The sequence below is a fragment of the Pinus tabuliformis genome, chromosome 8 (assembly GCF_031772625.1).
Source record: "Pinus tabuliformis cultivar Carrire ecotype Pingquan chromosome 8, CPIR1, whole genome shotgun sequence".
Lineage (NCBI taxonomy): Eukaryota > Viridiplantae > Streptophyta > Pinopsida > Pinales > Pinaceae > Pinus > Pinus tabuliformis.
Window position 1 is genome coordinate 1,346,188,422 of NC_142294.1, and position 72,089 is coordinate 1,346,260,510.

General features: G+C 35.5%; 2 protein-coding genes, 1 long non-coding RNA gene and 1 pseudogene across 3 annotated transcripts; 2 read left to right on the top strand and 2 right to left on the bottom strand.

The window, feature by feature from the left end:
- Positions 1-521: 521 nt before the first annotated feature.
- LOC149240465 (uncharacterized) lies at positions 522-1,586 on the bottom strand. The gene is made up of 2 exons (XM_089370183.1): positions 1,230-1,586; positions 522-944 (listed from the first exon to the last, which is right to left on the bottom strand). The coding sequence occupies exons 1-2, from the start codon at positions 1,584-1,586 to the stop codon at positions 522-524; spliced, it is 780 nt and encodes a 259-aa protein (XP_089226309.1).
- Positions 1,587-3,956: 2,370 nt separating this feature from the next.
- On the top strand, positions 3,957-7,818 carry LOC149240466 (nematode resistance protein-like HSPRO2). Its single transcript, XM_089370184.1, has 3 exons — positions 3,957-4,076; positions 6,836-7,073; positions 7,316-7,818. The coding sequence occupies exons 1-3, from the start codon at positions 3,957-3,959 to the stop codon at positions 7,816-7,818; spliced, it is 861 nt and encodes a 286-aa protein (XP_089226310.1).
- A 25,339-nt stretch (positions 7,819-33,157) lies between these two features.
- LOC149240467 (uncharacterized) lies at positions 33,158-34,275 on the bottom strand. The gene is made up of 4 exons (XR_016245533.1): positions 34,183-34,275; positions 33,901-34,017; positions 33,675-33,737; positions 33,158-33,431 (listed from the first exon to the last, which is right to left on the bottom strand). It is a non-coding gene; the product is annotated as an uncharacterized LOC149240467 (long non-coding RNA).
- A 12,931-nt stretch (positions 34,276-47,206) lies between these two features.
- On the top strand, positions 47,207-47,704 carry LOC149240468 (pentatricopeptide repeat-containing protein At2g03880, mitochondrial pseudogene; annotated as a pseudogene).
- Positions 47,705-72,089: the final 24,385 nt, after the last annotated feature.

The following is a 72,089-nucleotide window of genomic DNA, read 5'->3' on the forward strand; positions in this document are numbered from 1 at the left end:
AGAACATCATCAACGAAGAAACTATGAAAAATTTTGATGTCATTTCCCATGTGCAGAGCCGGAAACTATCCATTCAACACCGCTTTTTTTATATGCAGACTCAACCCATCCATCGCCAGGATAAATAAGAGTGGGGAAAGTGAGCATCCCTGTCGGAGACCTCGACCAACCCTAAAGAACTTCGATGGATATCCATTGATGATAATAGCATAATTCACGTTTGTAACACATGCCATTATCCACTCCGCACATCTCAACTGTAATCCAATCTTTTGAAGAACCAGTCTGAGGTACCCCTAGTCCAGGCAGTCATATGCCTTTTGTAAATCCACCTTCATGATGGCAACATTTAGTTTTTTTGTGTGGATCGAATGCAAACATTCCTGGGCAATAGCAACAACATCATGTATTTGTCTGTTTTGAAGAAAACCGAACTGTTCTGGTGTAATATAATGCGACAATGTACTCCTCATCCTGTCTACAATAATTTTTTATATAACCTTATAAATAAGGTTACAAAGCTATATGGGTCGGCAACCAGAGAATGTGACCAATGGGCACCGCTTCGAAATGAGAGCAACATAAGCGGAGTTTATATGCGGGTGTATACCGCCCTTGGACCTCGACTCCTCCACCATGTCAAGGAGGTAGTTTTTAAGGAGATCAAAGAAGTGGGTAAATATCTCGACCATCCAACCATCCCGGCCTGGACTCTTGTCGCCCTTAAAAGATTTTAACACCTCCAGGAGCTCATCCTCAGAGACAACTTTGAACAGTTCTGAGTTTGCATCAACATCAAACATGGTGTGGTAAAGATCCACACCCCATATAAGGGCCTCCGCACCTGTCTCCTCATTTTGATTGTAGGCCTTCTGGAAATGAGAGACAAAAACATTGCAAACATCCCTCTGTGGCTGAAACTGATTCCCATCAGCATCTTTAATCTCCCAAATTGAATTAATTTTACGCCTATGATTTACAAATCTATGGAAGAATTTTGTGTTTCGGTCCTCTTCTCTAATCCAGATTGCCCTGCTCTTCAGGTGCCATGTGGTTTCATTAATAGTGAGAATCTGCTTCTTTTTTAGTTCTAATACATGAATACGTTTTCACGTAGCATCAGGGAGATAATGTGTGTTCATTTGGGGCCGAAGAACATCTAGTTCATGATTAATATCGTGAAAATCCTTATTCAATTGATGTTGCTTCTTCTTCTTCCAAGATTTTACCTCCCCACGAAGGATCCCAAGCTTATCCAAGTTTTGCACCATGGGAGATGATTCCCGGCCCCCATCACGGGTCCATAATTCACGCACCAATTCATTAAAATCTGGGTTGTCTAACCACACCCGGTTGAACTTGAAAGGCAACCCATTCCTAAAATTTTCCCTCCTCCACTGTAAAGTAATGGGCCGATGATCAGATATGAAATTGTTGATCACCTCAACATGAACATTCCCAAGTTGCTCCACCACTTGCTCATGCAATAAAAAACGGTCCAACCACTTTGCGACATATGCCATCCCCCCATTGTCCCATGTAGGAACCACCTTTTTAGGGCATATATCAACATAGTTGTGATCCATAATAGCATCTCGAATCACCTCCTCCAAAGGGTCGATTTTCCTGGAATGACCCTAGACTTCATCCAAGCCAACCATGCAGTTTAAATCCCCCGCAATGATGAGAGATACCAGCTCCAAAATCCCTGATGTAATCAACTTGTCCCAGAAAACAACCCTATTCTTGTATGGGGCATACATATTGAGAATATGAATGCACCCCATAAGACCTTTGATATGTCCTTCAAGCAGAATACTAGTAAAACATGAAAAGGCCCTAACCTTGACCCATCGAGGGTCCCATAAATCCACTAGTCCACCCGATAGACCAATAGCAGCGATCGCAGCCATATGCCACTCCAGAAACATTCCTGAAATATTGAATCATATGTGAAACCGAATGCATGGTTTCCTGTAGGAGAATGATATATGGACGAACAAAGAGAAAGAGGTGTTTGAGGGCCAGAAATTTTGGGGCAGCCCCCAGTCCCTGAATGTTGAGAGATAGAATGAGAATCATGTCAACCCTTGAGCGATAATCCATGCTCCAAGGGCCCGAGAAGAAGGAATATCAGCAATAGGAACCTCAGCAAGGAAACGGTCATTTGAGGAATTAAAAGGGAGAGGTCTGTCTCGCCCACGAAAATGTCGACTGTCACGATTTTTATTTCATTAGACGGCGGAGTTAGAGTTGATGTGGGGGGATGAGGAGCCAGGTGGTTTATGTATAGTAAGAGTGCGAAGATCCAAGGTCTTTCTCTGAAGAAGAAAGTCTGGGTCACTACCAACTGAGTTTGTAGGGGAGGTGAGTGGTGAGTTATGCGGTCTAAGGCTATGCCTAGGCCCCTGGGATTGATGAGTGTAATGTGAGGGTGACGGAGCAGGTACGTATGTAATATGCGAAGTTGTTGCTGTGTCATGTGACGATTAAGGGATCAGAATGTCATGGCGGGGAGGAGTGGTTCCCAGAGGGGCATTTAGGTTATGCGAGGATGGAATATTTTCAAAAGGGATATCTGACTTATCGGAAGACAAAGGGGATGAAGGGACAGTGGTGGGTGAGGAGCCATAACTCAAACACTGGTTGATAGAGGGACGAATAGAAAAAGGGGCATGTGGAATACTTGATTTTCACCGAAATGCATTTCCATGTTGAGGCTTCGCACCTTTGTGTCCGAGAGGACCATCCACATATTGTGACGGCTCCGACGCACCAAAACAATTCCAACCATGAGAAATACCTAGTGAGGGCGATGTGCAAGAAGATGCCCAGTGCGGTGACAATTTAAACACCGGAAAGGTACCCCTCAGAAATCCAGATGCTGGGAAAAATGAGTCTCCCCCCAATGCAATTCAATATGATCCGGAAAGCCACCTCTATATTCCTTCTCAATTAGAATCCAGATGACTCTTTTATCTTGAGCCCCCAAACACCTTGGATCAACATATACAAATTTTTCAATAGCATTTGTGATGTCCATGAAGACTTGCTTTGTCCAGAATTCAATAGGCAGACCTGGTAGCTTTACCCAAATAAGTTTTTTTTGTGGCATGTCTTTCATAGGATTAAACCCTATATACCAGGAGTGAAGCGCCAAAAAGCTTCTGACATTTATCCACGGAATGGCCTTAATTTTCATAAGGTCATCCTGGCTGAGAAAATGAAAACTGTACCAACCTCACAACAACCTTACCACAGTCAACATGTATCCCAGCATGGATTTCCATTTTTTATCAACCTAGATACACATCTCTGCATCACTTAGCTCCCCAAAATGCCACTGTCTGACAAGAGCACGCTTTTGCAAACTGGTAATACAATCGATCAACACTTCATGGTCGAAAACCAAAGCAGGTGGCGGGGTGGTAGTATTAATAGAATGTCGTTGATCCCTGGATCGCCGTCCAAAACCCGCGTGATCGACACCATGCAAATAGAGGGCCACATGCACACCATCTGGCACAGGAAAATCTCCTTGTCTCGCGTGCCAAGTGTCTAAAGATCGGATGCCACCCCGCCAATCCACTCCAAATGGTTGATGTAAATTTGACTCAGCATCCATAGTGGCATGTTTAAATGCCTCATGGGCAGACATGTCAGAGTCCATCACATCCATACCTTCGATATGGAGAGGAATTACAAGGCCAATACAAGAAAAGTAGAAATTTGGTGAGACAGGTAGAAAAGGAGTGTCAGAGTGGTAGATGGAAATTAATGGAAATAAAAAGGAGATGTACAGAGAAACTCCGCCAGAAATCTAGGGATCATAAAAAAAGGATATAAAATGGCAGTTCCTATTTCCACCTCCATAGCAAAGTTAATGCTATGTCCTTACACCCTCTGACAGTGGCAGACAACCTCCTTGACGTCATGGTGCCCTTACATGCTCGACCATGGATCATGGCATGTATCCCTCTCCGACGATTACAGGTCACACAGCTCCGGCGACTCTGCCGTCTGCCGTTCTCCTTCCCATCGACCCTACCCGCCTCCACTTTGGCCTCCACTCTGGCGTATTGATGAGGGACATTTACGAACCTGAGTCACATTTACACACCTTACCAACCATCCTCCAGGCAATTCAAACTCCCGACAATTCATGCATTGAACGCCGACGAACAGAGGAGAGGTTACAACCATTGAACTCTGGCGAACAGAGGAGAGGTTACAGAAGGTGATTCAGTGCATGCAGCGCTTCGAGGACGGAAGATTTCAAATGCTCTTTCGACCTCTGTCTTGCGCATATACAGGTATTATCGTATACCCCTGCATACCTTTCTTTTTCAGCATGGTCTAGCAGTGGCAGTAGCAACCTAGTCGGCCCGAAATTCCTCCCAATCTTCAGTAATTTCAGCGCATATAGCCCAATTGACATTCCAAGACAGGGCAATCTCATATATTTCCCAAATGCTTCATTAAATTTTACTTCTGCAATTATAATTCCTATCAGATGTAACACTGGTTGCGTTTTAACTTGATTTATTTACTGTAATTAAGACTGGAATCGATCTCCAGTGATTTGGATTCATAGCACAAACTCAATAGGTGAAACGATCGTAGCAATTAAGCATTATGCAATTCAACGCAATCAGCGTCAATTCAGCACATAAAATCTCCATTTAATCAACGCACAACACATAAAATTCAGAATGCGACACCCGATCTGGAATTGGAACTGTAACTGTGAGGGCTCTCCAACGGGTTATAGGGAGGAACAAAACCAAGGCCCATCATTTTAATAATGATAGAACTTTTACTGAAATTTTGAAAATGTAGTATATAGCTCAGAATTTCAATAATAGAGGAGCTTTTACTGAAAGTTTGAAACTATATGCAGCTGGCCATTGGTGATCGAAAATTTCTTTTCGCAAGGTTAGTGTGCATCCTTTTCATGCCTCGAAGCCGTATTTTAAAAAGCCATATGCAACGCGACAAAGCCCTAGCATTTCGAATAGATTCAGAACGACATTTCATGTTTTGTGAACTCTTCCCTGGTTAATGATCTGTAATTGATTTAGCACAGATTCCAAAACATGTTTCGATTGATTTAAAGATTTAAATATATTTTAAAGATTCATAGATTACAGCTCGATTTGCTCACTCCGCCAAACTGTCTCGTAAAAGATAGCAAATTTATTCTGGAGTAGTAATATATGGCCAAATTTAGATCGCAACTGGACTCACAGTTCGGAATAAATTTTATTTGACTCCTCAAGAATGCGGTGCCATGAAGAATCTTGTTCATCATTCTCACAAGCATCGGTCCTGGTCACGGTTAATTATAAGGAGTATTCCAAAGCCAAATGGCTCTGAAAATCTTATTTTGGTTGGAATTTGATTAATAAAAGGTTCAAGTTTCATTTGATTAGATGAATTTTAAAAAAATTAGGGTTTTGATGAAGTCAGCGCTCGCAAAATTTTATGAGGCAATGAAGAATCGTGTTCCGGAAATTCAGTTAGGAAAATCGAAATTTCTTCCCAGGGACGGAAAGTTAAAGTTTTAAAGAATCTTTTTTCTGCATGTTTAGTCAAATATCTTGTGACCGAAAGCATTTAAATATCGTAAATGACGTAAGCAAGCATTTAAAGATTCTAAATAGATAGAAGTTTTTCCTCGCTCAAATATTTTTATTAATTTATTTTTTCCAACCTGATAAAAAAGTTTTAAATTTTTGAATATAATTATAATTTTGTTATGATTCAAAATTTTCTCCTAATGACTTGTTTTTCTCAAAAATCTACTTTAGGATCGTAAAAGTTTTCAATTAAGTGTTTGATTAATAAGTATTCGTGTTTCCTATATCCGCGAAATCTTACAGCAAATCATCTATCCTCATTTCATTCAATTTTATATTATACAAATGAATTATGAATACTGTAGGTATATTATACGCAGTGGAATTGGTAGATGAATGTGGTGTCATCTGTTTGGATGGAGAAATGGAAAACCATAGTAAAAAATCACAAAACAATTGCATAGTCTAATAAATGTGGAATATTGTTGTTAAGGAATCTGTTTAGTTATTAACACTGTGAGTATATACAGACAGTGGAAACAGTAGATCAATTTGATCTAATAAGTATAAATGGAGAAACAAAGAAATGAGGTACACATGGAAACATCAGAAGGATCTGATGTCATAGGAAGAAATGGAGAAGTAAAGAAATGAGAGTTGCCATTATTTACATTAAATATTAACACTTTAGATATTCAGACTAAAATCAGTTGATGAAAGCACTTACAGACTTTGTCCTTGCCGGATGTAGATGATAACTTTTTAAATATATCAAGGATTTAAGAACATTTTATTCTATTCCAGTTTTCAAAATTTTAGTGTTTAAAATGGATTTTAGTGTTTATTCTATTATTATGCTGTTCTTTTTAGATTATGGTATATGGAGAGCATTAGTGTCTTTACTCTCCTGGTTATGTTTGCAGGGAAAAAATATGTCCTGTAAATAAATGGCATCCTATTTTTCCTTTGTTGAAGAATCCATAGATCCCTCCCCCATGGAGTGTGCGGGTTACGAGTAGTATGTGCATCTCCCCGAGCTCAGTGCCATGTGGAAATTCAAGGAATGGCCTGGTTGGTCTAGAGAGTGGTTGGTAAAGGCTGCCTTACATTCATTGGAGATTACTTTTAGGTTTGTTTCATCTGTCCTCTGTGACACAAGGACTTACATTGACAAAGAGGAATGGAAGAGAAGGCTTGAATCCTTAATTAGTTCCCAGATTGAGTTGATTTCAATGATTTGTGAAAATGACAAGCAGGTTCCCACTCTTCAGTTGTCAGTAAGTAGTGGTGTTCTCTCATTGAAAGTTTTCCATGAGGTATGGCAGAGACCTGGTGCTTTACCTGTGGTTAGCAGAACAAGTGAAGAGAGCTTACTTCCTCGTTTGGGTACATGGAGAAGCGCTGAAGCTATGGTTTCTAGAATATGGCTTGCCATTGAAGGCCATATGCAGAGGAATCCCTTCACTTTAGGTCTGGGGGAACCAAATATGTCAGGTAAGCCTCTTCTTGAATATGATAGAATCTGCAAGCCAAGATATTTGCACTCTTTAAAACAACATAAACAGTTCCATAATCTAGAAGATGCCAAACTTTGCAATGTCCTCCAGATCTTTGAGGCCTGGGTATTTGTAGGCCAAGAATTGTTGCACAGATATATGAAAGAATAGACTCTGGGGATTTCGTAGGAGCATCCATAGACTGTTGGATGGTTGAAAGGATGTGGAACATGCTCACAGAAATTGTGAATTTTCTTCTAGTGATGGACCCAGATGATTTCCTTTACCTTAAACAACAGTTGGGAATTAGCAGCACTAGTACGCTTGCAGGCGCATATTGCCTTCGGTCTGCCCCCCTTAGAGACCTTACAAATGCATGCAAGGAACTAAGGCATCTGGTGCCCAAAGTCATGGGCGTTGAGGCTGATCCAAAGGGTGGACCAAGGCTCCAGGAGGCACTTATGCATTTGTTTCATTCACATGGACTTCGCTCACATAACACTTCAGGTGCTTATCATGTTGCAACAATACATGTTCTGTTGGCCTTCCAGGCAATAGAAGCCGCGGTGAAAAGGTTTTTCTTCTCATATCAGCAGCTGGTAGTAACAGCCATGGGTAGCATTGAAATGAAGGGTCCATCATATCTAGGTTCTTGTGATGCCCTGCGTCAGATATATTTTGAACCACCTTATTTCCCTAGTGTGGATGGTGCAAAGACATTTTTGGGTTACTATTGGCACTAGAAGTCTACAACTATGGTGGATGGTACACTGGAAGATCTACAGACAAATCAAGTGAAGTTTACAAGACAAAGAACAATGCGTTCAGTTTTTCAAAGTATTACCCCAAATTCATACATACACTTCTTACATTGACAGTTTTGAGTACTATACATAGAATTATATTGGATATAGGATTAGACTCATTTTTGTTCATCCCCATCAGTAAGACCAATCAATAGAACAGTGCTAGAAATTTGGAAAAAAATATTTTTTTTTCCCTCTCCAACATGGATAGGATACTAAGGATTCATAGTGTGCAATTCCTCCTTCGTTAAATACTGTAAAAGATTGTCCAAAATTAAAAAGGTAATTATTAAAATTATTAAATTTTACAAGTTGTTTCTTTTTTTAATTTTTTAATTCTTTACCTAAATTCTATGATGAGTTTAATGATATTTATATAATTCATTATAAATTTTAACATGAAATGTAGTTTAATGCTGTTATTTTTTTTATTTTTTTTAAGATTTTTTAAATCAGTGTGTGAAACTGAGATAATTATAATTTTAAATTGTTAAGTTTATTTAATGGAATGCATCATAATTTTTTTGATGCATTATTTTTTTTTTATATTTAATCAGATTTTTTGTTTTTTAAGATTTTTTAATTCACCATGTGAAATTGAGATAATTATAATTTTAGATTATTGAATTTATTTAATGGAATATATCATAAAAAATTTAATGTATTAAATCTATATCATATTTAAATATATAATTTAAATGATGGAACGAAATTGAGATAATTATAATTTTAGATTATTGAATTTATTTAATGGAATATATCATAAAAAATTTAATGTATTAAATCTATATCATATTTAAATATATAATTTAAATGATGGAACATTACAATTTCATTACGGGTCATACTAAATAATTATCTCTTTAAACTAGGCCTCAAAAAATATAATTCTTTTATTTGAATATTTTCTGCTTCAAAATTAATATGAGTGAACCAACTATCCAAGGGTCTTATTGGATCTTATTCTGATTTATTGATTTAACGATATATAAGATATATCATTATACTATTGATGAGTCATCTTATACGGTGGCTTTATCCAATTTTCTCTTATTGACAAAGATATATATATATATATATATATATATATATATATATATATATCAATTTTATCAAATTTTTGGATATATTGACATATATATATCAAATTTATCAATTTTTTGGATATACTGACATCATACCGTTATGTTTTTTTCCTTTTTGCCCTACATTTGACATTTCTGTGTTACGTGTTTGTGTCATAACAAATTTGAGTGAGTAGTAAGGGGTGAATGAGACTATTCTAAAGGTTGTCTCTTGCTCATCATCTCTGCAGTGCTTTTCATGGTGGGTTTCTACTTTGACAGTGATTTTCTTCCTTTGTAGATTGTTCTTCAGAAACCATTTTGATGCATCTTTTCTATAAAAGTGGACATACTTTGTAAGTCAAAACACCAAAACCATAATGAAATTTGTTCCTTCATACTTTGGTATAATTATAATAAAATCCATTATGGCCTCTTCCCAACACTCACTTGGTATGGACAATGGTTCTAGTAGACTTGGTCTCTTGATTATTCCTCTTTTGTATTCAAGCTACATTCCTACCATAAATATCCACTCATTTCCAAATTTTTGAGAAAAAATATTAGATAATGCATTTTGGATTGACTAATAATATATAATTAGTATAATTTTTTATCTCTACATTTATTTTACAAAGTACTCTGATACTTCTTTATACTCTACTTTAATTTTCTTGCACATGGCCTTGTGTTATTGCTTAGGATGTCATTTAATTTAACTGAATTTATGGTAAAGGTATAAATTTTGCCTTTAGTTCTTCAATACTAATTTGTTTTAGTGAGATTGTAAATTTTAGTCAAATTATTTCTAGTATAGTATCATTTATAAAATACGTTGTTCTTTAATCATAAAAGTTTAAATTTAGAACATTGATAATGCATATTTCTTATAATCTTCTCACTCTTAATATCTATAATTTGGCTTAACACTTATCATTTTCTTGCAGATTGACACACGGTTCGCTCGCTTGTGCATAGCCTAATCCCACAGTTTACAAAGAACAAAAACAATCATTGTAATTTTTCTTTCGTGGGTGACTGGCAACCTTTAGTGAATTGCCTTCACCTCTGCAATTTTTTTCCATATAGTTCAGATTGTTTTAATAATCAATATTAGTAGGGCACTTACTTAGCCTTTACTTTAAAATTTTTACATTTCACACATAGCTTAATTAAGGGGAAAAGTAAGTGGCCATAATCCACACATTTTTTCAATTTGTTTTGCTATTTTACCCAAGTCAAATAGCTTAATTAGCGAAGGAGTAAGTGGCCCATAATTCACTCATATTTTTTACTAACCAAAGCATCTTTACTTCATTAGCATTGGGACTAGGAACTGGTGTTATTAAAGAAAGGGAGTAGCCCCTACTTCCCTTGCGTCTTTTAGACGATCCTCGGCTTGCATCTGAAATCTTTCTCAAAGCACTCATTTTTTCATCTCCCTTTTTAGGCTCACATAGTGTAATAGGAAGGAAGTAAGTGGCCCATCAACCACACATTATTTTATTTGCAGGTAAGGAACAAACATAATTTAGTGTAAGTAGATGAATTTGAAAAGGATCATCGAATATCCACATGACTACAAACTTTGTATGTTCACTCTGTCACTTACACACACATTTCACTACACACACTAAGCTACTCTAAACTTTGAACAAAGGGAATCAAGTGTAAAAACCTTTTGTACTTAGTTTATTTAAGCTTAATTTTTCACACCATAAGTGAAGGAAGACACGTAAAAGAAATCATAGTTTGAACAAACTAAATTTCCCCACATGGGCCACAAAATAATTTATAGTTTAGGTTAGGACTGTTGGGGGTAGGCATCCAATAAGCCACCATGGTCGTGTTACATTTTGAAACATAGAAGTTGTCTTTTAGGGTGCTTCAAATCCTTCAATCAGTCCACGAAAAATACAACCCATGTAGCACAGAGACCCGATTCAGAGGGGGTTCGGCTTAGGCTCAGTGCGTGCAGTCCTATATGGGGCTACCCAACCTGTATAGTGCTCGGTATTGATAACCAATTACCAAGAAGCTAAAGACTCGATTGCCTCCATGAGACGAAGGTATCCTATTGGCCAAATTTTAGGGCATCTTTCCCTATAGGTGGAGGTGTGGGAAGCACTAAAGCCTCATTCAGTACCTTGGTTGATTCTTTTCGTTGCTGGAAGCGTCACTAGTTCTTTCGGGATGTAGCCCCAGTATTCTTCATTTTTTGGCTGCTGGAAGCATCACGAGTTCTTTCGGGACATAGCCCCAGTACCCGTCACAAAAGATATCTCCGCAAGGCCCAGTTACTTATAGAGTGGAAAGGACGAATAGGTCTTCATAGGACCTTTTATCATATGCAAAACAAACTAAAATATTTTCTTTGTTTGATTGATCACATAGCTTAACTTAAAGGGAAAGTAACACTTTATTTTTCATTTTGCTTTATGTATGTAATTTATTTTTATACACATTCCTCTCCTCACCACAAAAGTGACACACATTCCATTTTAAGAATACATAAATACTTTACTTTTTCATATTAAGAATAACAAGACAATGCTACACAAAACATTCCAATTCTTGTTTCACCTGAATATACATTAAAATAAATTCTACAAATAAAAATTGAAATGAATTTTTTTTTAACTGATTTAAAATGAATTATTGGATAACTTGTTATTTATTTTGATATTTTTTGGGTAGAAAAATTGGAGGAATTATCTTTTGTGACATATTTTATGATATGTCTTAATTTTGAGATTTAGAATTTAAAGCCCTCTAAAGTTATTTTGGGATATGAAATGAGTGAAAGCTTTGTGAGCATAGCTCTCTGCCTCTTGATGTTGTTTTACACACCAATTCTAGCTTTCAAACAATGTGAAAATCACCTTAATCAAATTTCATATGCAGAAGCTATGCCTCCCACAAGTTCAGCTAACTTGTTCATACGGTGGCACCAAGTGGACGTTGCATCAACACCATTACTTAGATATGTGGAGTTAGTCACGTGTGGACATTCAAGAAGATCCTAAAAGGTCCAAAACCGTAACACTAATAGTGGCTTGAAAAATGTGAAAACCCTAAACCTTAAATAGTTTCCAAGCTATGTTAAATACTACGTCACTAGGAAGAGAAGGGGTTCCATCTTTTTAGGATTGTATTAAAACATAGTTGAGCACAACATCTAGGAGTGGGATTTGAGATCAAAACAAAGGAGAAAGATAATTTGCAACAACCATATAGACAACAATGTCATAGGCAACTCGATCGTAAATACCCCTTTCTTTGTATTTGTATTTCCATAATTAAATAAAAAAGAGTAGAGTATAAGCCTCACCTTCTAATTAGGTTTTCTTTTATATGATATCCCCTGAGTTATATCTTGTATTAAATTATATGATTTTTATATTCACTTACATTTTTTCTTTTATGGGTTTAAATATTTATATGTATTTAACACTAACGAAGTGTTGAGACATGTGAAAACCCTAATTTGAAATCATTATCAAACTATGTTAAACACGAGGTCACTAGAAAGAGGGGGTTCCATCTTTCTAGCATTGTATTGTCTCGTGGTAGAGTAGAGAATCTAAGAGTTAGATTTAAGAGCATAACATAAGAACCATTTAGAATACAATGTCAAAAAAAACTCTGTAATAAATACTCGTTTTTCTGTATGTAAAGTTTCATAATTAAATAAAATATAATAGAATATAAGTCTGCTTTTTAATTAGATTTCTCTGATATCATATTTTATAAATTACATCTTTTATTAAATCATATAACTAATATTTCCATTTACTTATTATTTTTTAAAATTATTTTCAAATATTTGAATAATAAAATAATAAACAAAATTAAAATTCAAAAAATAAATTAAATAATAAAAATTCAAAAATGACAATGTAGGCTATAATAAATTACTCCGGGTGAATATCTACAATAATTTATATATTGTTCACAATAACTTAAACTTAATATTACTTTTTGAAAAATTCACTCTCAACTTTCAATACCATGACATCTCATGGTGAAGACCTCTCCAATATACATATGTAAAAAACGAAAAAACGAGGGGTATTAGACTCGAGAAGCCTCAACCTATGCTTTTACACTTAAAAGTTACCTTTCTCAATGACGCATTATCATCTATAACCACATACCTTGAGATCTGGTAAAGGACTCTCCATATTCTACTTAATTAAAAAAGAGGGGTGTTATTAGGCTAAATAAGCCTCTAACTTATGCTTCTAATAAAGCAAAGATGCGGGGTGCATCAGCTTATGTTAAGTTGGTTCATTGTTCAATATTAAGTATGTAAGCTAGGGTGAACAATGATATTATGGGGACGACTAACTTAAATTCTTTTTTTTGCTGAAGCAAGATTTGTACCTTCTATTCATTAGAAACAAAGAAACAAATTACATATAATACAACTACCCAAAGAGACCTGAGGGACATAGAGTCAACTATCCACTCAGGGCTTGGGTACCAAGCCAAAAGCTTAACATCTGGGCCACGGGCCCACAAATTTAACTGTGAGACCTTCAAAATACAAACAAAAGCCTAAACTGGCCAATCCGTTTGCAAAGTTCTGACGGATGAGACGCAAATCGGAGCCAAAAAAGGCATATTCTTAGATTCCAAAAACGGACCCAATGAAATAATAGAAAACACACTAAATGGATTTCGAGTCCGAATGGTGGAATAAACTTCGCGCATGTGAATCTCCTGAAATCCACCAATTCCAACCTCAAGGCTCAACATGCACGGAAGATAACAGTGAATCCGAACCCGAATTCAAAATAACCCAAAATTGCCACTCGCCCTCGGTAGCCCGCGAGATCTCCCGCAATTCTGTCCCCGGCAGAGTCCCTTTGACACGAACAATCTTGACTGTTGTTCCACATAGAGAAATCCAATGGAAGAGCATAATATCGCACCGAACAAGCGGGCCAGACGTTAGTGTGCGATGGAGGGCAGTTTTCCAAACCCTCTATCTGCCACGTGTAAGATGTTGGATGGGATCGCTGCAAAATAGCTAAAACCGTTTCCCACTTTAGAGCGATGCAAACATCCAAAAACCACCAAGGAAGCGGTTTTACTCTACGAGGACCAAAAATGTAAATATTCTGGTTGCCGGTAAAACAAGGATTCCTTCCATGCCTGCTCAACTTTCTTGCCTGAACCTAGATCCCAGAAAAGAAGAGAGGCTCTCTATTAATTAAGGAACTATGGTATCCGCTGTGCTCACACCAATGAATAGTGATGTTCATCTGACTAACTCTAGGTATTTTAGCAGCTAGCCTGTGATTTCCATAGAAACAACTGTTGTATTTTATTGAGTTCTTCTTGTGGTAACGAATCTACTCCTCCCGTGGTTCCCTGTATCAAAAACCCTTCCAGATCTAGGTTTTCTTTATCAAGAATTTCTTGTAGTTCATGATCCTCCAGGTCCATCTCATTTTGGGTCATTTCATGATCCATCTCCAGTTCTGCATCACTCATTATGGCTTCCTTCTGATAATCGATGTCTTGTGTGTTTTCCTGGTTTTCTTCAGATTCCTTGTCCGCAGGACTTCCTTCCATTGCTTGATGTTCTTTTGAGATCTCTTCATCTTCCTTAATCACTTGGAATTTGTTCTGACTGATTTGTTGACCTTCATCTTGATGTTGTTTTGGTCCTCTTTTGCCGCCCTTTCCACGATTCACCACTTTCTGAAAGCTATATGTTTCCTTCATTGTGTTATTTTTGCTCTTGCTTACTACTTTAATGAGTGGACAATCTCTAAGAAGGTGTTCATGTTCATGACATCTACGACATCTGAACGGAATGTGCTCATAATCTACTGTTTGCACCCATACTTCATCAAAAACTTCCAAGATCACCTCATCCAGTAGAGCTCCCGATAAATCCATTTCCACACATATTTTGGCAAATGAAGTATATTTTTCTTTTCTTGTGGCTTCAAAAGCTTTAACAAAACGACCTAATTTATTGCCAATAGCGGCCAACAATTCATTTTGCCAGTAATCAAGAGGTAGAGAATAGAGCCTTACCCAAACCGATACTGAAGTAAAAGTTTCATGTTCTGGAACAAAATTCATCATCCATGGCAACATGTAAAGTCCAGCTGCTGCATAGAAGTAAGGTCATCCTTCAAAAACTCTTTGATCAATATATATGCAAATCAATGCCACCCTTTATTCTTCAAGGACGCTGGTTATAGGCTTTGGCTTTTTAGCTAGAGGAACATGATTGCAAATTGAGGTGTGGTTTGGTGAGTCTTGTCTTTTCGAGCTAGTTGATCCTATTATATCCTAGTCGAGTCCCTATCCTACTCTATAACATTACTAAGTCATCACCATCGTGTATTTTTTTCTCAAAGAAGATTTAATAGAGGGGATTTCCTCTTGTCTTAATTCACAAATTTTTTTAGTGGTTTTACTCTTGATATTGGGGGGTTTGTTGGGGACAGGTTGTATGTCTCTCCCTTTCATCCCTATTTGAAGGGACCCATTAACACACCATCTTATGTGTCAGTGTTAGGGAGTTCCCTTTGACCAATTCCAGCTCAGCGACTCATCACAAGTCGCCCCTCGACAATAGCATGGTGGCCCTACCTCCAGAAAGAATTCATATGTCATACATGGGTTAGTCTAAATTTGTAAGAGATATTTAAGCTTATTAATGACCCAATTTCTTATGATCTTAGTTATTGTACAATGTCATCTAAGATCCCCTGAATATTACTTAATCCCAAAGTGGTTTACGTGAAAAGTATAAAATATTTACTAAAAAATGAGACTTCCATGCTTAGTACGCTATGCATTGATCAAGACCATATTATTTACTCAAACTAAATTATTTTCAATGCAATTTGTACAGGTATTTTAAGAATGAATAAGTGGGGGAGGATTAACGAGTTGGAAGTTGAAGACCCAGAAGATATGATACAATTTTCAGTAGAAGACTTAACATGGACAGAGATTGAGGGGGACCAAGTTGCAGTTATTCCATATTGTCGACTTGATGATTTCATAAGTGGAGAGGAATCAAATGAAAGTGCACCCACTCAATTTCTTCTTAAGAATCATCGAAGTAACAAAATAGAGGATATAAAACACACCAATTACTCAACATTCCTGGAGTATAGTGTGTGAGTCTCTATATGCTTTTTCAAGATACGTATAATTTCTTCAATATGCATAAATATTATATCTAATTTGTAGTAATTTTTTTACGTATAGTTATTGGTGTTCATATGGTCCACAGTCGACAAGGAGAATTAGGAGTGCATCATCAGATCCAAAGACAAACCACAATCGACATGAAAGTATTAAAGTTGGTTGCCAATGTCACTTCTTTGTGCGACGATTTCAAATGAGACCAGATGATGCTGTAATAATATATACTGGATGTAGACATATTGATAAATCCAATGTTATTTGTCATGGGACAGATGCAATCGGTAGGTCCATGAGATTCAATTATGCACCACATTTAAGTTGGGATATGCAATCTAGTGTCCAACATTTCGTTAAAAGAGGTTTTAATGTTACAATGATATGGGACAAGTTCATCTCTGATGTGAAGGATGGATCTGGTGAGTTATACACAGGGATACCTCGAGATACCTACATGACAAAAAAAGATATAAGTAACATTTGCAATGATATCATAAGGCTAGAGTATGTTAAAGATCAAAGTGATCCAAAGAGTGTAGAGTGCTGGTATAAGGAAAACCCAGAGAGTTTTTTCTTCTACCAAAAACAAGATCTTGTTGAAAATATCCCTTTTATCATAGGCATACAAACAAAGCGGATGTGTTCAATGATGCTGAAATACTCTCACAATAATATTATCTCAATGGATTCAACCTTTAGTACAAATAAGTATGGGGTGAGTACATATTTATCCTAAATCTGATTCGTTTATTTAACCTCATATTAATGCATGTATCTTATATAAATATAATTATGCACATTTTTTGTAATGCAGTATCAACTTTACACCTTAATGGTTTTCGAAGAACATCACAATGGGGTTCCAATAGCTTGGGTGATATCATCACGCAATACTATAGCTGATCTTTCTAAATGGATGTTGGCCTTACTTGCAATTGGAAACAAAGAGCAACCAGATTGGCATGTTCTTGCCTTCATCACAGATGATGCTACTACCGAAATTGAAGCATTGAGGTGATGTGTTTATTATTTTTATAAGAGGCATAAAAAATATTGTTAATGTATAATCTCTCTAAAAATTATGTTATTGCAGGTCTTCAATCAAGTGCAAAGTATTATTATGTGTGTGGCATGTTCATCGTGCATGGTTGAAAAATGTTGGAAACAAGGTCAAAGGGAGGGAAAACCAAATACGCATTTTTCGTGGTTTAGGAGAAATCATGCACATGTGTAAAGATGATGAATCTGTGAGAAAGAAAGTTGAAAGCTTATTTGAAGAATTCATTGAACAAAAAACATTTTTGGAATATTTTAGAAATACTTGGTTATCCAACAACCAAATATGTAAGCTTCTTATTGGTGGTTTTAATGACTCTATTTTTCATGTCATATGCATACTTATTAATATATAACTAATAAATTTCTTTCTACAGATATGTGGGCAAAAGCATACAGAAATTTTCCACATTCAAATCAAGATACGAACAATGCCATTGAATCTTACCATCGGTATATCAAGGAAAGGTACCTATGTGAGAAGAACAATGCATGCTACAGAAGGGTTGATTGGTTAATTTATGTTTTGTTGAGAAAGGTTGTATTATTTTACAATCATATGCACTATTTAAAAGAAGCTGGTTTTGTACGACCCAGAAAAATACAGGAACAATTGAATTCATCCATGTGTAGAGCTAAGAAAATCCCAAATGAAGATTGTGTGCCTGATGAAAAGAGTAATGACTACTGGGTTTGTAGCCAAAATAAGGATACTCGTGACATTTGGTACAATGTCATATATAAGGGTTCTAATCTACACTTCTGCAATTGCAATTGGGCCCTAAATGGAAATATCTGTAAACATGTATTGAAAGTTGAGATGTTAGTGAGTAACACTATTTTGGGTGAAAATGTAGCACCTGGTGTCACTGATCCCATGACAGAAAGGCCTAGAATTTTATTTCATTTGAATGAAACACCTATATTGGTCCCATAAATCCAAACAGAGCTTTCGCCATGCTTTGATTCTCCTCCCAATCTGAATTATCATACTGAAACAAGCATTGATAATTCATAGAATTTCTCATATAATGTTGAATCGACCAATGTACGACAAGATAGTGCATTCTCTGAACATGATGAGATGAAACGTGTTAACTCATCAACTCTTGAGAAATTGAGATCCATAATACCTACAAATTTGGAACAGGCATATGCATTGAACAACTTGGTAGACAAAGCATGTCGAGAATACAACAAAATGTTTTTCAATACTATAACTCCATCCAAGATCACTACCAAGAGAAAACATAGTTTCTTGAGTCTAGTAAATAAAAAGAGGTGATGTGGTCGCAAGTCAAAATCAGGGACAGATATACTACAATTTGAAAGGGTTGGACGAGTTCATGCAAGGAAAAAAAGAATGGATGAACAATTGGAGTCATCTTCTCAAAAACAAAGAAATGTGGACCACGCGCCTGAGATAATGCAAGATTCTATTATACCCAATATTGGTATGGAAATTTCATGCTATGCATTGTTTTACGTTAAATGCGATATATTAGCATGTTCAACACATTTGCATGACTATATGAACTATTTTTATTGTTACAGCTGAGGGACCCACATCTCACAACATTCCAAATTTTCGAATTCATTTATTTGATGAACATGATATTGAAAAAAGGTCTAGCATTGGGAACATTGCTTCAGCCATTAACACCCCAATATCCTCCCCAAGGGTGCTCCCCCCTATTGTTGAACCAATTAGGATGTATCATCGCCCACACCCACCACCTTTTTCCTCCATAAATTCTTCCATGCCTATAACCACCTCTGTGATACCTTCCCAATGCTCACCCCTACCCTTCAATCATCCACCATTCTCATTTTTTCAATCGTCCACCCTTAACATTCCAATTTCCCCCCTAGGTTAATCCCCCAGCCTACAATGATTCCCACTATCGTAAAACCGGTGGGGGTGTATCGTTGCCCGCACCCACTACCTTTTCCCTATTTCAAATCCACCATGCCTTTATCCAGCACCCCTGAACCATGCCTATATCCGTCACGAAGTGCTCCGCCATCTACCCATGAAGGGTTGTCTTCCCCATTGCCTCAAATCCTCACGGTGAGAATGAGTATTTGATCAAAATATCATCATGAATTAATGAAATTGATTATATGCCTTTCAATTTTTACAACTAATTGATTATTGTAATTTTTTGCAGAGATATCAATTTGGAAATCCACCTGGGATTGCCAAGAGGGACGAGGGTGACTTATAGACCCATACTTTAGATCGATCATGATGTTGCTTTTCCATTATGTCATTTATGGGCATGAGATTCCATTATTTATGTTGGAAATGAAGTTCTATTTTGTAAAAAAGAAACATGTATAGTTGGACCTATTTTGAATAAAAATACATAAATTTATATTTGTGTTTATGACAACATTTTCATTGAATTTTAAATCCTTATGTGGATGCGATGTTATATTCTATCAATGTTACATTACTTTTGATGAATAATTGTAACGGATTTTGTTTTTATTATTTACAAATTATCAATTTTATAAGTTAAGTTACTTTTATATTTATATCTTATTTGATGTTTAAAATGTAATCTTAAGACTTATACCTCGCACCTCAAGATTAATCTGTCTAAAAATACATATGCTTTTCAAACTTGATACTAGATAAAAAAACAATAACCACACATTACAATCCAATATCACTTTAAAAATATTCTTACCAAGTCTCTTAACAAATATGTAACCGTAGATATTTTTATCATAAGCTACCATACAATAACGACTCTTAAGTATAAACAAAATATATATCGAAAAACAGTTTCTATATATGCGCAATTCCTGTATATGGAATCTGCGCATTTGCGATGTAGATACATGAACGACGTGCATATACAGAAGATATGCACATACAGGAAAGTTAGGGATATGCGGAAGACATGCGCATATCTTCTGTATATGCCCAATTTCCGTATATGCGGAATTTTTGTATATGGAATCTGCGCATCTGCGATGCAGATACATGAATGACGTGCATATACGGAAGATATGCACATACAGGAAAGTTAGGGATATACGGAAGATATGCGCATGTATTTCCGTATATGCCCAATTTCCGTATATGCGCATATCTTCTGTATATGCGCAATTTCCGTATATGCGCAATTCCTGTATATGGAATCTGCGCATCTGCGATGCAGATACATGAACGACGTGCATATACGGAAGATATGCACATACAGGAAAGTTAGGGATATACGGAAGACATGCGCATATCTTCTGTATATGCACAATTTCCGTATATGCGCACATCTTCCGTATATGCACAGTTTCCGTATATGCGCACATCTTCCGTATATGCACAGTTTCCGTATATGCGCAGATACATAAACGAAGATATGTACAATTTCCATATACAGGAATTGCGCATATACGGAAACTGTGCATATACGGAAGATGTGCGCATATACGGAAATTGCGCATATACGGAAGATATGCGCATATCTTCCGTATATCCTTAACTTTCCTGTATGTGCATATCTTCCGTATATGCACGTCGATCATGTATCTGCATCGTATATGCGCAGATTCCATATACAAAAATTGTGCATATACGGAAAGTTAAGGATATACGGAAGATATGCGCATATCTTCCGTATATGCCCAATTTTCATATAGGCGCATATCTTCCGTATATGCCCAATTTCCGTATATGTGCACAATTTCCGTATACAGGAATTGCGCATATACGGAAACTGTGCATATACGGAAGATGTGCGCATATACGGAAATTGGGCATATACGGAAGATATGCACATGTCTTCCGTATATCCCTAACTTTCCTGTATGTGCATATCTTCAATATATGCACGTAGTTCATGTATCTGCATCGCAGATGCGCAGATTCCATATACAGGAACTGCGCATATACGGAAATTATGCATATACGGAAGATATGCGCATATACGGAAATTGGGCTATACGGAAAAACATGCGTATATCTTCCGTATATCACTAACTTTCCTGTATGTGCATATCTTCCGTATATGCACGTCATTCATGTATCTGCATCGTAGATGCACAGATTCCATATACAGAAATTGCGCATATACGGAAATTGGGCATATATGGAAGATATGCGCATATCTTCTATATATGTCCAATTTCCGTATATGCGCAATTTCTGTATATGGAATCTGCGCATCTGCGATGTAGATACATGAACGACGTGCATATACGGAAGATATGCACATACAGGAAAGTTAGGGATATACGGAAGATATGCGCATGTCTTTCCATATATGTCCAATTGTCGTATATGCGCATATCTTCCTTATATGCACAATTTCCGTATATGCGCAATTCCTGTATATGGAATCTGCGCATCTGCGATGCAGATACATGAACGAAGTGCATATACGGAAGATATGCACATACAGGAAAGTTAGGGATATATGGAAGATATGCACATATCTTCCGTATATGCGCACATCTTCCTTATATGCACAGTTTCCGTATATGCGCAATTCCTGTATACGGAATCTGCGCATCTACGATGTAGATACATGAACGACGTGCATATACGGAAGATATGCACATACAGGAAAGTTATGGATATACGGAAGACATGCGCATATCTTCCGTATATGCCCAATTTTCGTATATGCACAATTTCTGTATATGCGCATATCTTCCGCATATGCGCAATTTCCGTATATGCGCACATCTTCCGTATATGCAAAGTTTCCGTATATGCGCAATTTCTGTATATGGAAATTGTACATATCTTCGTTTATGTATCTGCGCATATACGGCAACTGTGCATATACGAAAGATGTGTGCATATACGGAAATTGGACATATACGGAAGATATGCGCATGTCTTCCGTATATCCCTAACTTTCCTGTATGTGCATATCTTCCGTATATGCACGTCGTTCATGTATCTGCATCGCAGATGCGCAGATTCCATATACAGGAATTGCGCATATACAGAAACTGTGCATATACGGAAGATATGCGCATATACGGAAATTGAGCATATACGGAAGATATGCGCATATCTTTCGTATATCCCTAACTTTCCTGTATGTGCATATCTTCCGTATATGCACGTCGTTCATGTATCTGTATCGCAGATGCGCAAATTCCATATACAAAAATTGCCCATATACGGAAATTGCCCATATACGGAAATTGGGCATATACGGAAGATATGCGCATATACGGAATATGGAATCTGCGCATCTGCGATGCAGATACATGAACGACGTGCATATACAGAAAATATGCACATACAGGAAAGTTAGGGATATATGGAAGATATGCGCATGTCTTTCCGTATATGCCCAATTTCCATATATGCACATATCTTCCATATATGCACAATTTCCGTATATGCGCAACTCCTGTATATGAAATTTTCACATCTGCGATGCAGATACATGAACGACGTGCATATACGGAAGATATGCACATACAAGAATGTTAGGGATATACGGAAGACATGCGCATATCTTTCATATATGCCCAATTTACGTATATGCGCACATCTTTCGTATATGCACAGTTTCCGTATATGCGCAATTCTTGTATACGGAAATTGAGCATATACGAAAATTGTGCATATATGGAAGATATGCGCTTATATGGAAATTGGTCATATACGGAAGATATTATCTTCCATATATGCCCAGTTTCTATATATGCACAATTTCTGTATATGGAATCTGCGCATATACGATGCAGATACATGAATGACATCATATACGAAAGATATTCACATACAAGAAAGTTAGGGATATACAGAAGATATGCGCATATCTTCCATATATGCGCAATTTTCGTATATGCACATATATTCCGTATATGCGCATAATTTTCGTATATGTCCAATTTCTGTATATGCGCACATCTTCCGTATATGCACAGTTTTCGTATATGCGCAATTTCTGTATATGGAAATTGTATATATCTTCGTTATACAATTTCCATATACAGAAATTGTGCATATACGGAAACTGTGCATATACAGAAGATGTGCGCATATACGGAAATTGGGCATATACAGAAGATATGCGCATGTCTTCCGTATATCCTTAACTTTCCTGTATGCGCATATCTCCCTCTCATACTCGGATGAATGCTGTGATGACATGACTGCAAGGTGAGCTGTGATGAGGCTGCCCCTTTGATGATGGTGTGAGGTTGGGTGCCTTTGTAGTATCTGTTACCAAGGGGAAAAAATGAAACAGGGAATGTTAGGAAGGGAGTGATGAAATGGGAATAGGGGTTATAGGGAGAAATTTGTTAGGGATGTGGGAGGAGTTTGGGATTTTTGATAGGGTAGGGTTTGGGGTTTCTATTGAGCAATAGGAGGGAAAAGGGAATAACAGCGGTGATAGGAAAAATGGCATAGGGGAACAAGGGAAAAAGATAAGGAAGGGAAAAGGGGACCTTGACATCAACAATACAATTGCACAACCCTAGCAAAATGGTCTCTTGGTGTCTTCATATGGTTGCCTTAAGAGTTTTGTTTCATCTCCATCATTGGGCATAAAACCACCATGTCTTTAACAAATTTGATGAAAAAGTGGGTTAATAGAGCCTACCTTGCAAATTTATGTGCTTCCCAAAAAATTTGAGTGAATTTGGCACGTTCTGGGCACTTTGGTTCTGTGCGCCGCGCCTCTGTCTGTGTGCGCCGCGCTCTAGTTTGTGTGCGCTGTGCTCCGGCTGTGCGCCGCGCGCGTTATAACTTTGAACTGGGGGCAGGGGATGTGTGCGCCACGCCCTGCGTGTGCGCCACGTCCTGCGTGTGCGCTGCGCCCTTAACCTCACCTCCAACCGACCTTTTGCTGCTTGTTTACTTCTCGGCCTGTATGCGCCGCGCCCTGGGTGTGCGCCGCGCGCGTTACAACTTTGAATTTAGTGTAATTTTGGTTGCTTAAGAGAAATATTGGTTTTAGGTTTCTTTAATCTAACCCTTTTCAACGTTTACAACAATAAATTAATTTAAAGTTCAAATGTTTTTAAATATTTTTCTAATTATTTGAGTATATTTTTGAAATATAAAAAAATAATAATAAAAACAATAATTCTTAATCAAAAGTTCAATTTTTATTTTAAGTTTATTAAAAAATATTTATTAAAAAAAATAATACATTTTATTCAAATTTATGTTTCAACACCTCCTAAGCTTAATGGTTTTTTAAATGTTTATCAATTAATTACTAACAACAAAGAAGCTTTTAGCAAATATCTAATTCATAACACTATATTTAACAAACAATTAATTCATGACATTGTATTAATTAATTATATTGTAACAATGATGATTAATGTCCACTAAGACCACAAGAAAGAATGAGCTTTGAGTTATAAAAAGTAGGTAAGTTGTCTAATTACTCTTGTCTGCCTTGATTTGATTTCCAATAAAATTATAAGGGCTATGTAGTATCCATAAGTACTTCATAAAGATAGCCGAAGAAGAAACGAAACTTACACGGTACACCTTTCTATAATATAAATATTAAAAACCAAGATCGATCTATCTTAAGTAAGCATCTATCAATCTATGAGAGGAACAAAACTTTCATAACTTTGCACTAAACAAGAGTTTTTCACATTTAGAGATTTGATCCCTTTCGGTTTTTGGTTGATTCTAGGTTAAGATGGATATACTCTCGTAGAAAACAAATTTATAGTTTAGTTGATTTTTCCAATTATAACAATATGGAATCTCTCATGAAATAAGTATTTTGATGTTTATCATGTATTAATGCCTTATAGTATTTATAATCGATTTAATTTGTAAAATTGCATTAGTTATGCGTGGATTTCATTTTTTTCTCTCTTCATCTAATTTTGTAATAGCCTTTAAATAGACTCCATGATAGTAGAGATGTTCTCATAAGCCTTTCGTTATATTTAAACAATAATAATAAAATACTTCCATTAAAAAGAAATACAAATAAACTTTAAACTAAAAATTACATTAGTTTTAGAGTAAATTTACATTTATATTTTGGAATTAAAATTAGAAATAAAAAAAATTGTTGATTTTATTACATTATAATAATAATAATAATAAATTGCTTTTTAATTATACATTTCTTATAAAAACATATGACAAAATGTGTGCTTAGTTTATGACAAGAAAATTCATAAAGACTTATTTATGCTAATGGTTTTTCTTAACCATTATATTAGAAAAATGTTTTTTTTATTGGTTGACAATAAACTAAAAAAATTGGAAGTATGTAGGATGTGTTCATAGTTCATTGCATAGATAGTAGTGAGATGATCTACAACATAGTATATAGGAGATGTTGTCACATGTCTAGGACAATAATAACAATAAAATCATAAATTAGTGTGTACATATGTCCATGACTATATTTAAAAAACTAAACCAACATAGATCTATCTTAAGTCTATATCTATGAAGCACCAAAGATGGATCAAATTTATTAAAGTGTAATTTTTTTAATCTTTTAATATTAAGGAATTAATACATGGCATAAAATTAATGATAAAAAAAAATTATACCTTAATAAATTTGAATTTCGTATGGATTTGGGTTTAAGATGGACATGATAATAATGTGTATACACGTCAAATATCTCTCTATTTTTCCTCTTCTCACGTCACATATTTTCCTCTTCTCACTTTCTCCTCATTCTCCACTCATGCACCTGCGACCCCCTTGTGCCCACGTCTCTTTGTCTCACATATCCTCCTTCTTCTTACCTCTCTCAACTTTTCCACTCATGTCCATCCACTTTCTCTCTTCGTTCACCTCCTCTACCAAGCCCTTAAACATAAGTTATCCTTCTACCCCTCACCTACACCTTCTCCTAAGAAACAACATTTTTCATTCCCCTCTTCCTTACCCTTACCTCCTCACCTCTCCTCCAACTTCCGATTCATCCTATCTCTCCCTTTCCATTGGCTCCTCCCTCCTTCCTTCATCCACACCACCCCCCCACCCCTACCCATCTATCCTTCACCTATTTTCATCTCCTTCCCCTTTTCCCCTCTCACTACACCTCATGATGTTGTCGTAGCCTAGTCTTGCCTATCTACCTCTCTTCTCCCCCTTCATGCTTTGCATCTCATTCCCATTGACATTTATTTTATTATCACCTCCTATCCTCACCCTTCTACGTATTTTCCCTCGTTTCCTCCATTCCCACGAATCCGCCTCCCTTACCCATCAATCCTTTAACTCTTCTCAAGTCCTTAGTCCATTACATCTCACCTCCCTCTTTCCCTCCCTCACCTCCTCCCCACAAATGACTTATTAAGGGAATTATTTTCCTCTAATTGGGTATATAGGTATTTATAACTATTTTTAGCAGTAGGTATGGGTCTTCATGCCTTATACATGGTTGTGGGTGGAATGAAGAATGCTAGGCACTAAAGGAATATTCTAGCCATCTAGGGCCAATACAAATGTCTCAAACAACCACACATCACCTCTTGAAAGTATCATTATCCTATTATTATCGATGTTACTGCACTATTAGGTGGTTTTGAGAAAGGATATGTCCCCAGGCCTTGGAAACTATAACGTCCCTATTTTAATTCCCATTAATTGTATTGCTATTGTGCAAATTTTATTTAGGTTGGTGAGATAGTTTGTTGTGGGTTGGAGATCATACATTTATTTATATGGTTGAGGCCCAAACTTGGCATGTAAATTGTATGTTGAATTTATTTATAAACACAAATCATTGGTTATATATACCACTCTCTATGCCCCTCAATCCTTTCCCATCCATATCCATTAACCTTCGTATCCACTCTCCTCCACTCCCAACCCATTTAAGAACTCCATCCCTTCTACCCCTCATCTCCACTCTCCCTTATTCCACTATATTTTCCCTTTCCCTCTAAGTCACATTTTTCTCCTATCTCCTCTATCATCTCCTTTGTCCATCTTTACCCTCCCACTTAGCCCTTCCTCCTATTGTTCATGCTCACTACTCCCCTCTCCTAACTATCTACCCTTACCATTTTCTCACCTCCTCCTCCTTTTCCCCTTTTATCGTTAGGTATCAGACTCAAGGCCCTAATAAGGTTTGAGGGGAAATTAAGACTCAGTTGAATTAAGCCTCTCTCTCTCTCTCTCTAACCTCGTCAACTTTTTAACATCCCCAACACTTAACCCCATTGAAATTCTAAGTCTAATTAATTAGGTTATTGATCCTTTTAAGAACACCTAAATGTAAATGGGAAAAATACTCAAAATAATTGTAATTATAGTTTAAACACTAGATAATGAAGCAGTGAAGGATTGATATGATATAGACCATGAGAATTCATGAGGAGGAGGGTAGCAAAAAAAAAGAGGATAGCTAACTTTCCTATCCTTCTTGAAATTAATTTTATAACCCATGATGTTTTAGTTCGACTACCCAACATCCAACGAAGTTACGAAAAGGATAGGGAAGGAGGTACCATGTTACCCTAAGCATGGGTTGTGTACCCTGTAGCAAGTCTTGTTTGACTCCACAGTCTAAGGAGGGACCTTGGAGCTCTCATGCAAAGAAAATGGTCATGAAAAAAGAAGGGAAAATGTTCACTAGAGATACATTGTGTGTGAATTATGAACCATCACATGCTATAGAGTGATAACAACTTGTGAACCCACAAATAGTAGTTCGGCGTTTGAATACTAAACTACAGGACTTGTGGAAGAGTGACCTGAACAAAGGGAGAAAAACAATCCCTTAGGTCATGACAAGCCTATGAGGGAGTCCATGTTTAAAATATGTTAGTGGTGGAAACTAGGGAGGGATCCATCAAAATGAGTCAATTAGACCAAGAGGAAATCAATTGTTTGGTTGTATTTTGTGTGCAAAGAAATGGAGAGAAGGAGATTCATCAAGGTATTCACGGAAGCAATGAAGGTGTTTTCTTATTCTATGCATTCCTTCAATGGGAATATTTTGTTGTGTCATGATCCTAGGTTCAGTTCTTGAGAGGTAGCATTCATGTTTCTTGAACATGATGGAAGGAGAGTGGCCTTCATGCTTACACCACGTCGTTCATGTATCTGCATCGTATATGCGCAAATTTCATATACAGAAAATGCACATATACGGAAATTGTGCATATACCGAAGATAACTTTCGTATATGCGCAATTTTTGTATATGTGTAATTTATGTAATATAATTTTCACATATACGATGTAGATACATGAACGACGTGCATATACGGAAGATATGCACATATAGGAAAGTTAGGGATATACAGAAAATATGCACATATCTTCCGTATATGCGCAATTTCCGTATATGCACAATTTCCGTATATGAAATTTGTACATATCTTCGTTCATGTATCTACATCGTATATGCACAAATTCCATATACAGAAATTGCGCATATACGGAAATTGTGCATATATGGAAGATATGCGCGTATATGGAAATTGCGCATATACAGAAGATATGCGCATATCTTCCGTATATCCCTAACTTTTCTGTATGTGCATATCTTCCGTATATGCACGTCATTCATGTATTCTTCATGCTCGGTGTGTATGCATTCCAAACTTTTGAAAAAATAATAAATCCACATTAATTGCATGCTCCTAAGTTCAAGTTACTAGGTTGTTACACTACACAACCCTAATTTCTATTCCCAATGAACTTAGACAACTTATGAGAGTATAAATAAGGTTTATGTGATGGAGAAGGGGGAATTGACCATTTTTGTAGCTTTATTTTGGAGCATTATATTGAAAATTTAACCTTGGATTTTATGGTTCTCTTCTACATAAACCTTTGTTTATAAAGTTGACTCTCTTACTCAAATTTGATATGTAATCCCTTATTGGTTTTCCTTTTCACATATAATGAGGAGTTGTAATTAAAGTTGAAGTCTATAAGTGGTCTAGGTTAGGAGGAACACAACCTTTGTTGATGAAGGCATTGGAATTATATCAAGTATTGCCCACACACATTAACACACGTGCACACACACACACACACATGAAGCGATCTCTTCTCTCCCAAAAGAAACTATGTTGTAATTCATTTAATTTAATTACATGATTTAGAAGAGAAATTAATTACTTGATATTAATTAATATTAGTTAGTTACAAGTGTTCTTGATGATGATGATGATGGTTAACGTCCACTGAGACCAAATTGGTCTATCGGACCTACAATTTTCTTAATTTTTACTTGTCTGGCTCCTCGTCTTTCTTGGCGAGATTGGTGTTGTAGCTTTCTTTCTTTTCTCTACGGTCTTCCAACTTCCTTTGTCTTGCATCTCCTTCATCTCTTCTGGTCCTTGGGACATTGGTGTCTTAGCTTCGCGATCTATAGTCGGAGAAGTTTGGTTTAGGAGATCTGCTTTGCTGTTAAATGAAGATTTATTTTCTGCGGTATTCAAATCCTCATAAATGTTGATTTGTTGGGGCGGGCTTTCTCCTTGCTTGCTTTGAGAGTTGTTTCCTTCTTCCTTGATTTCTTGTGACTCAGAGTTTTCTCTAGAATATTCTTCTTTGATGACAGTGTAGTGTTCTTTTTGTGCTCCTTCCCACCATGTAGATCTGTGGTGGTTTTTTCTAGCAAAATTTTTCTCAGAGGCTTTTGGGCAATTTTTGGCTAGATGCCCCGTCTCAAAGCACGATCGACATCTGAAGAGGACACTTTCATAATCAAGCTTCTGGTTCCACACATAGTCTTTACTTGTTAGGTTTATTTCAGCTGGGAATCCGGCGCTGAAATCCATTTCCACACAGATGCGTGCATAGGTGGTTCTGGCATATTCCTCTGTTTCTGGGCACCTGCAATAAAATTTCCCAATTGCATTTCCGATGGCTTTTAGTGAGGAGAGATTCCAGAGATGCAAGGGTAGGCTTGGCAATCTCACCCAAACTGGTGCTGAGGTTATCACTGCTGTAGAGGGATCGAATGATGGGTTCCATGGCTTCATGAATAGGCCTGATTTTTCCCAAAACCAAGGGCCGGAATCTAGAATACATTGTCTGCTTTCAGGATTTTCAAAATCTACTATAAAGAAACCTCTAGCACAGGGGTAGATATTAATTTCATCAGAAATGATAGGCTTCCATACCTCCGAGATCCAATTGTGGAGTGCTATCAGCTGCGGCCAAAAACCATTGAACCGGCAAATTAGGGCACTTTCGGAGAACTTCAAAGCTTCATCGAGTGAGTCCTGGACCACTTGGATAGTGGGAGCTGGGGCTTCACTCACGATATGGGCAGGAGATTGCCCTCCAGAGGCGGATGAGCCACCAGTTATTTTTGCGAAGCTCGGAGCCATATTTTACGCAGATCTGCACCAGATCGAAAGCCAAACCGCAGATCCGATCCCACTCAACGGCAGATACTGAAGAGATACGAGCCGCAGCTCAAACCGCAGATCTGGAGAGATACGCAGCTCAAGCCGCAGATCTGAAGAGATGAAGAGATACGCAGCTCAAGCCGCAGATCTAAAGAGATGTGACCCAATGAAGTTTTCGAGTGCCGCAGATCGGAAGAATGCGAAGATCTTTTCGAGTGCCGCAGATCGGAAGAGTGCCGCAGAACCTCGGAAGAGTGCCGCAGATCTGAAGAGATGAAGAGATACGCAGCTCTCGAGTGCCGCAGATCGGAAGAATGCGAAGATCTTTTCGAGTGCCGCAGATCAATAAACAAAAACTATCAACCTCTCGGAAGAGTGCCGCAGAACCTCGGAAGAGTGCCGCAGATCGGAAGAGTGCCGCAGGAGTGTCGCAGATCAATAAACAAAAACTCGAAGATATGTTATGTAAAATGTTTCCAACCTCGGAAGAGTGCCGCAGAAGAGATACGAGCCGCAGCTTATACTGTAAATGGTTTGAGCAATGTCATGTGATGATTTTGAGCATATTTCTATAGAAGTTTGGAGCATGCAAGACTTTATCTATACAATTACAAATCCAACCAAGGGACCAACTAATTGGTGAAAGGTATTCTTCCCTGTCCATTATTTATATCTTTGGCATAATAACTTAATCTTAAAATTTGAGTAATGAGTCTTCTTATTTTCTTTGTCATTAACTTGACCCTGATAAACTAGGGATCATTCTTTGTCAACCACCCCGGACTTTCCCAAGAAAACTTTCTTTGTATTTTGATTTGTTTGTTATATATATCTATATATTATATATATGTGTGTGTGTGTGTGCTAACTTTCATTTTAATGTTGTTTGTTAGTTCTTCAATGTATCTATGTGAATGAGAAGCACCATTAATGACACACTTAGCCATCCATAGTAACACTAAAAGAGGTGCTACTATTACATGACAATGCATTACATGACTTACAAAAAGAAAAAAATGCGATGGTGGTGTGTTTCTCTAGTAAAGTAGCAACACCTACTGTGTTATACCCTAATTATCCCATGTCCATCAATATGCACTTCTCATTCACTTAGTGTAGTTATCAAAGATGTGTGATACACATTATCATATGGGAGTATTGCAATAAGTGCTCCCATACATTTGTTAATGTACCAAAGAGCATAGTAAATTTATGCACATTTCATATATGACTATTTGATGCACTTCAAACGATAGTGAGTTTTGTTAATTGATGTGACCTGTGTACATGCTTAGAGTTAGCATGGTTTGAATTCCAAGGTGACACTATTAAGAACTTTTTAAAAGAAAAAGAAAGAAAATAGAAATGTAGGCTAATTTTAAATGTTTAGCTAGTTAAAACAACTATCAATATATGGTATCTATGTAGATGAAAACTATAGATTTATATGTTTGCCAAATTTCTAAAAATAAATCAAATATATTATGGAATAGAAGGAATAATGAAATATAACAATTCAATAACACAAGACAAAGAAGTGCTCATACTAGAATATAAAGCATCAGTGCTTGTATGTGTGTGGTGCATTATATACAATTTAAAATGAAAAGTTTAATGTGATATATCTTTTTAAACCCTACCATGGTGCCCCACTTATTATATTGAAGGTACAATAAATATTATTTTATAAAACAACTTAACCTACCTTAGTGCACATAGGAGGGTAATACATGGCTATGATGGTATCTTTCATATATAACATTGGCCAAATTTTTTGAAACCTTTACAACATACCATAGAACAATCTACATTAATATAACTCTATTTAACGCATTGAAAATAATTTATTAAAAAAAATTGTTGATATTAACATGAATAAGCACTAACAAAAATATATTTAGTAAAACTTTAACCTAAATTTACTTATTAAAAATATAATATAAATAAACTAATTTTATTAAAGCATTTTACATATTAATATTTAATATTTTTTGAATAAATTATCTATTAAATTTGAAACAAAACATTATTTAAATCTAAATTGAAATTGTTGTAAACTTACATTTTAATAATAATTAAGTTTTCACAATTATCAAATTTACCTTAATCTTAACTAAAGTATTTGATTTCAATTTTGTTAAAATTGGTGAAAAGTGCATATGTAAATAAATGACAGATACACAAAATGCTTTAGATAATTGTTATTATTATAATATACGGAATCAAATATACATGAGTTTGGATTGTATTAAAGTTCATTATCGCCCTTACATCGAGGTGTTAATGTACCAAAGAGCATAGTAAATTTATGCACATTTCATATATGACTATTTGATGCACTTCAAATGATAGTGAGTTTTGTTAATTGATGTGACCTGTGTACAGGGAATTGATGCCACAGATCGGCACCTATGAATACATAAGATGATATAACTTATATTGTGAAGCATTGTTCTGTGCCTAGTGTGTTCTACTTGTCTGGCTCCTTCAACATTTTCTATTCAAACAATGTTTTCATCACCCAAGGGGGTTTTGATATTGTGGTATGACTCAACATAACAGATGCCTTCAACTAGACAAAATTAGAATATCTTAAAATACTTATGTACAACGGATAGAAGCTTTCTGTGTATTGTTGTACCTTATTGTGAAGTAAAACTGTGATCAACAATCTAATAAAAGAAAGTTAATATATTGAAACTGTCCTTGTAGCCCCTTTATAGACAAAACAATGGCTAAAGTTATATTATTGTAGCCTAAGTCATTTAAACTTGCTGGAATGTTTAGCCTTCAAAGTAGCAAACCTAGTGGGTTTAGTGAGAGCAATGGTAGTTGAGCATATATGCTCTATGTATTGTTTGCGTGACTTGAACCCACGTGCTTTCAAGTCCTTTGGCGTGATTTTGATCCTTTTAACCATAGCATCAACATTTATCTTTTTTGTTTTCTCTGGAAATTAAAACATTATCAATAAATATCAAAATCCACATAGATATAATGAAAATATGCGGACCATGTAACGAATATGGAAAGACAATTCATTGACTAGCTATCAATAAATATCAAAATCTATATAGATATAATGAGAATATGGTGAACATGTAACGAATATGAAAAGAAAATGCATTAACTAGTCATAAAAAAATATGTCAATTTTATTATGAGCTAAGATATGTAGTATATAACTTACCTCTCTTAATTTATCTTGAAGTCTAGGTGAATGGCGCAATGGTTGAGGAGAATGTGATTTTTGCTAAGTATCATGTCCACCATCATACATGTGGAAAGGTGTTTTAGGAGATGTATATTCATTACTCTGAACATTAGATTATACATAGATATAAGTATGTGACTCAAATAGAATTAAATGTAAAAATATGATAAAATTATAAGAGTATAAATAAATATAATCTTACCTTGCATTGTGACATTGGACGTGAAGATGGTTGTAGCATTTGAACCATTTCATTTCCATTTTTCTTAAGGCTTCGACAAGGGGTTTTCATTGATTGTGATGGTTCCAAAGGGAACACCTGCACCATAAATAAGAAATAACACACACACACATAATAAAAAAAAATCAAGGATAACGATATATAATACAGAACATCCATTTCTCATCCCATCATTATGGTAAAACATAACAATTTATATATTAATGTTTTTAGTGGAATAGGTTATATGGATTAAAAACTTACTCGCCCAGTAACCCCTTGAAAACCTTGAAATCTAGGTGAGCGTCGTAATAGTTGGTGGCTTGAATTTGGGGAATTTTGTTGATTAGGCTATGCATATCAATAACAATGAGAAATTAATATACAATTATAATAAATATAAATATTATTTAATGTTAAAATGTCTAAAAAATCAATATATGCAAAAAAATGGACTCAACTGTGTTGTCATTGTCCTGATTAGTTTCATCAAAGTTTAATATATGGTTGTGCCCATCTAATCCTTCTTCCCCCACATCATCGGGAACCTCAGTGCTTGCTTTCTCTTTTAAAGTAATATCTATGTGCTTCATTGTCTCCATACGTCTACGAGGTAGACTTTGATCCCAACGTTGAATTTTTTCACAAATCCTTTGCTTTGAAGTATCATTAAGCTGATCAAATGTAACAACTGACTGTGAAAACAAGTTTCAATGAGTTTAGTCCACAACAATAAATCAATATTAATAGAAAACATACACAGATAAATACTTACAGCTGAAAGAATTTCTTCATTGACAATATTAATAAAAAATCATATACAAATAAATACTTACAGCTGAAAGAATTTCTTCATTGACAAATCTTTTATATGCTTGTTGGTGTGCACGACATAGCCTTGCATCTAAATCATATTGTATTTTGGCATTTTTCCTTTTAACTGCACTTGTTGATTTGACCGCCCATGTAGCATTTGCATCTCTTACTCGACCTCTTTGACATGGAGGAATTGGTGGGAGATTGTGGGTGGTAGTCCGATGATGATTAAGGCCAGATAGCTTAGATCGACTCAAGTTCCCCGCACAGCCACCAACAAGACAAGTGAACACTTGCTTGGTGCCTTTGATAGTTACCTCCCATTCATGTCTAATTTCCTCCATTTTCTTACTTCCTTATAAATGAATATGTAAACAACAATGTTGTTAAAAACATCATAAAAACACTTTAAAGTAAAAATCAATATTCATATCTATTTTTTTGTGGTTACCATAACTATCCGGCTTATCCCAGCATCATCATTCCACTTAAAATTAGAAAGGAGAAGAAAAGCTTGGACAGCCAAGGCTTGTAAGCCTCCGGTAATTGTAAGGCCATTACTGTTGCACATCCGACAAGGACAAAGTCTGTAAGTGCTTTCATCAACTGATTTTAGTCTGAATATCTAAAGTGTTAATATTTAATGTAAATAATGTCAACTCTCATTTCTTTACTTCTCCATTTCTTCCTATGACATCAGATCCTTCTGTTGTTTCCATGTGTATCTCATTTCTTTATTTCTCCATTTATACTTGTTAGATCAAATTTATCTACTGTTTCCACTGTGTGTTTATACTCACAGTGTTAATAACTAAACAGATTCCTTAACAACAATATTCCGCATTTATTAGACTATGCAATTGTTTTGTGATTTTTTACTATGGTTTTCCATTTCTCCATCCAAACAGATGACACCAGATTCATCTACCGATTCCACTGCGTATAATATACCTACAGTATTCATAATTCATTTGTATAATATAAAATTGAATGAAATGAGGATAAATGATTTGCTGTAAGATTTTGCGGATATAGGAAACACGAATACTTATTAATCAAACATTTAATTGAAAACTTTTACAATCCTAAATCAGATTTTTGAGAAAAACAAGTCATTAGGAGAAAAATTTGAATCGTAACAAAATTATAATTATATTCAAAAATTTAAATCTTTTTTTATGAGGTTGGAAAAAATATATTAATAAAAATATTTGAGTGAGGAAAAACTTCTATCTATTTAGAATCTTTAAATGCTTGCTTACGGCATTTACGATATTTAAATGCTTTCGGTCACAAGATATTTGACTAAACATGCAGAAAAAAGATTCTTTAAAACTTTAACTTTCCGTCACTGGGAAGAAATTTCGATTTTCCTAACTAAAATTCCGGAACACGGTTCTTCATTGCCTCATAAAATTTTGCGAGCGCTGACATCATCAAAACCCTAATTTTTTTAAAATTCATCTAATCGAATGAAACTTGAACCTTTTATTAATCAAATTCCAACCAAAATAAGATTTTCAGACCCATTTGGCTTTGGAATACTCCTTATAATTAACCGTGACCAGGACCGATGCTTGTGAGAATGATGAACAAGATTCTTCATGGCACCGCATTCTTGAGGAGTCAAATAAAATTTATTATGAACTGTGAGTCCAGTTGCGATCTAAATTTGGCCATATATTACTGCTCCAGAATAAATTTGCTATCTTTTACGAGACAATTTGGCGGAGTGAGGAAATCGAGATGTAATCTCTGAATCTTTAAAATATATTTAAATCTTTAAATCAATCGAAACATGTTTTGGAATCTGTGCTAAATCAATTACAAATCATTAACCAGGGAAGAGTTCATAAAACATGAAATGCCGTTCGGAATCTATTCGAAATGCTAGGGCTTTGTCGCGTTGCATATGGCTTTTTAAAATACGGCTTCGAGGCATGAAAAGGATGCGCACTAACCTTGCGAAAAGCAATTTTCGATCACCAATGGCCAGCTGCATATAGTTTCAAAGTTTCAGTAAAAGCTCCTCTATTATTGAAATTCTGAGCTGTATACTACATTTTCAAAATTTCAGTAAAAGGTCTATCATTATTAAAACGATGGGCCTTGGTTTTGTTCCTTCCTATAACCCGTTGGAGAGCCCTCACAGTTACAGTTCCAATTCCAGATCGGGTGTCGCATTCTGAATTTTATGTGTTGTGCGCTATTAAATGGATATTTTATGTGCTGGATCGACGCTGATTGTGTTGAATTGCAGAATGCTTAATTGCTAGGATCGTTTCACCTATTGAGTTTGTGCTATGAATCCAAATCGCTGGAGATCGATTCCAGTCTTAATTACAGTAAATAAATCAAGTTAAAACGCAGCCAGTGTTACATCTGATAGGAATTACAATTGTAGAAGTAAAATTTAATGAAGCATTTGGGAAATATATGAAATTGCCCTGTCTTGGAATGTCAATTGGGCTATATGCGCTGAAATTACTGAAGATTGGGAGGAATTCCAGGCCAGCTAGGTTGCTACTGCTAGGCCATGCTGAAAAAGAAAGGTATGCAGGGGTATACGGTAATACCTGTATACGCGCAAGACAGAGGTCAAAAGAGTGTTTGAAATCTTCCGTCCTCGAAGCGCTGCATGCACTGAATCACCTTCTGTAACCTCTCCTCTGTTCGCCGGAGTTCAATGGTTGTAACCTCTCCTCTGTTCGTCGGAGTTCAATGCGTGAATTGCGGGAGGATGGTTGGTAAGGTTCGTAAATGTCCCTCGTCAATACGCCAGAGTGGAGGCCAAAGTGGAGGCGGGCAGGGTCGATGGGCAGGAGCACGACAGACGGTAGAGTCGCCGGAGTTGCGTGACCTGTAATCACCGGAGAGGGATGCATGCCATGATCCATGGTCAAGCATGTAAGGGCGCCATGACGTCAAGGAGGCTGTCTGCCGCTATCAGAGGGTGTAAGGATATAGCATTAACTTTGCTATGAAGGTGGAAATAGGAATGCCATATAAAATAGTGCACGTAAGATAAAAATAAGAATCCTCACATGGGTCAGAGTACGAGGATCCCAAATCACATGGACATCAGGGCCGAATGTCATGTAGAATTTAATGGCGGTAGATCCAAGACCAAACCGAGAGTAAATTCCACCTACCACCCCGTGGAATTAGAAAACCGCCGTAATATGCAGAAATCCGATGCCGGGAAATTCAAGCCATTCAGAGCCGAAGCTAGCCGAGAGTAGGTAACAGGAAAGACAACAGAAGGATCTTGCGCCAAGGCGTTAAAAAGAAAGAAAACTAAATATCTTCACAGCAACAGCAGCAATAACAACCCATGCAAAGTCCACCATCTATTACAAATTCGAAAACCAAAATATTTGCATCGCTGGGAGATAATGAAAGAGTTAAGCCACCGATGCTAGAGAGAGTGGAAGCTATTTGGACACAGGCAAGAACCCTCCTCGAAAGAGACTTGTGGACAAACAAGTTCAAATATTTTAGTCGCCAAAGGCATTTGAACGCTTAGACGGGGGAATATGACTCAGTTACAAAAAAGGATGTAAATCGCAATTGTTTTTAACATCATGATGTGAAGGAATTCCGACTGAAGTAAACCGAATAGGAACATGCTATTCATGCCCAGAGAGGATTACAGAACCATACAACACCTCCCATGAAATAAAAGACAAAGCAAGTGAGTACCAAGTCGCATAACACATAAAGAAACAACCCCAGAAAAATATGTCTCAGGGAAATCAGACGTGGAGGGAGATATACACCAAGGAAACCCATAACATCCAGAAGCTATCCATTGAAAACCGAGAAACGAACCTGAATTCCAGCAAACGATTCACAAAGCCTAGATGCCGCTCACATTTCTCCGACTCCCGCATCTAATGCCACTCAACAATTCCCCGCTCTTTGACAGTGTAATCCTTACACGCAGTGACTGCGGTAACATTGGTTGCTGCAAATCCTCTCAATTTTTTTCGCTAGATTCCGACATAGGAGCTTGTTCCAGGTTGTTCCAGGTGATCATAACATCACAATTTTAAGAACATTACTTTTACTCACCTCTATAGAGAGCAGAATATGGAGGCCAACTTGCTATCCAAATGTGGAAGTTTTGTCCTACCGGGCGAAATCATATATTTGGACGGAGTTTATAGCTGCTCTGGGTATTTCAAGATATAGCGACCCATGTTGCACTTTAGGCTTCTTTTTATGAAGCAATGACAATAACAGTGTTATAACAAAGCCGATTTTTAGTAACAATTATAGTTCATGTAGTTTCTGAAGTCATTAGTCATGGAGGAAAACATATTTATGAGGATCCTATGGGAAAGTTTGGTCCATAGCACACGAGAGTGTCAATTGTTAAGAGCACTGTCTATGTTATCTTTTTTATGAATAGATATCAGTATGGTGATTAGACTTATAGAGTATGCCCACTGTAGAGAAGAAAAATTTTTGAGTCACAGCTAGGTGAAGATGTAACTTCTGTTTTTCTAAATAAAATTTTGTTTTTATAATAAAATATAGCCGGTGTTTTATATATATATAAAAATTAATACTTAAGTTGTTATCGGTTTTGGGGTCAGTGTGAGTTAAAATTAATATTGATATTTGTTTTGGGTTCAATGAAATTAATATAATTTTTTATGGTTTAATTGGGGTGGTTGTTGTTATTTGTTTGGGGTTCAGTAATTAATATAATTTTCTAGGGTTTAATTTGTGTTCTTGTTGTTAATTTTTAAGTGGTTTAGTTTAGATATTAACTTAAAAGGTGTTAGTTTATTTATTTTTTATGTTTTGGAAGGTTTTTTGGCATATATAGTTTAATTTGTTTAGAATTATGTAAGAATATTTTTGAATAACAAGTTTGTGTTGTAAACTCTTTGCAATTTGAGTATTTTAAGGGTTTTTTAGGATTTTAAATCCACATATATGCAGTTAAAAACACATTTTAAATAACAAAAAGTAAAATTTCCAGCTGAAAAGAAATTTTACTATTCGAGCCAAAACTTCAAAACATAGAGATGTTTAGACAATGACTTAACAAAAAGTATATTAAAATATAGATAAAAACAAAAATGAATATTTTTCAATATTTAATTCAATTATAAATCTTTTGGCCTTTATAGGTAGAATTGTTGATTGTTTTTAAATAAGTTTTTGAATAGTTTATGTTTTCTCAAATTTTAAATTGTTTCGATTTATATGATAGTATTTTTTCTTAGTTGAAGATCATTTTATTGTATTAATCAATGGTATATTTGTAAGGTCTATCTATTCCTTTTAAGAAATGATAGAAAATAAATATATGATATAAATGTGTTAGAATATTAGTTAAAAATTAATGAGTTTTTTAAAAGGAATAATACAATATAACATTTTTTTTACACACCAAGAATTTTTTTTTACAATATAACTCATGTCAAATTTCCTAGCTACATATAGATTGTCTCTTTACTATTAGATAAAGAAAGCCATGCCACTGTGGAAGATTCATGCCATTAACTTATTTCCTTAAAACATAGAAAAACAAACCCTTAACCAAATAAAAACAATTTTAAAACATTTTATAAGATAAAATAATTGTTATTTTCAATTTTTTTGTTTTTCAAATAAAAAACATAATATAATTTAAAATTAAAAAAAAAAAATTAATATAACTTTTCCCTTTAAATTTAATCTATTGACCTTTAATACTCAAAAGTTACAACTTTTCCCTTTAAATTTAATCTATTGACCTCAAAAGTTACAGCCATTGATTCTCCCTAGTATCCATTTTCTAATAGATTTAATAACTAGCATTTGCACCCAATGTTGCAAAGAAGACGTCGTAAGGCATAGCGTGTGGAAGAATATCGAAATGTGAATAGGTTTTTCGGGGCTTTTTTGAAAGCAAGGGTCGATGATTTCAAGTTTTAATTTGAGGAAGCCATGCCAAAAACCATTGAAATGGAATGTAAGTAGCCATAAATATGCATCAATATTCAAATGGGAAATTAAATTAATATGCGAACAACAACCGGGAAGCCATATTGATTTGGAAAAGGCTAGTTAAGAAATCATTATTCAAATGGGAAATTAAATTAATATGAAGATATATTGAAAACATGTATTATATTCGTTAAAATCAATTGACTTTGTCAACAAAATATGTTAAAACCCATTGACAATGAATTGGTTGTGAGGACATAAACTATCAAAATGTTATTGATCTTGAAACATCCCTTCTTAAGTTTGAAATGGAAAACAGAAATAGTTGTGAAGACATAAACTATGAAAATGGTATTTGATGTTGAAACATCATTTTCTAAGTGTGAAATGGAAAATACGAATAGTGTATTGTAACATCCTTTTTAAAGTTTGAAATGGAAAATACAAATAGTGTATTGTAACATCCTTTTTAAAGTTTGAAATGGAAAACACAAATAGTTGTGAGGAAACAAACCATGAAAATGGTATTTGATCTTGAAACATCATTTTTCAAGTTTGAAATGAAATACAAACAGTGAATTGTAACAAAAGAGGTTCGAAACATCATTTTTCAAGTTTGAAATGGAAAATACAAACAGTGAATTGTAACAAAAGAGGTTCGAGAAGGAATATAATAGTCTAAAGAACACTGTGCTTGTCATTCCATATTTGAAGTTGTATGAAAAAATGGTGGAGGTAGTGAAGACCTGAAGAAGCAGTAATGGACGTGCAAAATGTATATGTAGTTAGAATTAGCAATATGTAAATCAGTTGCGGAAATTTATTAGTAATACTTTGCAGGTGAGCTGTGTTAAAATGAATCTGGAATGAATGGAAATGAAGTTACCTCTGCTATGGGGATTTATATATTGTTAGTGGAAGATGCATGGTGAACAACGGCATATTGAACACCATTGGAGGTTAATGCGTAGCTGGAGATGCAGTTTTTTTGCTTGCCAGGCGACTTGTAGTTGTGCAGGTATGTTATTTCTGAGGCCATGTGCCCTGTTGCAAAAGAAAGAAAAGGCTAGAATGAGATGTACAGACAATATAAAGACATTCAAATATTTGCTTATTTACTAATATTCATTAAAGTTGGTTGTTGTTGAAAGATATGAAAAGTATGTTATGAAATAGAATGAGGTAAATAAATGGAGGAAACCTTTTGCCAAATTCTGCCCAAGAAGATTTTGACTCATTAAAGATAAAAGCGAAGCCTGTTTCTGAAGAACTCCCAGCAGTTGCAAATACTACTATCAATGCAAGTGAAACTGCATGTTCATGACCTTCCACCTAATAGCAATCTATGTCAATTTTAATTAAACTTTTTTTCATCATTGGTTTTTTTTAATAGGTGTAACTTCTTTTAGAGCAGTTTGTAGATTCACGAGGAGAAAATTAAAATAATATACACAATATTTTTTAATTTAAATAATTATATAATGTAAGTGAACATCACTTACATGTAGGTATGCAACCATATAAAAGAAATTGGCATCAAAAATGATGTTAAGCATTGTAATTATAAAATCTTCACTTATCGAAAACCAAAAAAAGACACAACCCTCAAGCTGTCATCCTCTCAGTGCCAAAACTCCCCTTTCCAACCTCTACAGCTGACCTTTTCATTCTTTTACAAAGCTAGGCCTTTGCCTAGAATCGTAAAACAAATTCTAAAAACAGAAATGAGCTTGACAGTGTGACACCTATGGCTAAGTGCCGTCTCCAACTGCTCAACAAACCAAGAAAACTCTGCCACCTATTTTAACCTACTGTCATATAACAAATGATCTTCTAGTGCATATTTACTTGATGCTTGGTAATTTTCTTTGATCAATTCCTTCTTTAATATCAAGAAGTATTAGTAGGAATGGACCATGACCTATGATTTTTTCCAATTGAATTGAATTGGATTCCTGTTGCTCTCCATTTAAATAGTAGCTTACATTATGCTAAGTAACATTTCCAGAGAAAACAATCATTTTCTGACAATCTGAAGCAACATATTCGTAACTTGATTTTGCACTCAATTTCTTGTGGTGTTCCTCGTAAATAGGTTTAGGTGGTCAACCAAATACAACAACATGCAATGCCTGATTTTGACATCGAAGTGTTGCATATGATTGCAGATTTAGTAAGTTGAGGAAAAGCTTCAGGGAAATTGGAATATTGTAGCCTGCAGAAGATAGGCCTGAAGTTGCTATGATATATTAATATCCTTATGTATGTCCCTAGCTGCATCAGAAGAACACTTGAAACTCATAAAGGCACTGAATAGCTTGCCTCGATCTTACAATTTCTTTTGCCAAATTCTGCCCAAGAAGATTTTGACTCATTAAAGATAAAAGCGAAGCCTGTTTCTGAAGAACTCCCAACAGCTGCAAATACTACTATCGATGCAAGTGAAACTGCATGTTCATGACCTTCCACCTAAAACCAATCTATGTCAATTTTAATTAAATTTTTTTCATCATTGGTTTTTTTTAATAGGTGTAACTTCTTTTAGAACAGTTTGTTTTAGAGTGACCTAGGATATCTGCGAAAGTTAGAAGTACAAAGAAGCTCATTAGAAATAAGATTCGCGAGGAGAAAATTAAAATAATATACACAATATTTTTTTAATTTAAATAATTTTATAATGTAAGTGAACATCACTTACATGTAGGTATGCAACCATATAAAAGAAATTGACATCAAAAATAATGTTAAGCATTGTAATTATAAAATCTTCATTTATCGAAAACCAAGAAAAGACACAACCCTCAAGTTGTCATCCTCTCAGTGCCAAAACTCCCCTTTCCAACCTCTACAACTGACCTTTTCATTCTTTTACAAAGCTAGGCCTTTGCCTAGAATCGTAAAACAAATTCTAAAAACAAAAATGAGCTTGACAGTGTGACACCTATGGCTAAGTGCCGTCTCCAACTGCTCAACAAACCAAGAAAACTCTGCCACCTATTTTAACCTACTGTCATATAACAAATGATCTTCTAGTGCATATTTACTTGATGCTTGGTAATTCTCTTTGATCAATTCCTTCTTTAATATCAAGAAGTATTAGTAGGAATGGACCATGACCTATGATTTTTTCCATTTGAATTGAATTGAATTCCTATTGCTCTCCATATAAATAGTAGCTTACATTATGCTAAGTAACATTTCCAGAGAAAACAATCATTTTCTGACAATCTGAAGCAACATATTCGTAACTTGATTTTGCACTCAATTTCTTGTGGTGTTCCTCGTAAATAGGTTTAGGTGGTCGACCAAATACAGCAACATGCAATTCCTGATTTTGACATCGAAGTGTTGCATATGATTGCAGATTTAGTAAGTTGAGGAAAAGCTTCATGGAAATTGGAATATTGTAGCCTGTAGAAGATAGGCCTGAAGTTGCTATGATATATTAATATCCGTATGTATGTCCCTAGCTGCATCAGAAGAACACCTGAAACTCATTCTTTCAAATTCACCTGAAACTCAGCTATAGGTGTCAAGTAATTCATCGATCACGTGGTGATTCTTCTCTACGCCCAACCATGAACAACACAGCAGCTGCGCATCAAACTTGATGCCAGATAAATGAACTTGTTTGATTCACATTGCCATGATTTCTAGACTGTATTACCTTCATTCCAATCGCATGCAGAGTTATCACAGGGTACAAAGGGACGAACGGCCCTGGCTTCATCGTTGAATCCACCAGTGCTAACCAAAGTACCGTTGGATGCAAAGGCACCATATGAACACCAACTATCAGTCATGACCATCAATGACCTCTATACCTTTCATGAGGCAATTGTGCCCTTTCTGGAATGCTTCGAGGATGCTTATCCTGCGTCAAAATGTGCTCTAATATGCATTGCACAAGATCTATATCCCATTTGTGTGCGGTGAAGATGGAATCAACAGTTCATTAATTAAAGCTTCTTCTAATGGAATGCATATCCACCTTCCAAGTTTCATTTCAGATGAAGCTTTATTTCCCAATATAGTAGCAACTTTCAAATTTCAATAACTTCAGCAAAAAGCTACAGGAAGTTGATCCTTTTCCTAGTGGTAATAAGCTCAAAATAGTTTCCACAAGCTTTCTATGTTTTGTTGTTGTCTCCACATCATTTGAAATTGACCCATTTTCATTTTTCAAAGCACTTTATGGTTGTGATCCTTTGAAATTCCTGGTAACCACCGAAGAGGGTAATCATTCAGGGTCTCATAGCATCCAAATTACGCATAGCATCCAAATTCAATAACAGAACAGAGATTAAACTGCATGCAAGATGATCCGAGAACAAGTAGTAAAGAAAAAATTACCAACACTTCCTCCAAGGTGCGTAGAATATTGAATTCAAGATGAGCTCATAAGGCTGTTGGATACAAAAATGAATGAAAGAGCAGGAGAGCTTGAAACCAGAGTAGGTGAGTTGGAAGGCAAGCATAGAGAGATATCTGCTTTTCAGAAATTGTTGTTGTTTTCTCTGCAAGAGAGGTTTCTAACAGAGGGAGGGAATGGTGTGTAAGAACCTCCTTTTGATGCCCAAAGAAAACGCAGCAAGGCATAAGGTTTCCTTTGATGATACATTGACAAAGATTTTTTACCTCAAAGATGTCATCTTACAGGCATGGATATCATCTTATTCTTTTTGCTTGGAAAACATAATGCATGCTGTAAGAATCATCCCACCCACAGCAGTGCCTGCAGTGGTACTGCCTCTTAAGAAAGTGTAAGTATGAGCAAGGCAAACTCAAGTCTTGGAAAATCAGAAACCTTGGATGCTTGAGCTAATCCATAACTATATTCTGGGGTATCACATGACAGAATGTATGACATTATTGGATGGGTTTGTGGGGTATGTAAATTGGAGAAAAATTCTCTTACTCTTGCCCATACAAATTCATGGTATACAAAATAGTCCTCGGGATATCTTTAATCTGATATGTTCAAAGCCATGTATGATGTAACTGTCTAGTTTCCTAGGACTGAAACAAAAAAAAATTGTTGGTTTCTTAATTGAAATAGATTGTACAATTTAAATAATCAGTTGTCTCTGTTAATGAAATGATATTTTTCTTTATTTACAAGTGAAGCCAGAAGAAACAAGCTTTAAAAAAATGGTTAAGGCAATATATGTTTGGCTATGTACATTGCATTAGCTTGGAAATAAAATATATTGATCTATGAGTGAATGGCCATATATAGCTTGCATTCATTCTGTCAGTGTTGCCTTCGAAGCAACTTATTTTGTTTTAAGCACCCTACAGTTTTCATAGAAACAAGCCTTTTTTTGTGTTGTGCAGGTTTGGAGCAAAGACAAATATGAAAGTATAGAACATACGGTGGTGGTGAATGACAAGAAGGAAAGGTTCCCTATCCCATTCTTTTTAAATCCTTCGAATTATGTTATGGTGGGACTTGTACCTGATTTGGTCAATGAGGAAAATCCACCCAGATACAGAGAATACAGTTTGGGGGAGTCGTCCAGAGCTTGAGTCACAACAATTTCAAGAATTTAAGAAAGAAATATGTTAACAAAGCAATCAATAAGTTCTCACGTGAAGGCAATGTTATAGATACATCTGATGGCATTTGTAACCATTTGTTTTGAAGGTGTATCTTTCCAAGTTAAATACACCAAATCATAAGATACAAGAATGACACAGGTCTATTTGAGGCATTATATTTATCTCAAGTTTTATTAATTTTTCTATGCTAAGGTTAGCTACAGTCAGGCTTGAAAGCATTAGTAGCTAGACAATGGTGGCCTTGGTTCAAAGGGTGTTGTCAGCTCTAATTATTGAAGACAGCCTCCAAGAAGCCAGCATATTTCTATGTGATGGACAACAAGATAGCTCTGTTCAATGCACTAGTGAGGATTCTCCTTATGATACTATCTAGATTAGCAGTGACACTAAGAACACAAACAGCCACAATGCCTCAGGTAAATGGCTCCTCAAAAATCTCAGAATATATACCATGAACAAGTAGTAAAGAAAAAATTACCAACACTTCCTCCAAGGTGCGTAGAATATTGAATTCAGGTGTGCCCTGTTCTCATAAAGGCGTTGAGTAGCTTGCCTCGATCTTACAATTTCTTTTTCCAAATTCTGCCCAAGAAAATTTTGACCACAATGAATCAGAAAATTAATTGACAACAGGGGATTCAAGTTATACTAACTAGAAGAACACCTTGCAAGAAAAGTTCTTATTGAATATTTGGTATTAGGCAACTAAATAAACAAAAAAAATTCCCAGCTAAACGGAGATGCCTCTTTTACAATGATCAAGGCTTATAGTACAAGACTATGCCCAAACTGTACATTTTGATTCAATGAGAAGTAAGCTCCTGGAATTAGTTAAAATGAATGTCGGTGAATCACCAATGGATGACTAATCTAAAGGTGTGCAAAACGATATCAAGAGAAGGAAGGATCTTATTTCTTTTATCTAGAAGTTCCAGCTCATCTGAATACATAGCAACAATCTGGTATGAAACCGGACAGTGTTACCTTCGTCAATGTGTTTTCGGCATGCTGTCATGCAGGCCTAGTGGATGAGGGCCGAAAGTACTTTAATTCTATGAGTCAATGTGACCAGATCACACCTGTGATAGAACACTATGGCTGCATGGTTGACCTTGTTGGCTGTGTTGGGCATCTGGAAGAGGTTAAAGACTTGATAAGCAAAATGCCAATAACCCCTGATGCTACAGTCTGGGGGTGTTTGCTTGGTGCCTGTATCATACATAACAATACAGAGTTAGGAGAATACGCTGCAGAACACCTTTTTGAGTTGGATTGGAAAAATGCAGCAACTTATGTTGTGCTCTCAAATATCTATGCTTCAGTGGGCCGGTGGGATGGTATTGAAAAGCTGAGAAAAACCATGAAAGATAGGGGGATTAAACCAACGGCTGGATGCAGTTGGATTGAAGTCAACAAGCGGGTGCATGCTTTCCTTGCACGAAATGGGTTGCGCCCGCTATAACATAAAAAGCTGGAACTAATCCATGGTCACAAAATAATTTTAAGCAGATCATTGCAGCATGATTTGTCCAGCATGCTGTGGAGAATCAGAGATGAAGTTTAAAGGGCAGGGTATTCCTTTTTATGGAAAAGGCTTTGCCATTGGGAAGAAGTTAACCTGTTAACTCCAAAAATCAATAATAATACTCACGGTCCAAAAAATGAAAATCAAACCAATATCTCCTACCAATTGGAGTAAAATTCAAATGCAGCTTTTCAAATGGAGTGGAAATATTCATGATTGATCTATGAAGAGCGTAATGATAGTTGGAGGTTATTGAAATCTTCAAATTCAATCCTCGAGGAGCTGAATCAACAAATTCTTTTTGCAGCGAGATTTAAGCATATCTGGGTTTTAACTAACAACACTTGGGGACAGGATGTTGGGGATCTAATAAGGAAGAGAGCTCCCTTATTTGCACTACAGATGAAATTGTTCATTGTGTGCAAAAGATGGCCACCATTTTTAGCATGGATGATATCTTTTTGAACTAAAGGGCATTCAAAAAGAGACTTGAGACAAAAAGCAGTTATAAAAAATTGAGATCTATTTATTCCAGGCCATGAATCCAAGAGAACACTCTCTAAATCTGATAAATTACAAAATACAGAGACCCGTTGGGCTTACAAAAAAACACAACCCTCAAGCTGCCATCCTCTCAGTGCCAAAACTCCGCTTTCCAACCTCTACAGCTGACCTTTTCATTCTTTTACAAAGCTAGGCCTTTGCCTAGAATCGTAAAACAAATTCTAAAAACAGAAATGAGCTTGACAGTGTGACAACTATGGCTACTGCACTGACCCTCACTGTTTCCAGGAAAATTTAGGAGCCTGGAAAATGGCGGGCCAAGTTTCTGTCAAACTCAAGTCATGTCATTTTTTTTTCCATGCGCATAGGGTTGCTATTGATATAACAGCACAAGGACACGCATGCAGGGAAAAAGACATGAAGAGTCTCTGCGAAGAGTCTCATCGCCAGCAGAAGAGTCTCATCGCCAGCAAGCAGTCTCTGCGAAGAGTCTCATCGCCAGCAGAGGAGTCTCATCGCCAGCAGGCCAGTCTTGGCCCTTCATGGCCCATTACCATGGGAAAAAAACCATTTTTCTATGAAAAAGAGAGATTAAACGAATGGTAGAAAACACTCCAATCATCTAACACACATAATCAATGGCTCAGGATCGCACAGGGCACATTTTAGGGATGTCTTTCTCAGAGGAAACGCCTTACGGCGTAATTACACTTATTTTCTCGCTCTCCACTTGTTTTGTTTGATTTACATTGTTAACCTTGGTAAAAAGAATTAAAATAACGAACATAAGCTAAGATTTCAGGGGTCATCAGACGGGGTCAAGCATGAGTTGCGTACTTTATCCCAATAGGAACCGCGAACATAGGTTAGTTACATTCATTCACACTAGGTCTTATTTGTTTCCGGGTCATTGAAATCAATTATTGTTCGAATTACGAGGTATATAGATTGATTATTTTGTGTGAGGTTTAATTTTTATTAATTTAAAGATTTAAATTTATTAATTGATACATAAATAAAATTTATATTAATAATATCAAGTATAAAATTAATACAATTAATGTATTTCATTTTTATATCTTAATTATAATAAACACAATACATTTCTTGCATAGACAATTACAAACATATATACATATGATATGACAATGTAGTATGACCTCTATTTTTATTTCTAACTTAAGAGGTATATTTAGTTAACATTAAGAAATAAATTCTTACTATGCTACTTGTGAAAGAGTTATTAATTATATAACCATATAAATTAAATTACTAGTAAATTATTTCATGATAAATTTTATGTTATTACAATTAAAAAAATTATAAAAACCAATTAAATTATAATTTTATTTTAAATGATTATTAATTATAAAAATAATTAATATATAAGTTAAACATATATACATTTAAAAATATGGAACAAGATTTTTACTACATAGAGATTTACTCCTATTTTATCATAGAAATTCTTAATTTATAAATGAGCTTTGTTACAATACCATGTGCTAGTACCATACCCATATGTCCAAATGTGGTATGTCATATGACACTTTCATATAACTTTTTTTTTTTTTTAATCAATTTAACTAAAAGAGTACAAATGGCATAACTACTCTCGAGATAAATTTCAGTTGAAGATTTGTATATCCTACAATGGATATTCTAGAATATTCTATGAAGATTAGTCTCTACCATTCATCTAATCATTTGTATATCCTACTATGGATATTCTAAACTATTCTATGAATATTAGTCTCTACCATTCATCTAAACATCACTGATAATTGTGCCTCTCAGAGCGGTAAATCTCATGTAAAAACGCAAAAACACATAAAAGTATCCACATAAACGTAAATAGGAGATCTCACACGTAAAAATGTAAACACGTAAACACATAACATTTAACATTTTTAATCTAATGTCGGTCCTATTTAAAAATCAATCTAATTATTATTATGTAACACAATATAAATTTAAAATATGAAGAGGTTTACGAACACTCAAAAAAAAGGTATGGTAAATAAATAAAAATATAAATAAACCAAAGGTATGATAAATAAATAAAACCTCTTTTTATACTTACTCCAAAGATAAGGTAAATAAATAAAACCTTTTCTTATACTTACTCCAGAGGTATGGTAAATAAATAAAACCTCTCTTTATATTTACTCCATAAATCTCTTTATATTTACAAAAACTAAAAAAATAGGTTTTATTTAGGTGAAGCCAATGGGCCAAATACCATGCGACAAATTGTTATTAATACCATGGACCAAATTATTATTAATACATGCAAAAAAAACATTATTAACCCTAATATTAATATTAATATTATTTTGGATTTCAGCATCTGTGGTTCATTTTCTTATAGTTGAATCTCGGAGTACCCACAGTAATAATCATACTTGTCAACTTTTCAAATCCCAACAAGGATCCATCATCCGGACAATTACTGAATGATTAATATTATTATTAAATCTAATATTTATATTAATATATTAATATTATTAAATTTAATAACTTTGGATTAATATAATATTAAATTTGTTATATTATAATATATATTAATATATCATGATATACATATATTAACTCTAGATATATATGGGAGGGAAGAACAAAGTCATAGAGTGATAGAGGTGGAGATATAGGGGAAGTGACAAGGGAGAGATGCAGATAAACTGAAGGAAAGGGGAGAGGATGATTAAAGAGAGAGAGAGAGAGAGAGAGAGAGAGAGAGAGAGAGAGAGAGAGAGGAAGAGGAGTGAGAGAGGTATAGAAGGGTAATAGAGGGAGAGGGAGACATGAAGATGGAGGAGGAAGAGAGGGAGTGAGATAATGAGAGGATTGGAAAGCAGAGAGAGGGGGGGAGAGAGAGTGTGTGTGATAGGGGAAGAGAGAGGATTGGAGGGAAGAGAGAGAGAGAGAGAGAGTGACAGGGGAAGATAGAGGGAGGTGGGAGAGAAAAGGAGAGAGAAGAAGGACGAGAGAGGGGACTTGAAAGAGAGGAAAAGAGTGATGGGGGAAGAAAGAAGATTGGAGGGGAGAGAGATAGAGAGTGATGGGGGAAGTGAGAGGGAGGAAGGAGAGAAAGGGAGAGAGAGGAGGAGAGAGGGAGGGATAGAGAGATGGAGTTGGAGGGGGAGAGAGGGAGGGATAGAGAGATGGAGTTGGAGGGGGAGAGAGGGAGGGAAGAAGAAAGACATAGAGAGTGAGAACTGGAGAGAGAGAGGAAGTGACAAAGGAGAGATGGAGAGAGAGTTTCTATGTTTGGGGGTGAGATAATGAGACAAAGAAGGAGAGATGGAGAGAAGGGGGGAGGGAAGGAGAGAGAGAGGCATATAGTAACATAGTTGGAGGGTGAAGAGAGAGAGGAAGGAATAGAGAGAGGATGTGAGAGAGTGGAGAGAGGTAGGGAAAAATAGATGGAGATGGAGGGGGAGAGAGAGGGAGGTAACAAGAAATATAGAGAGAGATAAAGGTGGAGAGAGAGAGAGAGGGAGTAAAAAGGAAGATGGAGAGAGAGGGAGAGAGGACAACAAGAGTTAAGAGAGATAGAATCGGGGGAGCGGGAGAGAAGAGGAAGAGAGAGATAGAGAGGGAGAGGAGGAGGGAGTGATATATAGATAGATAGATTTGAGAAAGAGAGTGTATGTTTTAGGGGTGATATAGAGAGTCAGAGGGAGATAGAGATATAAATGGAAGGTGAAGAGAGGGAAGAAGAGGGAGATGGAGAAAGGGAGGGAGGGATAGAGAGATTGATAGATATGGAGTGAGAGAGTGTGTGGGGGGGGACAGCGGCGGGGGTTTGAGATAGAGAGACAAAGAAGGAGAGATGGAGGGAAATATAGATATAGATGGAGTGGGGAGAGAGGGAAGAAGACTTCTTACACTAGATGCACTAATTTCAGCATAGATGGTGGTTTCTAATCATGTCTGATTGCTTGCACTAGATGTATTACTTTTAGTGTAGATGTTGGTTTCTAATGATATTTGATTACTTTCACTAGATTCATTTATTTCAATGTAGATGATTTCTAATCCTATTTGATTGATTGCACTAATGCATTGATTTGAGTGTAGACTGTGATTTCTAATCCTATTTGATTGCTTGCACTAGATGCATTAATTTCAATGTAGATGTTAATTTCTAATTAGATTTGATTGCTTGCACTAGATGCATTGATTTCAATGTAGATGATTTATAATGCTATTTGATTGTTTGGACTAAATGCATTGATTTCAATGTAGATGGTGATTTCTAATCCTATTTGATTTCTTGCACTAGATGCATTGATTTGAGTTTAAATGTTGGTTTATAATCTCATTTGCTTACTTGCACTAGATGCTTTGATTTGAGTGTAGATGTTGATTTCTAATCCTATTTGATTACTTGCATTACATGCATTGATTTTAGTGTAGATGTTTTTTTTCTAATCTTATTTGATTTCTTGCATTAGATGCATTGATTTCATTGTAGATGTTGATTTCTGATTTGATGTAATTGGATGTATGATGGTACATTAATTTAAAGTGATTAGATTAACAATGTGCATTGATTTCAGTGTAAGCACAAAAAATTATTGACAATGTACATTGGTTTTTGTGTTATAGTAATTCAACCTATTAATATTGGAGAGCAAGAGAGACAAGGTATGATGTTTACTACAACAGCTTGAGCTAAAGCTTTAAATGGTTTACGATTTCAATTGTCTTTTTCATATAATCGGTATGAAAAGAAGACAAAACTAACAAAGGTGACAATAAGAATAGTGCAAGAAAATAGTTTGAGATTAATCACAATGAAGACTATTTGTAGTTGACTACATTCTTATTAATCACATTTTCTATCATTCAACACTATTACATTGTCACTTTGCATTCAAAAATGATATTTCATCATTTTTCATCATTAAAGTTACTAACAATATTTATCATCTCAACAAACTGAGGTAACTAAACAAATTTAAAATTAAAATGACCAGATAAATCTCATACATATTTAGCATATTTAAAATTATTCTATTAATATTAGATGTATTTACATATTATTGATAAAATTAATCATATGTTCAATAGATTTTTGTTAGACGCACACGACTGAAACCAACCTAGATCCATCTTAACTGTGGATCTATCAAGCGCTGAGAGAGATCAAATCTATGCAAACCTTTCCTCAAGTTTTGCACTAAAAGAAGAGGTTTACACCTCCAGAGATTTGATCCCTCTTGACGCTTGATAGATTCGGAGTTAAGATGAATCTAGGCTAGCTAAATTAAAATTTTGAAAGTCATATTCCAAAATAAACACACTATTAACATAATGAAATAGATTCAATTCAATTTATTTATATTAATAAAAAAATAAGTTCCACATAAATAAGGTAGTGTTAAATTGATAAGTATTAATCATTATGAAACATTTATTTAAAAATATTTTAAAAATGATAATACTATATAGTATAATAATGCCCACTATTAATATTATTTTTAATTTTCTTATATATTTTAGATTGTGAATGTGGATTACATTGATAATAACTCATCAAAATGAAATATGATATTGCTATTCAAATTTAATTCTTGAACTACTCTATCTTAATATGCAAAAGTACAAGGATTGATCCTCCCTCCATTTTATACCAATTCAAAATGCTTATTTTAACTTCTCAGAAGCCACATTCTTTTACTTTATAAATTGACTTAATTTATATTGTAAAATATGTTAATAAAGGTAAAATTACTATTACATTTTAATAGTAATGTAGTTATTATGCAAAGTTTAGTTGAGTTTGTAAGTCTCTTGAAATATAATTTAATTTTTCCAAAATGGCTTTTATCCTCAATCTTTATCCATGTGGTTTTCCATCTCAACCCGTGTCCAGGTGGTTTGTCTCTAAAACCCAATAAAAACTAAATCTCAATCAAACCTACTAATCTACACCTATATTAATAACCATTTCATTTTAAAACTTTATATTTAATTTTAATTAATAAACATATAAAAATTCAATACATAGTATTTTTTCCCAAATTATATATAATTTATTTTATCCCATGCATTCATACCACTTCAAAAATTAGACTTTATTTTTATTTTATAATTATTATTTAACCATCATAAGCCCACGGATCTTGCACTTACAATGTTGTGCTTGATCTCATTCATACATAATGGCACCGATCCACATTTAGAAATGATCCACATTTACTCATTTCTAGATGTATAGAACAACCTTTAAATTATAGGTATTTCAAGCAACACATGTTTTTGGTATTATTTTTATTTCGTGCGTAATTTGTTAAATAGTTAAAAAGTCATATTTTTACATAAAAACAATTATTACTTTGAATTAGAAAAACCTTTTAAACATCTAATAAATCTCTTTCATAATTTAATAAAGCATTATGAGATTGTTTTATACTAACTTAAATCATTTTTTTATTAAAATAATAATAATAATAATAATTCTTTATCCATAAAAGAGACATTGACCGAAGTTAGAGAGAATTACCAAGAAACTAACTATGATTTTATTACAGTGGTTTAGAGAGGCATCTTAAAGATCACTTTATGATTTACGTATGTTAGGTGTTTTAAATATTTACTGAATTTTCATATTTAAAAATATTTTTTAATTAAAAAAACATATTTATTATATATTTTTTGATTTTATTGTATATTTTTAATATTTATAAACGTTTTACATTTATTTTTAACTGGTATAATATATTATATATAAAAATAAAGTGCGTTATTTGAATTTAATAAAATATTTAAAAATTATTTTATATCAATTAAAAATAAGAATATGAATTAGTAATAAAATTTGTTTTTAACTGGTATAATATATTATATATAAAAATAAAGTGCTTTATTTGAATTTAATAAAATATTTAAAAATTATTTTATATCAATTAAAAATAAGAATATGAATTAGTAATAAAATTTGAAGAATGGTTAGTTAGTTATATTTTTAGTAAAATAGATGTTAAGATTAAGGATGTTTTGAAATTGATTGCAATGGATTGATGTTTTGATTTTAGGATTTTAAATGGAATTGAATAGGATTTGTCAAAGATAAATTTTATGATACAAAATTTTTCGTCAATCATTTTATATATCAATTTTTTTTTAACAAATTATTTTTAAAATAAGAATTATATTGTAAGATATTTTGTTTTCTATTTTTTTTAATTGTGAAAGATGAATTTTCTTGTTAAATTAATACAAGTTCTTAAAATTGTTGCATATCGTTTTTTCCCAATTATAGAAAATGTCTCTTTATAAGATGTTGTATTTATAATATCAATATCAAATCAATCATATTTGGATATTGTGTTAATTTTTTCCCTATAAAATGTTGTATTTATATTATCAATATCAAAAGTTTGTATTTATAATATTAATATCAAATTAATTATGTAAAAGGAAACTAAATGTACATGTACATGTATTTATCCAATGAGAAGCTACAACACGTAATATATATCGATACCCTTAATATAACATGAGAAGCTACAACATATAACTTTCTATTGATACCCATTTTATTGCCACTAACACAAGTTGGAAAAATGCATGATACGTTTAATCATGATGTGAAATGTTGATGTACAATTGTCGACCTGTACATTTGGGGCACATAAGATACATTTAATCATGATGTGAAAAGTTGATGCACAAGTGTCTACCTATACATTTGGAGCACATAAACAAAGATAGAGACCACGCATCGCTCATTCATATGTTTATATCTTTACCTCAAGAAAAAGACAAAATTAGTTATCAGTAGGGGAGAGATGTCTAACGTTGTGGAGGGACTAGTAATTGTTATAGTAGTGGTCCCATCAAGCCACCAGAAATTGAGAGATGTGCAACCAATATTTAAACAAAAACAAATAACATTAAGTGCAAGTATATTTTAATTTATGTCCAAAATTTCCCAAAACATTGACTCGGCCCACAACTATCCATAAATAGTCTTGTAAGTATCAACTATACAAATCATATTGTCCCAACTAGAAAACAAATAAAACCATAAATCCTTCCAAAATGGTCTATTCCAAAAGTGCAAAGTAGCAGTCACTTCAACCCCCAATGATCTGAACTAAAGCGATGTATCCCAAATGCATATTCATACCCACACATAATAAAAGTTAATGTATGTCAACCATAATTGTTGTGATATTCAACATTTAAACCCATTGTGTTCAATAAATGACACCCAACCCAATAAATTCAATAAATGACACCCAACCCATTCTCTTTCCCATTAAAACAAATCAAAGCATTTGGATCAACAATAAAAAATTGTCAGCCATTGGATCACGTCCAAATCAATCTAGATCACAAATTCAAAATGAAGCCATTGCAATCCACGTCCATCCTTGCCACCAATTAAATTCAAGTGCAAAAAACTATAAAAGAAGTTCAAACACTGCTGAAGTTGCATGTTTAACATTCAAACTATTCACCAGCCCTGGAGACAAACCATCACAGAACATTTCACACTATATTCAGGTTAGTTATTTCAGTTACAACATAGTTTTCTTACAATTTTATTTTCATTTCTCATAGCTTTTATTTTTTTCTTACAGTTTTATTTTCATGAAAATATATATGTTTTCTATTTTTCTATATTCTGGGTCATTTGTAGGTTGACTGGAAAATATGACACAACCATAATGCATAGTATTGGCTAGTATGGTTACCTACAGATGAACATAACATGTTTCTAGCTAAACATCAATCATTCTCTACAGTACAAATTCCAAGCAGGAAGGACTTCATATAAAGTTCTACACATTCATCCCAAAGCCAAAACAATGTCATAAAAAGTAGTTCCTCAATCAGAATTAATTGGAAAATGAGCCTCCTAGCTCCAATTTAAGAACAACTAGATGACCACCTCAATTAACAAGGAGAATCCACAACAGATTTTCCAAAATGTCTAGACTTTAGCATAAATTGATGACATGCGGAAATAAACAATGGCAAAGAATTAGTGATAAATGACAATAGTTCCTTTCTCAACTAGCTATCAGTGACAAACTTGGAATAGCAAAAATAAACGTAGAAACTCCTTTATTCTTCCCTTTCTTCCAGTACTTTTCATATTTGTTGAGACATGAAACCAATTTAGATTAATTTTAGATTAAATTTCTAGTGAATAAGATGAAGATCATCGTCGTTTTTTCATTCTCTTAATTTTTTCATTTCTCTTTGTTGCATTTGAAGAGGAAATCTCTATCAATTGTTTTCCCTTGCAACATTTCATAATCACTATGCTTCTCTATAACCTACTTACCTACTTAACATTCAAATGCTCAAGATACTTCATCTGCCTTTCAGATTTTCCTAAACCCACACTATCCTTCCCTTCATAAGCTGCAACATCTTTTCTGATAACATCCTCTCCCTCTACCTTGTCAATCATTTTGTGGAACATCCACTCAAATCAATCTCCAAACTTCCTTTTATCCTTTTAACTAATTTTTTAACATTTAAATTAATTATCTTAGGATGTCTATGAGTGTTTCCAACATTGTTAGACTTGAAATGGAGAAAGAAGAATTCCATATCCAATTCAAAATTCATCACACTTTATAGTTTTCAAGATTTAAGGATTTAATTTAATTCAAATGATAGTAACTAGACCAGATCAACATCTTAACTAGAAAAGGAACCAGGTGTCACTTTTTTTAGTTGAAATTTCTCTTAGAGCTTCCTTCATGCCTAAAGAGTGTTATCTATAGGAATAATGGTAATGACAAACTCAGAACCATTCCCACAATAGGAGAATCACTAACCATTACTAAGGAAAGCCCAGAGCTTCTATTGTGTTGCTAAATTACTATAGCAAGGGAAGCCTACAACTTCCTTCATGCCTGGAGATTGTGATGATTAGGAATAACAATAATGAAAAACATGAGGCTAAACAAATTAATTCAAACTACAATATCTAAACCATATCAACATCTTAGCTATAGGAATAACAATATTGACAAACTCAAAACCAGTCCCACAATAGGAGAATCACTAACCCTTACTAAGGCAAGGCTAGAGCATCTATTGAGCTGCTAAATTCCTTTAGCAAGGAAAGCCTACAACTTCCTTCATGCCTAGAGATTGTGATGACTAGGAATAACAATATTGACAAACATGAGGCTAAACAGTTTAATTCAAACAACAATGAATAAACCAGATCAACATCTTATTTATAGGAATAACAATATTGACAAACTCAGAACCATTCCCACAATAGGAGAATCACTGACCATTACTAAGGCAAGCCTACAACTTCTTTCATGCTTGGAGATTTTGATGATTAGGAATAACAATATTGACAAACATGTGGCTAAACAATTTAATTCAAACAACAATAAATAGACGAGATCAACATCTGATCTATAGGAATAACAATATTGACAAACTTATAACCATACCCACAATAAGATAATCACTAACCATTACTAAGTAAAGCCTAGAGCTTCTATTGAGCTGCTAAATTCCTTTAGCAAGGCAAGCCTACAACTTCCTTCATGCTTGGATAATGTGATGATTAGGATTAAAAATAATGGCAAAAATGAGGCTAAACAATTTAATTCAAACAACAATAACTACACCATATCAACATCTTATCTATAGGAATAATATTATTGAAAAAATCAGAACCATTCCCACAATAGGAGAATCACTAACCATTACTAAGGAAAGCCTAGACATTCTATTGAGCTGCTAAATTCCTTTAGCAAGGGAATCCTACAGCTTCCTTCATCCCTGAAGATCATGATGATTAGGATTAACAATAAAGACAAACATAAGGCTAAACAATTTAATTCAAATAACAGTAACTAGACCATATCAACATCTTATCTATAGGAATAACAATATTGACAAACTCAAAACCATTCCCACAATAGGAGAATCACTAACCATTACTAAGGCAAGACTAGAGCTTCTATTGAGCTAATAAATTCCTTTAGCAAGGAAAGCCTACAACTTCCTTCATGCTTGTATATTTTGATGATTAGGAATAACAATATTGACAAACATGAGGCTAAACAATGTAAGTCAAATAATAATAACTAGAATAGATCAACATCTTATCTATAGGAATAACAGTATGAAAAAGTTAAAACCATTCCCACAATAAATTTAACAAACTCAGAACCATTCCCACAATAGGAGAATCACTAACCATTACTAAGGCAAGCCTAGAGCTTCTATTGAGCTGCTAAATTCCTTTAGCAAGGCAAGCCTACAACTTCCTTCATGCATGGAGATTGTGATGATAAGGATTAACAATAATGACAAACATGAGGCTAAACAATTTAATTCAAACAACAATAACTAAACCAGATCAACAACTTATCTATAGGAATAATAATATTGACAAACTCATAACCATTCCCACAATAGGAGAATCACTAACCATTACTAAAGCAAGCCTAGAGATTCTATTGAGCCGCTAAATTCCTTTAGCAAGACAAGCTTACAACTTCCTTCATGCGTGGAGATTGTGATGATTAGGATTAATAATAATGATAAACATGGGGCTAAAAAATTTAATTAAAACAACAATAACTAGACCATATCAACATCTTATCTATAGTTGAAACTCCTCCTATAATGCATAAAACATTTTATCCAAAACATATATTGATATAATTGAAGACATACAACCAATTCTAGGTCAATTTAAACACACTGGTAGTATTTTTCCAAGTACAAATATAGTCAAGGTATTTTAAGTGTAAAAACAAGTTATCAAAACAACAATCACTGATATATTTGAAGACATACAACAAATTCCTTCTGTAGATTTGAGTTTTCAAGGATACTATCAAAAAGGAATATGTATGAAAATATGTTAAGTTGATACTAGCATACATGCTCATAATTTCCTTTAATAAAGCAGAAATACTATTGCCTTGTATGAAAGCGTAATTTTCAATTAATATTAACTAAATGCATGCAATAATTCGACAGGTAGTTGCATCTATGGCAAGAGTTAGTTATGTTGCTCGTACAAGGAGAAATGGCAAGAGAGTGCCCAGGGTGCCCAACTGCGGTCACCTTGATCAGATGAGGACAGGACAGGTGATGTGAATGTAAAAAATGCTCCAAACAATGTTTTTGAGGATGACCATGTGACTGAAGTTGATGTTGTCACATCATCAGCCACAAAGCCACTGTCAACCATAGTCCAAGGGGAAAGTTCAACTAAAAAGATCAGTGCTATAAGAGGTTGGAGAAAAGAAGACATGTTAGCTATAATTGATGACATAGAGTTTAATGGATATTCAATTCAAGCATATGAAAAAAACATGGTATTCCTCCCTTATCAATGGATAAATGTGCCCACTCATACAAAACGTAGAGGGCCTCTTACAATTATGACTGAAGAGGAGGAGGTCGAGGTGGTTGAGTGGTGTAAAGAGATGGCTCAATTGGGACATGGGATAAATTTGATACAACTCAAATCCACAGTTGCTCAAATCTGTCAAGGGAGGCCAAACCCATTCAAAGATGGGTTTCTTGGTAAATCATGGTGGTTTGGGTTTAAAAAAATGCATCCAGACCTTGTATGGTGTACATTTGAGGGCCTTAACAGAGATAGAACATTAAATTTGTGCCCTGCAATAGTATGTAATTTCTATGACACTCTTTCTAGTGTATATGATAAACATTCCTATGGTGTAGACCATATATGGAACTATGATGAAACATGTTTACAGGCCAAATATTTTTCCTAAGAGCAGGGAGTGGATAACTATTTTATGTTGTGTTAATGCAATTGATGCTTCAATCCCAGGATTTTATCTATTCAAAGGTAAACATCAACTGAAAAAATATATACAAAACTGTGAACCGAGTGCATGCATGGTTGCACATCCCCATGCATGGATGACTAATGAAGTTTTTTTAAATTGGCTTTGTCACTTTGTTGCGTCTGTACCTACTACCAGGTGGTGTCTCACCTAATAACAAACACCTATTGATATTATATGGCCATGGAAGCCACATTATTTTACAAACAATTGAGGAAGCAAATAATTTGGGCATCAACTTGTTAACATTTCCCACTCATACCACTCACATATTACAACCCCTTATGTTAATGTGTTTGGCCCTTTCAATAACTATTTCAGGTCATACCATGTTGCATGGATTGAAAAGAATACAAGGGTTGACGTGAAAAGGTTCGAGCTGGAAGAGCTTGCAAGTAAAGCATTTAAAAGGGCTCTGACACCATCAAATATCAAGATTAGCTTTAGGAGGACTGGAATCTGGCCACTAAATTATGATGCTCTTATGCAAGATACTTTTTGTAGCTAGACATTTCATGTGGATGGTCAAGGGAAGGGCATGTCCAAACATGTGTTGAAGTGCAAGAAGAAGTAGATGAACAGGATGATGTGGTTTTAGTTGGTAATATGATTTCTCTCTCTCAAGGACACTTATATGGTGATGATGATGAACATGTATGTGAAACACAGTATAATCATGAACCAATTGACAATAACATGGAGGTCATTCTACCAACTGAAGCACATGGAACTTTTGTTGTTGATATTCTTAATGACATTGTTGAACATGCAGTTGATAATGAAGATGTAGTTGAAAATGACATTATTGATATTGCACTAGGAAGCAACAATGACCAATTGACATTGCCAAGCCAAATAATCCCACCATCATGGTTGGCAAAAGCCATGATAAATTTAAACAAACATAGTGTCTCAAGAACCAACGAACAAAGCATGAACATGCCTTCACAACCAACAAAATTGAACAAATTGTTCATTTTTTTGTGGACAATAGATCAATGGAAGAAGATGAAGCACATAATGAGGCATCAGATGAAGAGAATAATATAGTTCAATCAATTGTCTCGCATACTGAAAGGCAAGTGCCAAGAAATGACATGTAGGTGGGAGGGGTGGAGAAGTTATTTGGTCAGTTCCTAAAGCTACTAGTAGAGAGAGTGTCAATGAAAAAAAGAAAGGACCATCGGGTAGTCTTCGTTTGGGCCGAATTTCACATTTACTCACCTCATAAGGCTATATAAACATATTATCTGAGTCAAAAAAATAAATTTGAAATTCAGGAATTAAAACGGAAAATAAAAAAAGGATTTAGCCAAGGAGAAGAAGGCAACAAGGATTGTTGCAGCACAATGTTGAGCAGATGAAAGGCTTGAAAGAGAGAAAGTAAGGCAAGAGAAGGACCATAGAAAATAAATGGCAAGACAGGAAAACGAAGAAGGAAAGGTTAAACATATGCTTGAAAAGGAACAAGGGAAGACCGATACGGTTGAAAATGATGCAAGCACAGATGATGAAACCAGGATTATGCCAAACACACTGGACAATATTACAGATAATACACCATTAGTCCAAGACCTCATAAAAATTCAAGTCCCTTACTATCAAAATGGGGGTTTACCCACTTGGTTTATTCCTACCATAGTAGGTGTCAATTCTATGTATGCTCATCACACACCTCCACTTAATGCAAGGGTTAGTAGTGCAAGTGTGAGGTATGGGTACTCAATTCCTCCATGGTTGGAAGGGGAAAATTGGACTCAATCATATGGCAGCAATCCACCACATCCTAATCAACCCTTTTTAGGTAGGCCAACCTACTTGGCTCAAGTAGGAAACTCAGGGAGTTTTGGCACTGAAGATTCTCAAGGCCATAAAGAATAGGGGTGTCATATGTTTTTGGTTGTAACCACATTATGATGTGGATTTTGGATGGATTGTCTCTTTTTCTTGTCACATGAATATTTTGGCTTACAACCTAGGTTGTTTTATTTCATACTGTATGCGGCATTGTAACCAAAATCCATCTTAGAAGGAACATCTATAGTCTATTATAATGGAGAAATCTTACATGAGAATGCAAATAACAACTTTTGTTATGCCTCTACACACCAAATGATTAACAACACATTTATAACTGAGTTGTTAATTAAATGAAAAATGAGTGAATAATGAAATATTGAAGTGAACTTGTTTTAATATGAAAATTCCATAAAACAGTGAATAGTAAACGTACCTAACCTCACACCTCATATGAAACCTCATTTACTGTAAGTTATCTTAGAAGACAAACAAAGTGCATGTGCGTGGTGAGCCCCAGTATTGCAGCAATAATCAGGGAAAATTTTAAGAACCCCCCCTAAATTTATAAATATAATAAATGGGCGAATCTCCATGGTATATAGGAAAAATGGAAGGCGATTTTATCAATAATATAATATGTATATATAATTGTTTGGCGAATCTCTCACCAGGCATGGCGAATATTTTACTCAATTATAAAATCTTGTAAGATCTTGGCGAGTCTTTCACTAAATAATAAAACTTTGTAAAGTCCTATTGAATCTTAGCATAGGCTACATGTTGGTTTAATTCCCCCATTTAAATAGGCTACATTCCAGGTGAATACCATGGGTCAATACCATGTGCCCTTTTGGTGAATACCATGGGTCAATACCATGTGCCATTTTTATTTTTATTAATTCTAATATTAGCGTTAATAATGGTTTTTTGCATGGTATTAATAACAATCTAGTCCATGGTATTTGTCCCATAGTATTTTGGCCATAGGTTTCACCTAAATATAACCCATTTTTTGAGTGTTCGTAAATATAAGGTGACTTATGGAGTACATATAAAAAAATGTTTTATTTGCTTATCATACCTCTCATTTATTTATATTTTCATTAATTTACCATACCTCTTTTACAAATATGGTATTTGGCCCATAGGATTCAATTAAATAAAACCTCTTTCTTGAGCCTTCATAAATAGAACGAGGGTTATGGACTAAATATAAAAAGAGGTTTTATTTAGTTACGATACGTCTAGTTTATTTATATTTTTATTTATTTACCATACCTTTTGAGTAAGTATAAAAAGACGTTTTATTTATTTACCATACCTCCACTTTACTTATATTTTTATTTGTTTACACCCTTACATGTATATAAGGTGACTTATGGAGTAAATATAAAAAATGCTTTATTTATTTACCATACCTCTCATTTATTTATATTTTTATTAATTTACCATACCTCTCATTTATTTATATTTTTATTAATTTACCATACCTCTTTTATAAATATGGTATTTGGCCTATAGGATTCACTTAAATAAAACCTATTCTTGAAAATGGGCGAATGGATTCACTTAAATAAAACCTATTCTTGAAAATGGGCGAATGGAAGATTGTAAGTCCTAATTTCAAGGGCTAAATTTACCTTTTTTACCCTCTCCCTTAAAATAAGCTGGGCTATTTGAGGTGATTTGTAAAAATGTACTATGATACAAAATATTCGCCCACTAAAAATTTAAAACCCCTTAATTTCGCCAAAGGGCGAACAGTCGCCCCTAAAATTATCCTTGGCAATAATGCTGCAACTCCTGGAACTCCCTTCTTTAATTTTATCAACCCGGTAGTTCGTAACAAACTTGGAAGCGACGGTGCTATATGCACAAGTACTAGCTCTTGCCGCAGCTGTCACTTGGTCAGCTGGCACAAGTCCGCTAGGAGCTTAAGCCAACTTATATGAGATCTGAGAAGAAGCTTTTTAACTGATGGATGAAAGCTAACTTAAAGAAGGTTGATCTATTTGCAGAAAGAAACTGGAAAGCTGAAAGGAAACGTAAACCCTAGCAAACCCTAATTTTACCAGCTATCCCTACCAATGCAAGAAAGAGGATGCAAGCTACTGAAAGGAATGCCATTGACTTCTAGGAAGGTAAATACATGTATCTAAGCTGCTTCTACAGTAACATCTGGGAAAAAAAAATTAAAAAAAAAAAAAAAAAAAAAATCTTTTTGTATTTTTGAATAAGTTGCCAGAATTATCATGCATGTGCTTTAACTGTTTTTTACTATGCAGAGGTGGATTGGCGAAAGGAAATGCTTGGAGGAGGTTGGGAAGGTTCAGAGAGCGCCTAAGGGGTCCCTAACACCCTTCCAGAGAGTTTCACAGAGTTTGGCTATCAAGAAACCTCATTCGTGAGCTTCTATAGGAAGTCTACAGGGGTTCTACAGGATGTATGTGATTTTCTACAGGATGTCTGTAATTTTTCTACAGGATGTTCAGAAATGGGATTTTGGAGGATGGATGGAGGAAGAAAGATGGAGTGGGTATGGAGGTACGATAAGGGTTGGAGGTGGTCCATGACTTGGTGGATGGAGTTGAGGACAGATGTAGATGGCTGGATTTGTTCAAGGAGGACTAAAGCAATGATGCACAAAACTATGGTTATGTGAGCAAATGGAAAACGTAAGGCAAGAAGCTGAGTTGAGGGATGGAGCAGATGGGTTTGATGGAGTATGGGCAGATAGAGGAGTGGTACAGCTGCTCTGCAAGTCGTTTTTCCAACTGAACCAGCGAAAACTTGTAAATTCAAAGACCTAGTTACGTTGACCTAATCTGTGCTAGTTGTCAGTAAAGAGAATGAACAGAAGTTTGACCTGCAATGAAACCATGTATATTAACTTATGCAACTAAGCAAGCAAAAATCTAAACTTGTAACCAACTTCTACAAATGAAAATCAAACACTAGTGATTGCATGGCAAAGCAAAGTCAATGTTTTTGTGGGCAGCAAGGTCACCTTGATCCCAGCGCCTGATCCCACTGAGGGAGAGGTGAAATCAAAAGTGTTTGATGGCCCTTTTTTGAAGATCTTCCCTGTTATTAACCTATCAACTAAATCTGAACATGAAAATCCTTTTTAATCATCAAAATCAATCTAAATAACAAAGCAAAATTTAAATCTAAATAGCAGATTTTATTCTAAGAATGCAGCAAAAACACATAAAAGTAAACAAAGGAGGTATTGGGCACTTGAGATGGGCCCAACCCCAAGAGCTACAACCTCCTAAGAGAGATTTAGAATTGGTGCAAAGCTAGATTCATCTTTATTGCTTAAAAGAATAGTTACATTCCAAAAACTGTCCACAAGGAAAACTCGAAAATGTGCTGAAATGCAAAGCTAGCCTACTGCCTAAAAAATGACTAAAATCAAACTACAAACTAGCTAACTTCTGCCTACAAAGTGACTAACTAAAATGAGGCCCTAAGCTCTCTTATTTATACAAATTGAGGACCCCAACAACCCTTCTAAACTTTAGGAACTCGACTGCCAAAACTTGTAGTTAACAACACTTTTACTAGCACTTGCTCGGCTGCCCTTGTGATAATCGATTTGGTGGCCCTTGAACTCCGAGCTGATGGTGGATAATTCAAGGTAAGGGCCCAAAATGAAGGGGACACCTTCCTAAAAATACTCTCCACAAATTTGGCTGCCAAGTGCTCATTTAAACCTTTGATTTTTGTCTCCAAATTGACCAAAAAGACTGCATAAAGCACACATTAGACTTGTTGGAATAATGACTAACCCAATTCACTCTATTAGCATAAATATAATAAAAAAAATGCAATAAACTAATGAGAATGGTGGATTAAGTCGAATTAGGAGGCTGAATGAGCCCATATAATTATCCATTTTTGGGGCTCATCATCAACCCCCTACTGAAAGTATTGCTCATCCTCTGAGCAACCAATCTATCTCCTCATCTTTGATGGCCTTGGTGGCCTCCCTGTCATGCCAAGCTTCTGAAGTGATGTCCTCTTCTCGGTCATGTAACCATGCTTTTCTCTCTGCTTCTTCCCACTGCCTGCTCATTTTCCTAGAGAATTCTCAGTTTCCTGTAGAACTATCTCAGCATCGTGTAGAGAGGCTGTTGTGTCCAACATTTTCATTCTTTCTCTCCATGTGGATGTCTTCGGGCTTCCCCGTTCATAGGTGATGGATTCCTTGGAGGAAGACCTCTCCTTTTGTGTAGCTGGGGTGTCTACAATCGTGATTGGTTCTTTTGACGGTGGTTGGGGTCTGCCAGTCTTTATCCTCATGCTCCTTCTTGCCTTAATATACAGGGAAGGCTCCCTCTTTCACTTCCCTTTCTACTTTGGAGATGTGCTTAGGGTGGCCAGCACAGCTGCTGCCTCCCTGGCTAAAATCTCAGGCGATTTTCCCTTTTTGTTCCTCTGTTTCTAGACTTCCTGTAGAAAGTCCTGTGCTGACTGTTTTCTGGCTTCCTGTAGAAACGATTTTCATGCTTCCTGTAGAAATTGTTTTAAATATTTTGGTCTGCTTGGCTGGATGTGGCTCTTCCTCCTTTTTTCCTCTTCTTTTGTCTTCTCTGCCTCTGTTAGCTTGCTTCCTCACACTCTGTTTTGGCTTTCTTCTCATCTTGTTTAGCTTCTGCCTTCTCTGCTGTAGTCTTTTTCTTTTCTGTTCTTCCTTTGTTTTGCCCTCTGCTTGAATGATTTGCGTTCCCTCATCATTGGTTTCTTTCACATTATTCAGGCATGATCCTTTCCTAGAATTGCATCGCTTCTTTTGCATAAACATGCAACAAATAAAACTGTTTGTTTTCTTCTTCTCTTGAAGCCAGAAATTTTGCAAAAACCTGTGTTTTCTTCTAAAAAGATAGCTCATTGCCCCTCTTGTAAACTTGTTATTGCTCCTGGAATTTTCGTGTTTTTCACAACAACAACTCCAATTTTTCCTCTCTTCAAACTTTTCCAACCTGAATTTGCTTCTTAGTTTTTGAAAAGAAATCATTTTTTTTTACAGATCAGAGAACAAATAACATAGTTTTTTTCTAGAAAGTGGAAAGTCTTGCAAATTCATTCTTTCACACAGGCTTAGTTCCTATGGTTGCATCTCTCTTTTCAGAAGAAGGTGAGAAAGAAGAAGCCAGACTTCGAATGCAAAGGGAAAAAAGAGCTGTGTAGAACTCAGAAAATATGCAAACAGACTTTTCACCCTTTTTCAATGTGCACGCAGACTTTTCCTCTCATTTTTAAATTTAATTCCATGTTCAATTCACCATTTTGCACCAACAAATCATGCACAAAGAAGTTTCCCCAATCCTACCTCGTTTGGAGCTTGAAATTTGCCGAAGATCCCAGGTTTTCTTTCTACATGGTCGTTTTAAGCGTTTCCTGTAGAAGACTTCCTATAGAATGAAACTGTGCTTCCTGTAGAGCCTGATAGGCAGTAATTTAAAAAAAAACGGCAGAAATCTCGAGAAATCAGGTAGGAATCTTGCAGAGGACCACTGGTTAACTGATCTGGATGTGGTGGACACGTGCTCCAGTTGTGACCGCAGTTGAACAGAGGGTGGTGAGAGTCAGCCGAGCATTTTTGTAATTGTTGCATGATTTGTGGTGAGGGAGTGAAGTGGCCAAGTGTACGTGGCCACATGCAGACGGTGGTGTTGTTCATGAACTGTATGTTTCCCCCCTGTAATCACTGCCATCAATTGCACTGAGGTTTAAACGGCCAACACTCCCTGTTGTTTTAATTTTCACTTGAGTCGACTGTCCACGTATACTGCATGACTTCCGGTTGAGCGCTTAGAGAAGGCAATGTCGGTTTAACCTTACTAGATTCATAGTTTAATCCCACCATTCCATTCGTTCATGCAGTTCTTAAATTAGATTCATGCAATAGAGGAACGAGTTTTAGTCACATACCTGAAAGTCGAATGTGGTTGTCGTGAGGTGCTGTGGCCTTTCATTTACTGCATGCATTAGTTTCTGTGGTTGCATGATGGCTTGGTGGCTGATTCATGGCTATTTTTTCTTGTGCAAGTATCCTCTGGCTGGATCCATGCTGCAGGAGCTGGCTTCACGTTTAGATCTGCACCCTCAAGCTGCTGATGTTGAATTTCCACATGACAGAAACTTGTTTTCTCCATTGCTCCCGAACAATAGACCGGATCGATATGAAACTTTGTGAGCATGTTCCTATCATCATTATGCACCTCCCATAGCAAAATTGCGATCAATGGGTGCACAGATTTCGAGAAAATGGAAAATGGCTGAAGATTACAGAGATCAATTTCTCGGAAACTATGCATCGGAATCGGCTGAAACTGCTTGGGTAGGCTACTATCACCCATGTGCATCTCCCCATGAAACATGTTTTGAAACGGATACACGGATATGGAGAAAATGTAAAAATGGTTGAAGGTGATGGAGGCTGATTTCTTGGAAACCGTGCACCAGAATTGGCTGAAATTACTCAGGCATGTTGCCATCATCCCTATAAAACTCCCCCTGTAACAGTTTTGCAAATGGATGCATGGTTTTCAAGCTGGGGAAGAAACAAATTCTGTTCTATGTATTTTTCCTTCAAAGCATTCTGCAAGTTTTTGCATGGGAAAAAAGCTGAGCTTGGGTTGTGATGCAGGCATGGAGATGATGGAGGAGAAGTTTGAAGATTGTAGGAGGACTTCTGAACCCTTGAGGAAGCTATCATGTTCGCCAAACTACCTTTTTGAAATCCATTTCTAGCTTCCTGTAGAAATCCTGTAATTTCTACAGGAACTTCCTGTAGAACACACAATTTTGAGGAAAGAAGCACAATGAGATGGAAAAAATGATGGAGAAGGGTGAGGGATGGAAACATGGATGCTTGCAGGCCTCATGGACAGATTCCCGGCCTTCAGGTCCTCTTCAGAGATCAATTTTGGCTTGTTTGTAGGCTTCCTGTAGAAGACACAGAACTTCCTGTAGAAAACACAGAACTTCCTATAGAAGGCACAGAACTTCCTCTGTCTTTGTTTTGAGCGATCCTCCTGACCTGCAATGTCCTTGCTGCAACCTGAAATTATTCAATGGAAATTAGGTTTATTTTTATTTTTCTCTTTTTTTTTTTTTTTTTGGAAAACAACTAGGGCGCCTCATGGAGGTTTTCACCCTAATTGCCTACCCTGGGCGCTTCCAAGGGAGGTTTTCACCTAGAGATATTATTCTCTTTTCTATTTTTTCCCAACCCATTGACCGCCTCATGGAGGTTTTCAATCAATGAGCCAATCTAAGGCGCCTCCGAGGAGGTTTTCACCTTATATTTTTAATTTCTTCTTATTTTCATTTTTTCTCTTTTTTCTTTTTTTCTACCCTACCCTACTTGAGAAACAACATCATTTTCAAGTGTAAGAATACTTCTAATGGAGCCATGTGCACATCGAGATTAGAGACAAGATGATGTGGAGGCTTGAGATGCATGCTTTGACAGCTATCGAGATTTCAAAGACCAAATGATCTGACTTTGAAGGGATCAAACATAGCTGAGGAAGAGAGTACTGCTGCAACTTAGTGACCGTCTGAAACCATATCTCAATATAGCTCTGATATCCTTGGTTCTTTTGCTGATCTGTATCATGTTTCATGTCACCTTCTACCATGACCTTCTCATCTTCCTCTTTTTGCTGATCTTTCTCTTGAATACATGGAAGATTTGATGCTAACCATGAGGGAACTCTCTCGATCTCTGATTTTGATGCCTTCTCTTCATCAAGTGCAGCCCATGGTTCTTTGATCTTTTCTTTTGAATCTTCTTTTTCCCTTGGTCCTTCAATGTTGTCGATATAATCTCTGTTTTGCAATACTCTTCCTGAGCTATGGTGAAGATCATCGAGCTCAAGAGGAGACATTTGGACATGTTGTGCCTCAGCTTTGCAATTGGGTTGAGCTATTCCAATGTGCGGGTTTGGAAATGGTGGTATGGATAGTTGATTGGGGGTGTATATTTGAGATGGATGTGGATGGGGTTGTGGTTGGGCAGGTGGTGGAGGAAAATGAACGGGATGAGAGTTGTACTGGGGCCTCCACCCCTGATGAGGTGCATTCCACTGAGGTTGTGGCTGAGCATAAGAGTGAAACGAATGAGCAATTGGAGGAGCATGGTATTGCGGATGATACAACCAAGGAGGGGGTGTGGACCAAGAAGGATGAGCAGGGGGACCCCATGAAGGCATGGAAGTGGCTTGATAGGGGTTATAATAGGTCTGGGATGTATCTTGCATTCCCTCCTAGTAAGTTCTAGGTCCATGTGGCCTCCTTTGGTTCATGAAATAGGGTGGTTCAGTGGCTCCTTTGGCTCTCTGATATGCAGCTTTAAGTCCAGGCAAGGAAGGGCACTGATTCGTAGGATGGTATTCTTCACAGACGAAACACACTTCTAGGGAGTGCATTCGACATTCGTTCCTAGGATGCTTTCTAGTGCACCTGGGACAAAAGATGGCCAAAGCCCTCTTGGCTTCCTCTTGCTTCCTTTGGATCTGCAGGGTATCCAATTGCATGGCAAGAAACTACCTCATATCACTCTTGAAATCTTCCATCTGATTTTCAAATTCATTTTTAGACAAGGTACTGCTCCCAACGTTTCTGCTTGTAGCCATTTGCTCCAGAGGAATGTTTTCTTCTTCTTCTTCCCTTGAGGTTCTTCGAATATGTCTTGTGGTCCACCTAAGGGTTCTTTAATCACAGCCATCGAAGAAGAGAGAAGGTTTGTTGTGCGAAGCAGTGGGGGTGTTGTGCAATCATTTTTCTGAATTATCTCTACTCCTTCAAGGCATGAAAGGAGATCTTTTTGGTTGATTTTTGTTTCTTTTTTCTGCTTGTACCTACAAAACTAAAATAGATTGAACTGCAACTAACTATCTTGCTGAAATGAAAATGCAGAATTGAAATGAAAGCAGGAAATGACTAATCTATTTTGCTCAAATGAAATTGCAGGAATTGAAATGCTAGGCTATGCTTGCGGAATTGAAATGCTAATATATGCTTGCAGAAATGAAATTGCGGAATTGAAATGCTAATCTATGAAAGCGGGAAATGCTAATATACTTTTTCAGAAACGAAATTGCATAATCGAAATGAAATAAACTACTTAGCAGAAGGTTGTAGTGGAAAATAGAAGAAAAACAGCA

What these genes read in the sequence shown, in the direction of transcription:
- LOC149240465 (XM_089370183.1), bottom strand. Translation starts at nt 1,586, where the DNA reads ATGGATCACAACTATGTTGATATATGCCCTAAAAAGGTGGTTCCTACA. An exon ending in TTGGGATCCTTCGTGGGGAG is followed by an intron (nt 945 to 1,229) that starts GTAAAATCTTGG and finishes TCAATTTGGGAG; the next exon opens with ATTAAAGATGCTGATGGGAA.
- LOC149240466 (XM_089370184.1), top strand. Translation starts at nt 3,957, where the DNA reads ATGGATCATGGCATGTATCCCTCTCCGACGATTACAGGTCACACAGCT. An exon ending in ACTTTGGCCTCCACTCTGGC is followed by an intron (nt 4,077 to 6,835) that starts GTATTGATGAGG and finishes AATGACAAGCAG; the next exon opens with GTTCCCACTCTTCAGTTGTC. An exon ending in GGGGGAACCAAATATGTCAG is followed by an intron (nt 7,074 to 7,315) that starts GTAAGCCTCTTC and finishes ACATGCTCACAG; the next exon opens with AAATTGTGAATTTTCTTCTA.